A 72,089-nucleotide genomic window follows, 5' to 3' on the forward strand; every position below is an offset into this window, starting at 1 on the left:
GTGATGCACAGGTTCCAGAGTGCTTGGGCTCCAGTAGTTGCAGCACGTGGGCTCAGTAGTTGCGGCCCCCAGGCTTTAGAGCGTGGCCTCAATAATTGTGGCACATGGGCTTAGTTGTCTCATGGCCTGTGGGATAGTCCCGGACCAAGGATCAAACCCACATCTCCTGCACTGGCAGGCGGATTCTTTACCACTGGGTCACCAGGGAAGCCCTATCAATATTATTATTAGGTATTGGGTAATGGTGCTGGTGGTAGTGTGATTAGGAAGTGGTCTTTATACTGGAAGAATTTATAATCTGCCAAGAGAACCAGATAAGTGATACAGAGAATGATGAAGTGCTAAATAGAAGCATGGTCACTGAGATTTTAGGTGGGGTTTGCATTTAGGATGAAGAAATTCATCCCAGCTAGAGAGGTCAGAGAAATCTTTGGTGGAAAAAGCAGGGTAGGGGCTAGGAATGTTTCAGGATATGCTGGGAAATTCCCTCACCTAAAAAATGTATTTTGGATTCTAAGCACCCTCATCTTTACTCTCCTAAGTGGCAATCACATGGGACAAACAAGTTAACTCTGTGGTCCACACTTACCCAGGTGTCTGTGGAACTGATGAATTTCACAAATACTTTACCTTTTCTCCACTCTGCCAAAATGAACTAGAAAGAAAGGAAACACACACACACACACACACACACATCCTGTATCCCAAAAGAGTGTTTGGTGGTAGGATACATGTGCACAAAAGAGAAAAAAAAGATCAGGAAAATTTGTGATGGCTCTTCTAACCTGGGACTCAGATGGGGAGTTTAAAGGCTGAATGTCTCCTACATAACTCTTTGGTTGCAATATGAGGCTCACATCACACAAACTGGGTGTGCCCAGCCACACCAAAGGCTCTCAGGTAGCAAAGCAGCTTCTCATAGAAGAGAAGGGCAGCGAGAAGTTGGGGAGAGGCCAAGGCAATGAGGAAGTCATGCACAGTGGAACAGAGCCCTTGACTTGGTGCCTCAGCCTAGCCTCCTCCTTTGAATGAAAAATCCATTTGGCACATCATGGACTGGATCTTGAGGGTATTATGCTAAGTCAGACAGAGAAGGACAGACACTATCAATTTCACTCATATGTAGAATATATTAAAAAAAAATAAACAAACCAAACCAGACAAGAACAAGCATATAGATACAGAGCACAGAGTACTGGTTACCAGAGAAGAGGGAGGGGCTGGGAAGAGGGCAAAGTGAGTAAATGGTATCAATTGTTTGGTGATGAAAGGATACTAAACTTTTTGTAGTGAGCACGCTGGCATGTATACAGAAATTTAAATATAATATTCTATAAAAATAAAGTTTTAGTTTAAACAATAAAGTTTTATTTAAAAAAAGCCAGCTGGGAGTAGGGCAAAACTTCTGGACTTGGGGTTCAGACCTGGGGTGCAGTCCAACCTTCCCAGTTGTCACAGGTCTCTCTGTCACAGGTTGCAGTGCGGTTAAACAGGAAACCACAGGTAAAAAGACTGATGTAAAATACACCATGTCCCATGTGAAACAAAGACACCATTCCTCAGAGATGGGGAAACTGAGGGACAGAGGGGAAGGTCTTTGCCTGGGACCCAGAGCAGTAAATGAACGGCAGAGCTGAGAGGAAGGTTCCATGTCCTCAGGCCAGAGGGGCAGGTCGCAGGCAGACCAGGGTCACCTGAACAGTCAGGCCCTTTGCTCCAGCCACAGGGGCCAGGCTGGGGCTGATAAACAAAAGACAGACGCATATCCGGTGCACGTTTCAGCAGCCCCAACCTTCGCCACCGCCCAAGCACATAGGTTTGTTGTGAGAAGCCCTGGGGAGGCAAGAGGAAGAGCTTAGGAGAACATGTGGGAAATTGACCCCGCCAAGAGAAATGGAAAACACCTTAGCTGGTGTGAAGGGAGGAGCATGCAGAGACATAATCCATAGCTTCAGTGTTTTTTCATCTGTAGCAGAATGGTGAAGGCGACTTTCTGCAGGGTCAGCCCCAGTCTAAAGCCCAGACGACTTAAGCAAAATGCCTTTGGACTTCTCCGTTAAAATTTTTGCATATAAAGTGACAATGACAAAATCACTGCAATGCAAATATGCTAAATTTCCACAGCTTGGCTTCCAGGTTGGTCTGTGGAAACCAACTTGTGTATACTTTGAGAATAGGAGTGGGGATGGGGAGACTGTAGTCCAATGACAAATTTCCAGACATTTTGAGTCAAGAGGCAAGGATGCAGATGGTTTCCACTTCAATTGGCTGTGGTTTGCCCGGAGAAGCGACTGCCCTAATTGAGTCTTTTGTGGGAAGAGTTATGGGGTGTTTTTAGTCTGAAATGTGGGGCATATGGGAGAGGAAAGGGAGAGCATGAACATTCATTATCACTAGTTGCTGAGGAGTACTAGCTTATATTTTATATGTATATATATAATCTATATCTTATATCCTGTAGCCTTTAAGTTTTCCCTATGAAGACTGTGTTATTGTTCCTAGTTTAGGTACGAGGAATCTGAGATCTGGAGAGGGTTCAGGCTCCTCCAGGGTCACACAGCCAATCACAAAATTGGGATTCAAAGTCATGTCTATTGTCCTTCAAAGACTGTGATAAAATAGTGGGAGCAATATTCTTGCCACTGAAAATGATGCTGTCCTTGAATATACATTCCTTGTTTTCCCCATGGACCTGTCCCATGTCCTAGCTCTAGATATTTTAGGGGAAAGATTCCCCAGCTTTGGAGATGGAACATAGAAATGTGTGCTGCAGCAGTCTCATACTGTCTCAGAACAGTTGGTTGTGTGCATCTCTTTCTCAACTCCACGTTCAGTGATGCCATGGCCATGGTAGGAGTATTTCCCCCATGGAAAGAGGTATACTACAAACCAAGGACTCTCCTCTCACCAAGAGTCAGCTTACTAACACACCACTGGATGTTGTCTCATCTCCATCATCAGCCGAGACACTAAACATTTAAAAACCCATATAGTAATTGTGGCGTTGCTGTGACATTAAAGTACATGAAAAGTGAAATTGTCTCACTGAGCTGGCTTAGACTGGTTTGGTGTTGGTGAGTAAGTGCTCTAAGAGAGAGAACAGAGGCCCAAATTTCTTAAAATAAAATAGGGCTTACTGTGTTTTTACCAAGTTTCCCCATGATTCTGATACCCTTCCCAGTTTGAAAACTTTTGGTCTGAAGACTGGGACTAGGAATCCCTCCCCTGACCTTCCCCACAAGACTGATTATTGGAGCATGAACAAACAAAATCATATTTTTAAAAGGAAGGCATCATATAAGTGCCACTGAGGCACTCCATCTCCTTGGCTATAAAATGTGGGTAAGTCTGCCTTTACCCATTTGTTGTTGAGAAGGTAATTCTGCAGTAATGATCTTATAAGTGGGAAAACTGTGTAACATGTGGCATTATGATGACAAAAATAGAGGATGAACTCTCTTTTGGCTCTACTTTCCTTGAAGTGCTGGGGAACACCCTTCTTTCACCTTCTGCTCCCACATCCTATTTTTGAACCTGGCATATTTTGGCCTAGGGATTAAATGACCACTGGGGCCAGCAAACCTGCACGACTGCCCTGCCTCCAGCATTTCCCGGCACCTCCGCTTCTTGCAGCAGCTGACCTGCCTCCTCCTAGTGGTGACCGCTGGCCTCCAGCCCGGATACCTCCATCTCCTTTCTCAGAGTCAAAGTCTGACACTTAGCTTTTTATGTAGTACCTACTACTTCATCTGAGGAGGTCACTTGGTTTTAACTTTTAAAATATCCCTTTCTCCTTTGTGTTTTGGAGTAAGGCCAACCTGACCCCAGACAGTGACCTCTCTTTATGGGTACAACTGAAAGTCCCAAGCTTGTGGGGCAAGGCCCAATATTCTAGTGTGCACTTGCCATGATTTTGCCAGCTGGTGTTCCTTCTCTGGATCTCTGCTTTGTTACCCAGAAGGCAAACTGTTGGCATTTTGTGTGGGAATGATTTCTGAAAATTGCAGGAAGTTTAGCGTTCCTGGTTCCCAGATACCAAATGCCAGTAGAGTGTCTGCTTCATCACAGTGACAACTTTAAGCACCACACATTTTCAAATGGGCCCATAAGGCTGGTTCTGCTCAGGGACTGTGTCCTGAAGGGCCTTGATTTCTTTATCTGGTAAATGAACAAGAGAGGGTCTTCAGAACCAGAGGGCCTTCACTCTGAAGCTATAAGAACTGCCTGGGGCTGGAAAGAAAGGCTATATCTCTCCCCTGATCTGTCCAAAGCTCTGCTTGGATTTATTTAATCTATAACTTGTTTGGAGAAAACCTATATCTTAAGAACTTCTTTTAAAAAAGCATGAAAACCACTGTACTGGACTCGATGTTCCCAAATGACAGCCAAGGGTCCAATGTACTCTGCATACATGTATTGTTTGGCATGGAATTTTAAGATATTTGGAAGCAACATTGAAAAAAAAAAATCTGGATTTCAGGCTTATTGGGAAAAAAATAAAAATAAAAGCAGAAAAGAAGACAGGGAGATTTGGCAACAATAAGCCCAGATTTCTACAAGGCAACAGTGGGCTGTAGCTGCGCACAGGCTACCCACTGAAGTGGGGCCTGTCCTGTCCCCCATTTCCTTTACTTGCCTGGCCTTGGAGGCGTCGTGGTGTCAACGTTTGTTCTCAACCTGGAATACCTGGAAGAGTTTTCTAAAATTCCAGTACTAAGGCCCTAAGCCAGAGCAATTTAATAACTGTCTCTGAGTGAGGGGTCTAAGTATGAGTCCTTTTAAAACCTCCCCAGGTACTGTCCTGGGGCAGAACCAGCAGACTCTAGAGCATCTCAGGTTTGGAAACCACCTGTGTGTGAGTGCTCAGTCGTTCAGTTGTGTCTGACTCTTTGTGAGCCCATGGACTGTAGCCCACCAGGCTCCTCCATCTGTGGAATTTTCCAGGCAAGAATAATGGAGTAGCTTGCCATTTCCTACTCTTCCTGACCCAGGAATTGAACCTGCATTTCCTGTGTCTCTTGCATTGACAGGCAGATCCTTTACCACTGTACCACCTGGGAAACCCGGAAACCACCTGTAAGAAGTCTAAATTCATGGTGTGTGTGTTGGGGTGGTGGTGTCTGTTCCTGCTCCCTACCTCTCTACTTCTTTTAGGGTCCCCAGCCTCCTTCTCTTCCTCTGGAAACCTTTGATTTCTCCAAGACTCAACTCCATGAATCTTCTTTTTTTTTGGCCCCACCTGACAGTACCTGGTGAAGTTTTAAAATTACTCATATACATAGGCCCCTCGCCCAGAGACAGTTATTAAATTAGTCTGGCTTAGGGCCTTTTTTGGCCCCAGCTTGTGGCATGTGGGACAGAACCTGCACCCCTTGCAGTGGAAGCATGAAGTCTTAACTGCTGCATCAAAAAGGAAGTCTCCCTGTCAATCTTCCTACTTGTTTAGAGATTCTCACTTGGCAGAACATCCACCTGGCCTCTCTGTGGGTGCAGTGCTTTTTGTTGAATTCAGTCAATGCTTTGTTCTTGCCAGGCCCCCAGGGCTCAGAACCTTCTCCTAGGGACCCCACCCCATGCCCAGGGAAACTCTGCAAGCCTCAAACTCACCGGCTCCTGTCAGTCTCTGCCACAGAAGCAAGTCCAGGCTCCTTCCTAACAGTTCTTCTGGACTGACAAATATGGGACCCTCGTCCCTGGACATTCATTTACATAAATTTTTTTAAAAAGCAACTGGTAAAGCAGGGTTCTCAGCCTTAGCATTATTGATATTTTGGTCCAGATAAATCTTTGTTATGGGGGCTGTCTTGTGCTTTGAAACGTGTTTAGCAGCATCCATGACCTCTACCCATTAAATGCCAGAAGGACCTCAATCTGCTGCTCCCCCAATCCAAATTATGAAAACCATAAGTCTTTCCAGGCATTGCAAATGTCCCTTAGAGGCAAAAATCACACCCATTGACTATCACTGCTATAAAGTAATTCAAGGTCTCACTTTCTCTTAAGGCATAGATGACATTTGCTAATATTCCAATTCTTGTGCCATCCATATACCTATACACTCTCCAACCTAGAGCTCCATTTCCTTTTGCAGTAAATAGGTCTCTCTAGTCCCAACCACCTCTAATGTTCCTTTACTACATCAATAAGAGAACATCAATTCACCCAGTTGCTGAAAAGCCTAGACATTTCCTTTGGGTCCTCTGATCTTAGTTTCCATATCCAGGCCATCAGCAAGTCTTAACAGGATCTATGTTTAGACATACTCCAAATCCTTCCACTTCTTTCCATCTCCATTTTTACTAGTTTTGTCTATAAATTTATTTATTTATTTATTTTTGATCTGGGCTGTTTAAATGGCCTCATTTTGCCTTTTACAATACATTCTCCTTCCTGCAGTCAGAGGGGTCTTTAAGAAACAGAAATTGGAGATCAAGTTGCTTACTCGCTTAAGAGCCTTCAGTTCAGTCACTCAGTCGTGTCTGACTCTTTGTGACCCCATGGGACTGTAGCATGCCAGGCTTCTCTGTCCATCACCAGCTCCTGGAGCTTACTCAAACTAATGTCCATCGAGTCGGTGATGCCATTACAAGGGCCTTACAAGGGCCCATGAGACCAACATGGTCCCAGACACTCCTCATATTACTTTTCCCTTATTACCTTCCAGCCATACTGGTCCCCTTTCCGCTCCTTAAAGCCTTCTCCTGAGTCTTTCCTGCCTCAGGGCCTTTGCACACACTATTCCTTCTGCCTACAGCTTTTTTACCTCCTGGTTTCTACAGCTGCTTTCTTCTCAAGTTTCAGATTCTACCTTACTTGCTGCTTCTGCAAAGAGTCACTCCCCCATCCCAAATTATTCAATAGCCATTAAATAAAATGAATGAATCCATGATATATTTTTACTAACTTTCAAACAGTTATTACAAACTGTAATTATCTTGCTTGTGTTTTAGTTTCCTTGTTATCACACCTCCTGCCCCACTAGCATATTTGAGTAAAGATACCTCATCTGTTTTATTGGTTTCTGTACCCTAGGGTCTAGTACAGTGCTTGGCACATAGCACAGGCACAACAAACTTCTGTTAAAGGAACCAGTGAATGGATATCCATAACCTTCAGGTCCCAGACTCCTCAATGCACCCATAGTGAATGATGATGACCGATGCTATTCCAGAACTGACATTTTAAGATGCCCAAACTCTGCACCATTAAAATGTCAATTCACACTGGGCCACTGGGAATTCCATGAGTCACTCAGGGGATTATTACTATCTTAGTGCCTCTGTTACCATAATAGGCCTTCTTTGGTAGAGGGATACTGATTTCTTAAATGTTAGCACCAGAAAGGAACTTACAGAGAATGAAAGCACAATCTCTTCACTTGTCAGTGAGAAATAAACCCTTAAATTTTCATCCACTGACATACATACATCCACAATTGAGATACATTAAATGTTACAGAACATAGGACCATTCTTGCCAAGAGAGTCACACCACCTTTTGCCATTGGTAAAAACTAATGCCTTTCTCTTGAGCCTGATGAGAGTGCTTTGATGCTTAGATAGATGTTCTGGCCATGACCTCTACTTTATGGTTACAAAAAAAGCAGAAAGGAAGGGATCATACTTTATGATTTTCCCCAGAAGCCTTGAGGTTGGCAGAAAGGCTGATCTCAAACAATTTGTGATGGTACTCTCTTATGCCTGATATCAAAGGGAAATTGAGTTATTTAGACAAGTTTACACCCTCTCAACTTAAAATAGATATGGCTTAGTACTCAGCTTTTGTTAACAATCAGCTGAGTACAGAGGAAGAAGCCCATGAAATTGAGTTGTCAAAGATTATTATGAAGGAGATTAAAGACTTAAAAAGAAGAAGGAAAAGTTGAAAGTACAAACTGTTATCTGAGATTAATTTGAAACCCGAAGTTCCAAGGAAGGGAGGATGTGTAAAAAAAGGAGAGCGACTTCTCTTGGGTGCCATGCCTGTCTCTGCCAAGAATTTGTCATGTGACAATGTGCAAGCCCCATCTTTTCTCTGGTCCTGTGTAAAATGAAAATTGTGGAACAAATGATCTTGCAGTAATTTCTAGGGACCTATTTATTTGTCACTTTTTGTTTCAAAACCACAGAGAGATCCCCAAATAGAACTGAGAGCAGGCTCTGATACCCTTTTGGTTATGTGCCAGTTTATTCAAAATCAGTTAGAGATTTCAAAGGCTGATGGACCAGAGTGACAGACTGAAATAGCCAGCAGTAAAAAGCAGAGCTACTTCCTTCTACTTAGGTGGTTAACTAGGCATTATGAAGTTCCCAGTGACACCTGAACACCATCATATTCCCATCGCCCCCATGCAGAGCCTAAAGTCCAAGACACTTGGGATTAAAAAACCAATAATAAAAGTCCTTACGTTTGTACACATGCCTTTTGAAGCTTATAAAGTGCTTTCACAGATTTTATTTCATGTAAGTTTCGTAAACAAATGTGAGAGGAATCATTCTTCTCAAATTGCCCATGAGGAAACAAAGACTGAGAGATGAAGTGACTTGCCCAAGGTCACCTGGGGTGCCTATCAGCCCCTGTTTGCTTTCCACTTCTTTCTGCATATTTCCATGGCTCTGCTCTGCATCACAGGGATCTCCACGCTGAAGGTTCCCCCCGCTGTTGCTTCAAGGAAAATTTGGCTAATGGGAATCTATGACAGAAAACTAGAGGTGAGGAGGGGAGAAGTGGCTGTTTCTCCTCTCTTTCTGCCTCCAGTGTTATCTTTGACAAATGGCTTCATGTACTCTGTGCCTCAAGTTCCTGCCAAATAAGTGCCCTTGCTGCTGGGATCTTATACCACCACATTCTCCTGGGTCTCTCCAAAACCAGGAGCAGCAGCATCTTCCTGCTGTTGTTAATCCCTGATTCCTCAGCATCCCCTGTTTGGCTTTGCAGCTCTTCTATCATCTGTGCATCTGATTCCTTATATTAAATTTCTTATTTGAAAGATCAAGGGTGGTTTCCGTTTCTTGATTGGACCCAGCCTGATTCCTCTGGCTGGGTAATCACTACTATGAGGAGCTGTAGGCATAGCAGAAATAGTTGAGACTGTATATTATACTTGTATGTGTGCACACTTCATCATTAAACGGTGAGAGCCTTTTCATTTGGGAACCGAGTTTATACAGCTTTGGGTCTTAAGGTTCTAGCACAGTGCCTGGCACCCAGCAGGCACCAGTAAATGCTTGTTGACCTAATATATTTGTTTGCTAAAACAAACCCAGCCATTACCTCTATATCTCTATGTATAGGTCCTGTTAGTCTATAAGGTGTACCAGTGAGCCATTCGGCGACACTGTAAAGCCACACAGGAAACTGTGTTATTTGCAATTTCTATGGGATATTTCTGACTTTGAACCACAGTAGTCAATTCAGATGGTAAGATATTAATGAGTTGAAACTTGGAAAAATACATAATTGACCAAAAAAAAAAAAAGTGGATGAAAACTGGATGGAAATCATGGAAAAAACAGGAAAAAAATGTTTTATCTAATTATGTTAGTTTTCATATGCTTATATAGGCAAAGTTTAACAGAGTATAAAAGGGCTGGGATTGGAAGAGTTGCTGTTTGTGTCATCTTTGCCACTAACCTGGGCAAGTCATTTCTCTCTGGCCCTTGGTTTCCTTCTTGGTAAAATGAAAAAATAAGATTAGTTAATCTTATTTAATTAGTTAATCTCTTGCTAAAATATCCAAGAGCTTGTCAGTGGTTGGAGAATCAAGGTCAATTTTATGATCATATGAAACAAGACCTCACCTGGTCTGACCCCAGCTTATCTTCTAGCCTCACTCACCACCAGCCCTCTATGCTGCCTGCTCAGCCAGCTCCTTCCAGCCCTTGACTTTTAATCCTGCATTCTTTATTTGCAATTCTCTTCTCTGTTCTCTTCACCTCACTATGGTGAGAAGACTCAGCTTAGATTTCCCTCCTTTTCTTTGCGGGGATCTGATGTTTCTCCTCTTGATGGGATAAAAAGAATATGATCACTTGTCATGAAGAGGCAACGTGGGCTCCTGGTTAAAAGGTGGACGTAGTGGCCAGATTAAGTGTGTTTGAGCTCTGGGCCTGCAATTTACTAGGTATGTGACATGTGGAAAGCTACATGCTGACTATGCTTTAGTGTTTTCATCTGCAAAGTACTGATCATGACAGTACCCGTATGAAATTTCTCATGTGCAAAGACTAAAGTGATTCCCATTTTCCTGGTTAGGCACAGACTAAATTACCTGGCTGGTGAGTAATAACTAGTGTGGGAGCTGTAAACATGGCAGAAATGGACTAGGACAGTATCTAGACATACGAGTGTGTGCATTTCCTTATTAAGCAGCATGAGTATGTCCACTGTGATCTTAGCTTATGTATAATTTAGACCTCTAGGCTGAAGCATAGTGATTGACATGGCAGGCACTAATGAAAGTTTTCTGAATTTTATCCTGACAAGTATTAAATTAATACATTCTATGCTTGGAAGTGTACATGGTACACAGAGATGCTTGGTGATGCAGCTATTATGAATATTAACCGTCATCTGTGCTCCACAGTGCTCCTACTTTCCTGTATTACAGCAGTTATTACATTGTCTTATCATTCCATTTTTGGGCATGTCCATCCCTTTCATTAAACTGTGAGCTGGTCAAGTGTGAGAGGACTGTTATTGACTGAACTGTGTACTCCTCAAACTCATACACTGAAGTCTAAACACTCTTATCTCAGAATGGGGCTATATTTGGAGGTGAAGCCCTTCATGAGGTAGTTAAGTCAGATTGGACCCTAATCTAATCTGAGTGGTATCCTTCTAAGAAAAAAATTTAGGACACACAGAGAGGCACCAGGGCTGTGGGTACCTAAAGGAAAGGTCATGTGGTAAGGTACAAGGGTTACCTCAGAGGAAGCCAACTCTGCTGGCACTTGATCATGGATGTCCAGTCTCCAAAACTATGAGAAAATGTTTATTTAAAGCACTTAGTCTGTGGTATTTGTTACGGTAGCCTGGGCAAACTAACCCAGAGACTATGTTTTTATTCATTCATTCAATAGATATTTATGGAGCATCTATTACATACCAGGTACTGATCTGTGACATAGGGTATTAGAGTGCTGAGAAAAAAAAGAAAGAAAAAGAGCCTCTGCTCTTAGGAAGCCTAGTAGGGGAGAGGGACAATCAAAAGGTCACATGAGTAGTGTGGTAAGAATGAGGGAGAGCTTGGTGTGCTCTGAGGGTGCATGAGTCTGGATAGAGTGCGGATGGTAAAAGAGGGATGTCTAGTTGCATGCACATTTTATCCTTAGCACGGTTGCTGCAGTGCTACACTTACAGCCAGTCCTCAGTAAATCTTGGTTGGCTTTTATTGAAGGTTCTGATCTCTCAATTCTTCATGCAGAATAATAGGATTTTTTAGCACTCAAGGTAAAAGCCTACAAGCAGATGCTGCCAAGTGTGACTGTTTATAGGGCCCCACAAAGCTGGGGCAGTGGAAGGCCTGAGGGATGAGAAGGAAGAGGAAGTGGTTCTTATCTTAGCCCAGCCACAAGCTGTTGATATGGGACCTGCTACAACGCCCTTCGCTCGTCTAGCTGGAGCAGTTCATCTCTAAGATCCTTCCCAGCTCTCTGTAATCTTTTCTGAAATCTAGTTAATGAAAGACTAATGTCAATACTGAAAAGAGGAAGGAAGGGACAGAGGAAGGCAGGAAAAGGGGAGAGAGAAGTGGAAAGAAGCTCCCCCATTATTTGTTATGGGACCCTGAGTAAGGAGTTGTCCCCAGTTTGAACTTCAGTTTCCTTTCCTTTAAAATGAGGAAGTTTTATCTTCAATATTCCTTTCAATTCATGCAGACTTTATGTCTATAAATTGAATCTTCTGTCCCTGAGTGTCCCTGAGTGTTAATTTCAACAGGAAAAACACCCCTGGGTTGAGTCTGCGTTGAATGTACCCTGATTGTCTCCATTTCTCCATTTACTCCATTCAATTGTGAACACTTACATCGGCTTATCTTTCAAACAGGAAGGGGTAGAAACACAGCTCTTTAGTTTACTAACCACAAATCTTAATAAATAGATTACCAACTAAGTCAATTCCTACAGAAAGAGGTCACAAAAAACAGACAAGACTGAGAGTTGGTCTGTAGATATTTCCTGTTCCTTGCCAACTACTCATGGCAAGGAACAGTTACCACAAGTATCTTAAAGGCCAAGTTCTATCAGAATGGCTTGGGCAGAAAGCAGATCAGTTAGAAAAAATTAAATTATCATTATTCAACAATAGGGAAATGCTTAAATTACTTTTGATACATTCACATGAGATACAAAATAGAGTTAAGTTTAAAAGCAGGATATAAACCACAACTTAGTATAATCTTAAATTTTAAATATATATTATTTATTATATATGTATATATATACACACACATAAAAAACCTATAAAAATAATCTAAAATATTAACAGAAGTAAAATCCAGAAAAGGAAAATATGAGTGATTTTTATTTACTTCTTTATACTGTTCTGCATTTTCAAATTTCCTTCAATATGTTTTCATTTGTTAGTTTATTTATTCAGCAAATATTTCTTATGTATCAACTATGAGCCAATTCTGCTAAAGACAGGAGCAAATATCAGCTCCCCTGCAGCAAACCCTCTAGTGAGTAGACACAGATAATAGAGAAAAATCAGTAAACATGCAAGATGATGCAGATGGTGGTCCATGCTGTGAATGTGTCCAGTCAAGGGGATGGGAAGGAGAATGACTGGAGTCGTACATCAGTCTTGCATGTGTGGTCAGGGAGGGCACCCCTGAGGCAGTGTCTTTAGAGGTGAGACTGACTAGCACAAAGAAGCCTGACAATCTGGGAGAAGAGCATTCTAGTCAGAGGGGACAGCCAGGCAGGTTGCACGGACCAGTCCACACATAGGCCTGGGAAGAAGTTCTGCTTCTATTTTAGCTGCAGTGGGGGCCACAGAGAGCTTTCCCATGGAGGGACAAGGTTGCATGGCCCTCAGAAAGATGACTCTGGCTGCAGAATGATTCCTGGTGACAGAGGCAGAGCAGATGCAGGGAGACCTATTACAAGACACATTTTCTTATAATTTGCCAGTTGTGTGACATTTTACAGTTTCCACTACTGTAAAAATGAGGCAGTAGGGCAAGGTCAGTGATTTCTAAGAGCACTTCCAGTACTTAAAAACTAAAAACATTATTGTTTTCCATACTTTTTCACAAAATGCGTAAGCTTCTTAAACCCAGGGCCCAGGTCTTCCTCCTCTATTTATTCCCAGCACGTTGCCTGTGGAACCTCACAGGACTGAATGAAGGAATACACTGTGGGCTGCATCATTACTTCCCAATGTGAATTTCCACTGTGCTTCCTTGTGGGCTCATCTGCTGAAGCCTTTATCCTGAGAGGAATAGGGAGCCACTGAAGGATTTCTAGCAGAGACTGAGTTCTCTGTGGTAGAAGGTTCATTCAGACAGTGATGAAGTGGGTGTGGAGGGGGCCACAAGCAAGAGAAGCACAGAGACAGAGACACATTGTTTCCTAGAGAATACTTCCTGGCTCTGATGTTCAGACCTGCCAGTGAGAAAGGGAGACCTCATCTCAAAAAACCACCTCCATGGGGGCCCTCACACACAGGGAGATGAGAAAGTGCAGGAGACTCCGCCTATTTATAGTTGGGGGAAATGAGGCACAAAGAGACAAAGTGACTCATGTGCCAAGGATTTCTGACTCCAGGGCCTCCACTCAGCTAATGTGAAAACCAGACTGCGCTTAGCCTGTCATCCAGGGACGGGGAGGACTTTTGCTTGTGCAGAAGAAAAGGGAGCGTCAGGGGGTGGGGCAGGGTGGGGAAGGGGGGAGACAGAGATCCTAGGCAGAAACTGTGACAAATGCTGAAATACCTTCACTTCGACACTCCCATAATCCAAGAAGGGCTAAAATTGGCTGGAGAGCTTGTGTTATGAAACCAGAGCAGGTCAAACAAAAGAAATAAGCAAAACTTGAGTCAGTCAGATGATAATCCTTGTGGACAGCATGCAAATCCAAGCAAAAATAGACCAGAGACATTTTCCCAAGAGACACAAAGCTTGGAGATCCTGGAAACAAACCTCTCACGTGAAAGATGGGGAGGAAGAGGTGGGAAGGAAGGTTAGCATCACACCCTATAGGTGGAGACAAGCTTTGCTGGCAGAGTCAGGCTGGAATTCGAACCCAGCTTTCCCCATTCTGAGGTCAGAGCTCATATCACTGCTTCAAAACTAATTCTAGGTCTAACTTTTTATTTCCCAAATCTACTGACAGGCACAAGAACAGGCAACTCTTAAAGTGATTACAAGGCACCCTGTGTATACTCAGTGTGGCCATGTGCAAACACACATGGGCTTCTGTAACACACACACGCACCCCTTTAGTTTCATTAAGTACTATGGATCAATTAAATATCTGCATTCACTGCCCCAAATCAAAGGCACAGCTAAGGGAACCTAGAAACTATCCTAGTCCAACCCCTTTCTTTATTTTATAGACAAGAACTGGAATCCAGAATGGATGAGTTGCAGTCCTTTAAATCAAGAACCAGGGCAACCTGCCCCTGCATTCAGTGCTCTTTCTTGCCCTGGCCCTAGCACCACAGGCAGGAAAACTGTAATCTTTAATACGAATGCATTACTTTATGTTCTTAAGCATGGATTCTCAAAAGGAAGGTGTCGGAGACAATTTCCAGTGTGTCACTTTGGCTGGGGCCTGAAATCTTGGCACACTGATTAGTGAATTTCTAGAGAAGTCTTTTAACTTACTTGGAAGTTTTTTTACCATAATAGTAACAATCAGTCATCCATTAAATAAACATTTGCTCAACATCCACTGTGTACTGGGCATTCTGCTGGGTCATTTACGCACTTTTAATCTCTTTTAATTTTCATAATGTTATGGTACACGTGTCATCATTTCTGTTGTTTTTTTTCTCCACAGAGGGGAATACCATTTGGAGAGGTTCAGCATTTTGTCCAGGTCATAGACTCAGGAAGGGGCAGAGCTGGGATCTGACTCTCTGTTGTCTTTTATTATGCCGAGTGCCTTAGATATGAAGTGATCTGTACTGGACCATGGACACTATATAGGGCAGTCTCATAGTCCTAGAGTTATGTTGGGCTGGGTGTCTCCAGATCCCATGTTTTTCTGGACTGCCAAGTTTAACTGAGTTCTGTGCTACATCTCAGATTTATAAGGCCCTCCCAGAGGCTCAGAGTAGAGTTCCCAAAAGCCAGGACCCAAGGTAGCTGGGCGAGACTATGAAGATGCCCTGATCTCAGTAAAGGTCACTAACTTGTGAGGACCAGTCTCCTAGAAGGTTTTGGCTCATAGATGTGAAAGGAACAGAGAAAGAGTGACTCCAAGATGGATGGACTCAGAAACAGAAAGGGTATAATATACATCGTGGGACAAAGATTTAAAGACAGATTGCTGTTCTGTGTTTTATGTAAATATGCCTTTCATAGCAGACCCCTGGAGAATTTCCTACATATAATGAGAGTTTCCTCTACTATCCCGGATGGCAGTTTTGTTTCTGCTTTAATGTCTCCAAGAACAGGGAACTCATTACCTTTCAGACGACTCTTATAATTGTTAGAAAGTTCTAGCCCTCAAACTGGGTCAAAAATCTGTTGCCCAAATGTGTTCATGCACTGGGACCAGATTTGCCCTTTGGTTTACAAAGACTGAATCTGCTTCCCTCTTACTCAGCAAGACTTTTGGATATTTGAAGACGATGTTTTTATTTTATACCAGCATTCTCCAAAGTGTGCTGAGCGGAGTAAGTTTGCACAGTGTTAATAGGTGTCCTCTATAAAACAAACATATCAAAACAAACAGACAAAAGCCCATAAATAGCATTCTGTGGGCATGCTAGGTTAAATCAGGTCAACCAGATATGTTTCCTGCAAGGCTGCTCAGAATGTTTACTATGCTGATGCAGAGTATGGATTCCAAAATGGAAATACTGGGCATGCAATATTTCCCAAACTCTTAACCTCCTGATTTTTTTTTTTTAATCTCAAAATCTTTTTTTCCCCTCCTAGTATATACTTTTACTATTTTCCATATATGCTTTTAGAAACACTGGAAAATGCTTCCCTACACAGGTCGAGATTCTTACTATTGTCTCTGAGCTAAAAACCAGTCTCCTTCAACTATTCATTTTGAGACAGGGTGTTGGGTTTCTTTACATTCTTCCCTCTGGTTCTATAACAGGGCCGTCAGTTTAAAATACAGGGTGCCCAGTTAAACTGAATTTCAGATAACTAGTGAATAACTTTTGGTATCAGCATGTTCTGTGCAATATTTGGGACATGCTTATATGAAAAAGAACTCATTGCTTATCTGAAACTGGATGTCCTGTATTTTTATCTGTTGAATCTGGCAAGCCTAGAAAGGCTTCAAATGCTCCCTTGAAAATGTGTGACCGTCAGAACTGGGCACAGTATTTCAGAGGTGGGTCAAGATAGCGACAATTGATAACTTTGTGAGACACCATCAACTCCAATTTTCCCAGAGACATTTTTAAAGAGGTGATAGTAATATTTTTATGCATTATTAGAGGCCAGTCTGAGATTGACAGATAGCAGATAACTTTCTGAATGTACTGGCAAAATTCAGAAGCCAATTTCCCACCCCTTACTCCTGTTCATTAGTATACTTAGGTTTTTCTGGTGTGAGTATACAGAACTTGATCCAAACATCATTTATAATTCCCTTCTCATTGTCTGCCTTCTCCATTAGATTGTAAGAAATGAAAACAACACCGACCATGCCTACCTCAGTCACTGCTGTATCCTTGGTAGTTATCACAGGTTCTGGCATATAGAAGTGTTGAAACGTCTTTTGAATGAATGAATGAACAAATTAGTCACACATTGCTTAGAAAGCTAAGTAAACCAGATAAGCTTATACTCTGTTGTGGAAAAGAGATGGCCAACGGGAGCTTTCCTTGTGGTTAGATTTGTCATTCACTCCAAGCTTGCCCAGATCCATTAAATAGAGTTCACCTGTGCTGAAGGCAATTCTGTTGGAAGATATGTGTGTAAAACAAGAACACTTAATTGCTCTGACTGAAATAATTTCAACCCAACACAAGCCATTTTCAAGAAATTGAAATATTTCCTGGAACCTGCAATTTTTATCAAGGTGTGGAACTTGGCCTTTAAAAGCAGGCGAGGCTGTGGCTCAATGGATGTGGGATTGGGGCAGCAAATCACACTGGGTCTTCCCACAGGAACATCCGGATCCAAGAGAAATTAGGCAGAGTGAACAAGGACAGCCTCAGTGGAGCCCTAAGTTGTCAGGAGGGCATGTATGTAAAGCAGGACATGTGATTCTTTAGCTCTGACATGGTGAAAGTGCTTCTGGTGACTGACACGAGCAACCCAGAAGGCTTGGAGCTTCTGCTCTGAGTCATAGTTGATAGAGCGAGGCCCTGCCTACATCTAGCATGAGCTCACATAAGCTCAGGGCTTGTCAGTGTTGAAAGCATCCTGGGGACTGTCCCTGGAGCTGGTAATCACTTATCTGCAGCTCAGCAGCTGTGGTTTCTGTGCTGGTGAGTGTTAACTCTAAAATTTTAAGTTAAATTCCAGCAAAAAACAGAAAAATACAGCAAGAAGAGCCCTGGGTCCTAGGAGGATACCAGAGTGTGAAAAAACTTGTACTTTTTTCTGCATATGAGAATGAAGACTGAGTATGAAGACCCTGCTATGTCTTAGTGCCATGCCCTTAAGCAAGTTTTGAACCTCAATCTTTTTATCTGTGAAATGGGAACAGCTATGTTGATCTCAGAGTTAAGAGGATTAGATAAAATATCTTATAAAAAAGCCCTTTGTAAACTGCCCAGTGCTAGATAAATATGAGGAATTGCTATCCTGCAGCCCCGTGGGCACAGTGCTGTGGTCTTCAGTCAGTCCTTGATGCATACGGTACTTTACTGCTTGCTGTTGTTCACTTGCTCAGTCATGTCTGACTCTGTGACCCCATGGACTGCAGCATGCCAGGCTTCCTTGTCCTTCACTGTCTCCCAGAATTTGTTCAAACTCATGTCCATTGAGTCAACAATGCCATCCAATCATCTCATCCTCTGTTGCCCTCTTCTCTTCTTGCCCTCAATCTTTGCCAGCATCAGGGTCTTTTCCAGTGAGTCAGTTCTTCACATCAAGTGGCCAAAGTATTGGAGCTTCAGCTTCAGCATCAGTCCTTCCAATGAATATTCAGAGTCGATTTCCTTTAGGATTGACTGGCTTGATCTCCTTGCTGTCCAAGGGACTCTCTGGAGTCTTCTCTAGCACCACAGTTCAAAAGCATCAGTTCTTCAGTGTCAGCCTTCTTTATGGTCCAACTCATACGTTCATACATGACTACTGGAAAAACCATAGCTTGGACTATATGGACCTTTGTTGGCAAAGTAATACTTTGCTTTTGCAGTAGCATAAAAGAACACCTGACTGAAAGAAAAGAAGACTGTTCCTTACATAGACTGAAGCAAATAAAAAGAGCTTCAAATTACATTATATAATTCCTTTTAATTGTGGAGGAAAACATTTTGCAAGCACATATTTGAAAATATAAAATCTCAGTGTGTAAGAGTTTTTAGAATATAAAAAAAAATCACTTGGGAACATCCTTAAGAGTATAGGTGTAAGAGTCTAGTAGTAGTTTAGTTGCCAAATTGTGTCCAACTCTTGGGACCCCATGGACTGTAGTCCTCTAGGTTCCTCTGTCCATGGGATTCTCCAGGCAAGAATACTGGCTCTAGATGAGTCTTTAATTCTGCACGAATGTTTCTATTGATCTCCCTGGAGGCTGTCACTCCCTTTGATCAAGGGCCTTGCTGGCTTGGCTGGTAAACAGGAGCAAAATGTGCATAAATATACTTCTAGTACTTCTAGAAGTTCTTTGGAGTTTTTTGGAGGGGAAAATAATGCAGGGTGTTGTGGCTCATAAATTACTTGCTGTGAGATGGTATACCTGCTTGAGGAAGATTTGTATGTGTAAATATGTATTTACATGCGTTTTCTGTGCCAGGGGCAATGAAGGTCACAGACATCTTGCCTTGAAAAGGCTTTCTTGCGAGGCTTTCTCTTTTTCTTCCTCCATGTCCCATTTCACACAGTGGTTGCTGATGGAACACACTACTTTGAGCCCCATTATGATCGTCTGATTGTGGATCCTTGTGTTTATATCTCAGATTGCTGATTCTATGCAAAGATTACTTCATGCTTAGAGCTGGGCAGAGGCTCCGCTTACAGTTCTGGGAGGGCACAAGGCAATCTTTATGCAACCCGACCTGCCCTTCCTCCCCTCCTGGCCTGGGCCTAGAATAGTGAATTACCCTGTTCTGGAAGAAACCCCACCTTGTCACTGAGTGCCCTGAGCCAAGAAGAGGGGGAGCAGAGCTGGAAGTACAGTCATGAAGCCAGGCCGCAAAGCCCAGAGCTCCAAAGTCAGAGGGCTCAGATCTGATACGCCACTTCCCTTGTCCCTGCACCAGGGGCCGGTTTAGCTAGAACTTGTGGTACCCAGCAAGGAAGGTGTTTCTCTGACTCCTAATGCCCACTGGATTTATATATACCATGCATATAAATACATAGGGGTGTGTTCACAGAGGCAGAGTTTGCAAGTGAATCAGATCAGATCAGATCAGTCGCTCAGTCGTGTCCGACTCTTTGCGACCCCATGAATCGCAGCACGCCAGGCCTCCCTGTCCCTCACCAACTCCCAGAGTTCACTCAGACTCACGACCATCGAGTCAGTGATGCCATCCAGCCATCTCATCCTCTGTCGTCCCCTTCTCCTCTTGTCCCCAATCCCTCCCAGCATCAGAGTCTTTTCCAATGAGTCAACTCTTCGCATGAGGTGGCCAAAGTACTGGAGTTTCAGCTTTAGCATCATTCCTTCCAAAGAAATCCCAGGGCTGATCTTCAGAATGGACTGGTTGGATCTCCTTGCAGTCCAAGGGACTCTCAAGAGTCTTCTCCAACACCACAGTTCAAAAGCATCAATTCTTCAGCGCTCAGCCTTCTTCACAGTCCAACTCTCACATCCATACATGACCACAGGAAAAACCATAGCCTTGACTAGACAAACTTTGTTGGCAAAGTAATGTCTCTGCTTTTGAATATGCTATCTAGGTTGGTCATAACTTTCCTTCCAAGGAGCAAGCGTCTTTTAATTTCATGGCTGCAGTCACCATCTGTAGTGATTTTGGAGCCCAGAAAAATAAAATCTGACACTGTTTCCACTGTTTCCCCATCTATGTCCCATCAAGTGAATACTTACATGTAAATATGCATTTTAGGAAAATGTACAAGTATACATAGGAAACTATGTACATAGGAACCCATATGTGTGCACTTACCTGTATTGAGAATGCTTTTGTGTGGGTAGTCATATCTTCAGAGATACAAATCTGATCTCTCAAAATACAAAATCTGATCTCTGCTGTAAACATATAAGTGGCTTTTAAATGCTTTTAGGATAAATAACTAAATCCTAATGCAGCTTAAAAGGCCCTTTATGTGTAGTCCTGTTACACTCCACCTCTTTGTACATCTTTTCTACATTGACCTTTGCTTAGTCCTTTTTAGGGATGAGGTTTCCTTTCACTACAGGATTTAGTACATGCTTTTCTCCCTGAGTGGAATGTTCTGCCCTCCTCTCCTTTTCTAGAAATTATCTAGACCTCCTTCAGCTCTCAGCTGAAACTGTACTTCTTTGGGGGAATGTTTACTAATCTCTCAGAATTAGACAGATTCCTTCAAAACACTCTGAGTCTCTTCATAGAAACTGTTACAGTTAAAAAATCTGCATGCATTAAAAAAAAATCCCTCAACCACAAACTCCATAAGGGCAAAGATAAACTATTTTTGTTCACTTACTGATCTTCAGCACCTAACAATTCCTGCCACTTGTTAGGACTCAACAGACATGTATTGAATCAGGGGTATATATAAACTTACCCAGGAAGAAGGGCCAGCACAGGAACCTGTGTGTTCTTAGGTAGCAATGGGACCATGATTATGTGACATGACATATTTTCTCATTTGGAGCATGCAAAAGTGTGCTTATGAATCCCTAAGTGTATTTATCTAAGGGAGAATGTTTGGGTTAAGCAGGTCTATGTCCTAGTACCTGTGTGCATATTCCTATGGGAGTATACACAGAATAACAGAGATGTGTCCAGTCATCTAATTGAAAATGCATGTGTATGTATTTGTGCTGATATGGGTGTAGTCCTAGTACCTGTGTGCATATTCCTATGGGAGTATACACAAAAGAACAAAGATGTGTCCATACATCTAAGTGAAGGTGAGTGTGTATGTGTTTGTGCTGATATGGGTGTAGTCCTAATACTTGTGTACACATTCATCTGGGAGTATAAACAGAAGAACAGAGACGTGTCCATACATCTAAGTGAAAATGCATGTGTATGTGTTTGTGCTGATACAGGTGCAGGCATCAGTGTAAAAGTCCATGTGTATTATGTGTATTTATTTGGGTGTGTGCATCCATGGAGGTGTATGTATGTGTATGAATCACCCTCTTCTCTGAAGCTGGGTGGGTTCCTCTTCAGACTGTTAACTAGGATAGGATTTATGTGAATTAGGCAAATTGATTCAGATAGACCTCAGTATGATTTGACTCAATCATAGCAGAGTGTCCAAGAGGAAGGAGCACTGGACAAAGAGTCCATCCCTGCAGCAAGATCCTTTTTTCTTTCTATGCTGCTGTTTCTTGGTCTACATGCCGAGGGTCTGGGACAGTGATGTTATTATGGGGTATAATTATGTTGATGCCATGCTGTCACAAACACATTTTTAATCAAGTGCCTAATTGCTCAATGCACTTTATTATCATTGCTGTCTTTCATAGTAACTTTCTTTTTTCATCATTTATAAATTATTTTCAACTACATTGTTTTATTTGATAACACAGGGAAATTAGGATTCTGTTTATTTGACAGAATGATTACTTTTGTGAATGTATGCAGCTGTATAGAATCAATTTTTACATCTCCACTTTGTGCTCTTGAGCAGGAGGGGTGGGGAGAGGAAGACAGTGTGATCCCTAGGTCCCCAAACTGCAATCTTAGGAGCATCTGCATCACAGTCCTCTGGGGAAATAGTGATAAAATGCAGGTTCCTGGCCCCCAACTACAGTCCTGTCAGAATCTCAGGGATGAGGGTCAGGAATGTGCGTTTTCTCAGCCCAAATCATTCTGGGACTCTGTAAGGTTTGGGACCCACTGCAATAACATAAAATAATGTCAGAAGGCTCACTACCTAAACCGAGACCACCAACTCTTCCACAATTTCATAGAAAGTGGTTTCTAAGGCTGCTCACCACACACTCGAGACTGAACCTCGATTCTCATAGAGAGGAGGCTAGGTGAGCATTTGGATTTATAAAAAGACGCTGTGGGAACTGAAAGAAGAAAGGAAGTCTGAATATTTGTGAGCAGAACACACTTACTGTTGCATACATTCTGTGAGAACTGTGAACCGCTCTTAAACATAACAATAAAAACCTGGCAGCTTGTCAGGGTTGACTGTAGTATCTAGAGACACCCCTATAATTTTTATAAAGAGAAACACCAGGCAGTAGTGGAGAGACAGAATTGTCTAATAATGAAGGAAGCTCCCCAACAGCACTTGTGGCTTCTGGGCACAAGTCCTGAGGCTGCAAAGCCAACACGGTATGATCGAAAGAAAGCAGGGATTACCTAGGAATCCAATTCTGCTTTGCCATGGGTGTTGCTGTTGTGATTTCAAAAACCTGTTTTCTCTTCCTGGAGAAATGAACACATTCAGAAACTCCAGTCTTTTTCTTATGTATGCATGCGTGCTCCGTCACTTCAGTCATGTCTTTGTGACGCCATGGACCATAGCCCACCAAGCTCTGTTCACAGGGGTTTCCCAGCAAGAATACTGGAGTGGGTTGCCATGCCCACTCTAGGTGATCTTCCCAATACAGAGATTGAACCCACTTTGCCTACGTCTCCTGCATTGCAGGTGGATTCTTTACTGCTGAGCTACCAGGGAGCCCCCTTTCCCCCATAGCACCAGAAAAATAATAAGACAAGCCAGGAGAGATGGTCATCTCCTAGCCCCTGTATTACTTTGATACTGAGCCTGCCTCTTGGAATCTAGGGTTTCTTAGCACACTAAGAGGGTATGCATTCTCTCATTACCCATACTTCCCTGATATTCTCTACTGTGGAGACTCTGATGCAGACACACACCTGGGCAGAGAAATGGGAGGGGCACCCCTTTTCCAGATGTCAGGGGCTCCCTGCCTCTAAAGTGATTGGACTCACACAAACCCATGTGCTGTTAGTGAGCGCCACCCTCTGCCTCCTCCCTGGCCCTGGGAGAAGATCACTCAAACCGAGCTTGAATAATGGTGAAAGAGTATGCTGCCAAATTTCAGGCAATCTGGTTTCCTAGTCTACACTTAGCCACTGCTTACCTAGAGGATATAGGCTTGCCCCTTAGTTTCAAGGCTCAGAAATTGATCAAACCTCTCTGAAAAGAATCCCCAGGGAATAAAAACACAAATAAAACACCCATTAAAAATTTCTTCTTAGCATTGTCTCTCTCCTCTCTTACCTGATCCCCTACAGGGGAAAGATCGCCTACCCTAGTGGTAAAACACTGGGCTTTTGTTCAGGATATGTGGGTTTTATTTCAGTGTGGTCTGTAATCTTCAGCAACTTAGTTGACCCCTTCGAGTTTCACTTTCCTAATCCATAAAATGGGGACAAAGATAATAGTACCTGTTTTGTAGGGTTGCTGTGAGTACTAAACAAGATCATGCAGGAGAATCGCCAAGTACAAGGCCTGGCTCCCAGTAAACACACTGTAGTTATTAGCCATCATGATCACAACAGGTGCTCTATGGAATAGAAACCTGCTGTTGCACTTTTCAAATGGTAGGTATTGGTCACTATATAACTTGAATAGACTGATTTTAACACAAGTCAACGGGGTGGGTCAGAGACACTTAACAATGCAGATAAAGCCCTGCCCTGGCAGTTATGGTTAGTTTCCCATGCTCTGAAAGCAGATCAGAGGCCAGGTGCAGAAAGCATGCTTTCAAAGAGACAAGTATAGTACAGAAACATATTTTTCATCCACAAGCAACAAGAGAGGAGGAGTTCTGCTTAATGTACAAAATTATCTGTGTAACCTTATTCCTAAAAATATGGTCCTTGGAAAAATCCATGGGATCATGCTAAAATGAAGATTCTTAGGCTCTAACTCAGATTTCTTGATCCAGATGTTCTGGAAATGATACTTTGTACTCCAAAGTCAAAAAACTGCTAAATACTCTATTGCCAGGCCAGTAGCAATTGTGATATCTAGATCATATTATACATAAAACATATTCAAGGGGGCATCTATTAAAGTATTATCAATGGGCCCACAATTTTATGAATAATCTAATTCTGTTTTTTATTTTAAAATATATTTCAGCCCATTTGTATAGCCATGCTTAGGACAAAGACTGAAAGCATAACATCACATTTAACTGTGTGATGTATCTCTAGGTGATAATGTTATGTGTGATTTATCTCATTTTGTGGGGCTTCGCACGTGGTGCTAGTGGTAAAGAAACCAATGCAGGAGGTATAAGAGACATGGGTGTGATCCCTAGGTTGGGAAGACCCCCTGGAGCAGGAGATGGCAACCCATTCCAGCATTCTTGCCTGGAAAATTCCATGGACAGAGGAGCCTGGTGGGCTATAGTCTATGGGGCTGCAAGGAGTACAACACGACTGAGTGCGTGCACACACACACACGTCTCATTTTGTGTTTTAATAGATTTTTAAAAGTTTCAGAATGAGTTCTATTCCTTTTTTAGCAAGATAAAAATGTACTTTTAAAATAAGAGCCATACAACCAGATGTGTAGCACTGAATACTTCCTGAAATCTTACAGAATTTTGGAGAAAGAAGGAAAGGTGGGACTTAGGTAAACCAAACTCTCTCTGCTAAGAGATGATGAAACAGGTCTAGAGAAAGGAAGTGATCTGCCTGAGGCTGCTCAGTGGTTAGGGGTATACTACATAGTTCCCAGGTCCTCAGAATCTTGGGCCAGAGGGCTTTGAAGTGCTCCCTGTGCTGGCCAGCAACCTGCCTCCCTTCCTTCCTGTCCTGTGAGGGTGACGGAAAGACCACAGGAAGTGCAATGATTCAAAGGGTGGAGAAGGATGTAATAGCCTTTGCAGAGAGGACTTTTCAGCTCTCAGTATTTTCTCTCTGGGAGTTAGTAGGTCATTTGCAAAAGGCATGGGAAGAGCAGCTGATGAAAAGGTCTAATAGTTTGGAAAACTGCTTAACCTTATTGCTCTATTTCTGGATTTCCCCCCATGGCCAAGGACTTTTGAGATCCTGATTTCCCCCGGAGGTTTCCTGGTTAGGAATGCAGTGAAACCTCTGAAGTCCAGAGGAATTGGGGAGAAGGCCGGCTGGAATTAGGGAATGGTCTGAATATTTTTTTAAGAACATTTAGGTCTATTGTTTTCTGGGACAAAGAATCACAGATTTGGAAAGGGTCTTAGTCCAAGCCCTGCTCAGTGTAGGAACTTTTTGTGCTTCATCCCACACAGAGCTTTATTTGCACTTCTCTTGAATGCTTCCAATGAGAGGAGACACTATTCTGATAGAGAAGCTGTTTTACTCTCAGAAAAGTTTTCCTTTCCCTGAACATGAATCTATCTTCCTGAAAGGTTCTACTTGCCTTCTGCTATTCATATAAACCAGATATGCTCCTCTTCCCCAGATGGTCCTTGAATATTTGAAGGCAATGATCATGCACCAAATTGTGCTTCATGGCATTCTCTTCTGCAAGCTGAACACCCCTGGTATATTAAACCATTCTTTTTATGACAAATGCCATCAGCTCTAGTTAGAAACAAACTGCTGTCTTCTAATTAGCCTCTTAATTAATGGCTATATAAATTCAGAGCTGAGCAGAGCTTAGAGACCGCCTGCACAAGCCTCACTATTCTACAGATGAGCAAAGTGAGGTGCACTGAGAAAACAGGAAAACTGCCTTACCCAACTTGAGAGAAACAGACAGGCAAACAGACAGAGGAGAGTCTGAGTTGAGACCTGAAATCTAGTTGCATGAATCCTAGTCCAGGCCTCTTTCACCCCACCCTGCCTCCTATTATTCATAAAACACAAGAATTTCTCAAGTTCTTGAAAGTGGTTGGGAAGTTTGTTCTCTTAGGTATTTCAAAAATTCCTCCTTCAAATTGTATTTGCACTGTGTGAAGTAGGGGTTAGCATAGGGCTGAATTTAATAAAAAGCATCCTTCCAGGTGTGTTAACCCTCATTGCTCTCTGTTGTCAGAAGTTCATCTCCATTGACCTAGAATTCTAGCTCAAAATGGCCAGCACATGCAGAGGGCCACCAAGGCAGGTCATATTTTCCATAACGTCCAGCTACCTGCTCAATGTAGCAGACCTTCCCAACTTTGGAACCAGAAAATGAATTTTCCAGGATGTGAGGCTGTGTTCCTGCTTTACCTTGTGCTTGTTTTAAAGTTTCATATCCTCTTTTCAATCTGGCCTGATTCTCTGACGAGAAGACAAAGCAGAGACTCAGGGAAGCAAACCAGGTACTTCAGTGATTGGTTTCCCATCCCAGTTCCCAACAAACCCTGCAGTCACATGCTTCCAAGGGAACATTCCTCCCTGCCCTAACCCACAGCAATCGCCCTCTTCTCTCAACAAGGTATTGTGTTTCCAGTTCTAACACTTGCTCTGGCGTGGACTATAAACTGGCACATGTTGCTCCCTGGTTTCCGTGTGTTCAGGAATCACACGGACCTGGGTTCCAGTCCTAACCCTGCAACTAGCTGGCTATGTGACTTTGGAAAGTGACTTCACCTTTCTGAAACTCAATTACTTCATTTGTTAGATGAATACAATTTTGCTACCTACCTCATAAGACTGTCAAGGTCACACAATGCCTGCTGCTGCTGCTCCAAGTCACTTCAGTCATGTCCGACCCTGTGCGACCCATAGACGGCAGCCCACCAGGCTCCCCCGTCCCTGGTATTCTCAAGGCAAGAACACTGGACTGGGTTGCCATTTCCTTCTTCAATGCATGAAAGTGAAAAGTGAAAGTCTTAGCGACCCCATGGACTGCAGCCTACCAGGCTCCTCCGACCATGGGATTTTCCAGGCAAGAGTACTGGAGTGGGGTGCCATTGCCTTCTCCGTGCCTAAAAGGTGCCTAAAGTGAAAGAAGTGAAAGTGTTAGTCACTCAGTCCTGTCTGACTCTTTGCAACCCCATGGACTGTAGCCCACCAGGCTCCTTTGTTCATGAAGTTTGCCAGGCAAGAATACTGGAGTTGAGTTGCCATTCCCTTCTCCAGGGGATCTTCCCGACCCAGGGATTGAACCTGGGTCTCCTACATTGCAGGTGGATTCTTTAGCATCTGAGCCACCAGGGAAGCCCCCAAAAGTATCTAATACAGTCCCTAATATTTAGTAAGATTTCATAGAAGATATCTACATAGTATTATTAATAGTATGCTCCAGAATTCAGAGACTAAAACCTATATTTTTCCCCTGCTACATACAGTAGTTGTAAATACCACCTGACTGATACCGGCCTAGGCTTCTTTAGGCAGTAGAAGTGAAACATCAGAAACATTCTCAGCAGCGTGTAAGGACAGTTCCTATTTCCCAGCTCCCTATTCCCCAGATTCCCTCTTCCAATAATGATCTCACCAAGGAGGCCCACCCTGGCCTGCCACTTTGCACACCTGTCAGCTCGCATCTCAGGATAAGGTTCTCATTTGACAGACTTCGAGAACTTGCTGTCCAGGCAAAGACAACTTTATGACGATGAATCCAGCACAAACCTTATGTAACCAACCTGTCAGCAAACAGAGGGACAGAGAGACACTGACAAATGCCTGCCTCCACAAAGAAACAAAGCAGAACAAAAGGATATAGAAAGCAAGGAACTGAGATAGGCTTAAAATGCTCTTGCTTGTCCAAACTCTTAACAGATCAATGTTCTTATATTTGAAGTATTTCTAAATGAACATGAATTAGGCTAAACTCCATTTTAGCTGGGACTTTATGAACTAACATTCATAGCAGAGTGTTTAACTGAAATTACATTGTTTGCTCCTCTAGTCAAACAAGGATGTATATAACATTGTTTATTAATAATATTTATTGTCCATGGGACTTACAAATGATGATAGAAAAGTTTCCACCTTTTTTTTTTTCTTCTAAATAAGACAGGAAATTTCTACCTGGAGTGGCTTGAAATCCCTTCAGGTCATAAAGAGTCAAGGAATCTTCCAGTTTCTCTAAATGCTGAGGATATCCTAGTGAACACTTGCTGAGAAAAAGGAATAATTCTTTCACTTGTCCCTATTGCAGATTATTTGTGTACTGCCTGTGTTCTTTATCAAGGACTCAAAAGAAATAAAAACATCTGCTTAAATGAATTTGTTAATGTGACAGCCCCAGGGAAAAGATTCCACGATTGAGGGTGAGGGCAAAATTCAATGACAATGTGGTGGAGAGAATACGCCAGTTCCTGGTATGACAGCCGGGTTCCCTGGCTTTAGCTCCGACTCTCACATCCTTGGCTTCTTACCTTGGGCAGGTCATCCCCCTTGCAGGCTTTTAGTCTCTTTGGATGTCAAATGCTTTTTATGCTTTCTCCTTCCAAGTCCAAGATCCCATGAGGCTATGAGGAGTGTGAAGATTAACTGCAGAAGCTGCCTGCATCTCTGAGTGTAGGGGCCAGACCAGGAGAAGAATGTGATAATAGGTATGAAAGCCCTTGGAGAAAGAGCAGAAGTGCTGAATGGCACACACTCTCTGAAGCCTGATGGCATGTTCTAGAAACACGGGCAGCTAACTTTCTCTTGAGATGTCAGGGCTCGCCTGGAAACACACTATCACTGAGCTGATGGGAAGCAGAGGAGACTAATGCTTTTCTGGTTGGGCACCCTGGCTGGGATAGAAGAGAAGAAAGAAGTAGAGTCAGCTTTGTAAGCGAGTGAAATGGCAATGAACCCTGCAGGCTGAACCTCTCCTGGCTGGCGCTGCCAAGGAGGACGATCCACTCCGTCAAACCTGGGCCAAGCTCTGGCTCAAACACACAGGCAAAAATAGAAAGGGGGTGGGAAAAGAAATGTGTTTACTTTCATGATTTTCCCTTACGTCCCTCTTAACAGTATTATAATCTCTCCACAAACAGGCAGTAATGGCTCAGAGGCCTCGCCTTCATTGATAAACCCTCTCAAACGATTCATGTCTCACAGTCAGTCTGTGGGCAGCTGGTGAATAAGCTTGGAAGGCAGTGTGATGGAGTAGAACACTGGCCCAGGGTCGGTCGCTAACTGGGTAAAGTGTGAAAAATGCCTCTCTGGTGCTCTGCAAAATGAAGTGGTTATATTAGGCAGAATCGAAACATCTGCTTAGATTTTTGAAGTTCATAACTGGTTCTCAACCAGGGGCAATTTCATCCCTCAAGGTAGGGGTATCTGGCAGTGAGTGGAGACATTTCTGGTTGTCACAGCTCAGGGAATGCTCCTGGCATCTCGTGGGTAGAGACCAGGGCTGCTGCTAAACATCCGACAATGTGGAGGACAGTCTTCCACAGTGGAGAATTCTCTGGCTGAAAATGTTAAAAGTATGAGGTTGAGAAATCTTGATTTGTCCTGAAGTGACTAGAGTCACAGGGAGAGGGGGCAAAAAAGGACAGCGGTTCAAAAGGAGGAGGGTTCAAACCCTGTTTCTAGATCATGAGGTTTTCACCAGTGACATGTTTTCCAGCTTTTCTCCCTATAACCCATGACTTTTTCATTTCCCTTGGAATTTCAGGGCTATGTTTGAGCAACTTTTTCACAAGAACTTCCTTATCCTCAAAATGCCAAGCCCTGATGCACTATGATCTCTACTATGAGAAAAGACAAAGATAAAAATATAAGCAGCTGCAAAACAAGTAGAACTGGAAGGTGGGCAGCAGAGGCACATGGAAGCACACAACAGATGCCCATAACTCCAGTTCTATGAGTCAGTGTTTCTGATGTTACAACATAGGAATAATACTCGTAAGAAGAGCAAGATGAGCTATGCTGGGTGAGCACACAGTGAAAGAACTGATGTGAGAGCAGCAGCGTTAGAAGAGACGCAGGTTTGCAGTGGCAGATTCAAAGGCAAACGAAAGGGTTAAGCAATCAGTGCATGTCATTCCACATTAAGTCACCGGGCAGTTATTACAAATAGTTACCTGCAGTTTCCAGTGGGGGAGGCAAGCACACTCCAGTCAAGGGGTTTTGGAGAAACAGGTGCAATGAAGTCATGGTCAAACAATTTATTTACTGTAAACTTTAGACTTTGCTCAGGAAAACAACCAAAGCTGCCCCTCAAGTCCCTGCCTACAACACCCCGTTTGAGCAAATAAGAGGGGCGAGGAGAGTCCATGTTCACAGCGAAAGGTCCGAGAGACTCAGTATCTTCCAGTCCAAGGGTGCAGGAAGGAAGGTCTCCTTCAGATACAAATTACCAGCAGCAATGTATTACCCCTAATACTTGATCAATGAGGTAGATATGCAGGAAAAGTCATCAAAACATAGCAGCCCCAGGTCCTTTGAGACTGAAGCCCTTCAGACATAAACTTAACAAGTTCCAGGCAAAGAGGAACTGAACTGTACAAGAAACAGTTACTCAAATATATTTTGTTACAACTTAAAAAAATAAAAAATAAAAAGGCAGAAGGATATCTTTCCTCCTGCACATCTCTGTACAACTTTATTCTAAATTTATTAGACTCAAGTTAAATAGTCTGTTTAGTGTTTTGTTGCAGGGTACTGGGGAGAAGGGGTGTCTTAAAAAGTAGAAAACCGGCATTACAGCAGTGAGTCATTTGTACTACAATTCCTCCCTTGTGAATCAGTGCTATCACTGGGCACAATACCTTGCTGGTTCACAAAGTTTTCGGTGCCTGGGGGGTCTTCACACAGCAGTTCACTGTCTTTCTCCTCCCCCAGGTGATATCCACTCTGTTCCCCTGTGTAGTCAGTCCTGTCATTGCTGTTGCTGGAGCAGCCATTCCCATAGGCCTTCAATGAAGACCTGCGCAGGCAGAGAAGCTCCTGGAAGGCAATCCTGAAATCTGGGCTCCGGCAGTAGATAAGGGGATTGAAAGCGGAGTTGATGTAGCCCAACCAGTTTAGAAGGATGTATATTTCCTTACGGATGAGGTTATCCTTGATCACGTGCACAATGTTGACAATGAAGAAGGGCAGCCAGCACAGGGTGAAAGTGCCCATGATAATGCCTAAAGTCTTGAGGGCTTTGTGTTCCTTCAAGTAGAACTTGGAGGTCCTGCGTTGTCCTAGACCGCTCCGCCCATCCTGCTCCACTTGACTGACGTTTTGGGCATGGAAGCGGCCCTCAGATTTGTCGATCTTCTGGAGCTGCCTTTTGGCCACCTGGAACACCCTGGAGTAGACGAAGACCATGACCACCAGGGGAAGGTAGAAGGACACAATGGAGGAGGCAATGGCATAGGGTTGGTTCGTGAAGAAGTCACAGCAGGTTTCCTTAGCATAGCAGTTGATGGCTTCCTTGTGGCTGGCCCGGTACCAGTGCATCTGAATGGGTAAGAAGGAGGTAAGGCCAGACACGATCCACACCATCAAAATGACCACCCGGGCCTTATTCTTGGTCAGCAGGCACTGATACTTGAAGGGTGACGTGATGGCTAAGTAGCGATCCACAGCGATCACGCACAAGGTCTCAATGCTGGCCGTGACGCATAACACGTCAATGGAAGTCCAAAACTCACACCAGAAGTTGCCAAAAGTCCACATTTTCATGAGGATGTGGCAGGCCCCAAAGGGCACCACTGCCAGGCCCATGACCAGGTCAGCACAGGCCAGGGAGGTGATGAAGTAGTTGGTGACCGTCTGGAGACGCTCAAACTTGGCAATGGCTGTGATGACTAGCACGTTTCCAAACACGATGGCCAGGACGATAAGCGACATGAGGATGCCCATGCCCACAACCCAGGCCTCGTCCCGTTCCAGCGTGACGTTTTGGTCCGGCGCGTGGCTTGCGTTGGGCGCCAGCAAAAAGACGCTGCGGTTCCCGGGCTGCCCCATGGCGCGCAGGCTGGCAGGTGAGCGCACAGGCTGCCGGCGCACCAGCCGCCCTCAGCGAGCGGACCTCCGGCGGGGCGCTGCGGGCAGCAAGCGAGCACCTGGAAGACTCATTCAGCGGCCGTGGGTGGGTGTGGGTGTGGTAGGGGTGCGTGGTGCACTCAGCTCCGGGGCTACTCTGGGCTCGCAGTGCCTGTCAGTTCAGCCAGTTCCAGCTTGCGCTCTGGAGAAGCCGTCTCTGAGTGCGCGCTGTCCGTTATGTGCCCAGGACTTTAGGGGAACTGCCCTCCCCGTGACGTGCTACAACTTTCAACCAATAGAACGCGGGAAGCCCCAAAGGGGCGAGGCCCACGCCCTCTCCCGCCCCTTCCCTCCCTTCTCCTGCCTGCTCCAGGGGCTGGCCCGGGCGGGACCCAACTGCTCTAGGAGGGCGGGTCGGCCACCATTCCCTCGGGGCTCTCTCGGCTGGCCCCGGAGGCTGAAGCCGGCTCTGGCGAGCTTACCAGCCAACTAGAAGGTGCCAGTTCTTTCGTGACTGCTACCTGTCTGCCTGGGGCGCCTGTGCGGCTTGGTCTCAGGGTAGATGGCAATACTCCGGCACTCCCTCGCATTCGGAAATAGATGATCGTGCCCACCGAGACACGCACAGGCAGGCGCACTGTACCCCGACATACATGCTTAGACTTATACGGAACCACAGCCACAGACACTCAGACACACCCATCCAGCGCACTAACGAGCGCGCAGGCACAGAAGCCGACTGGCACAAAGTCACCCCTGTCCAACACAAGAGACATGGCCAGGAGCAAACCAGGAGCACCCGGAAGCATAAAGACACGGACATACAGACAAAAAAAGTAAACAAATAGCATACAAACGCCCACTTGGAGGCAAGCAGTGTGCCACAGAGAAGGACTTCCCCATCTGGATATTCCAAACTCTTTACCCTTGCCCCCTGGACATCCACTCCATCTTCCCCAGTACACAGGACTCATGGTATATTCCCTTTCAGACATTTGGCAAGACCACAGGTGGTGACTTTAGCAGCAGCCAATCTCCTCAGCATGCTTGCTGTCCAGTACTTTTGGTGCCCTCCTTGGGAATTTGCAGGGGTTGAGACCTAATTTTACTCTTGGGATTTCATTTGGAGCTGGGGTATACATGTATGTGCTTGAGGATAGGAAGAGAACGTTGTATGCTTTAATTCTTAATTCTAGGGAGTGTGGCATCGTTCCTTCCTTCTCCGTTAAAATGAGAATATGTTGAAAATGAAATAATTTTCAAGTTCAACTTCTTCAATAATCCCTTTGCAACTAGAAAAAATCTTCTGTTCGGTAGTTTGTTGATCTGTTGGGCTGAGCCATATGAAATTGCCACTTTTCTGTGGTATCTGACTTTAAATAGATGACAATTTCATATGGCTCAGATTATTAAGAAGGTGTTAACATTAAGAAATGTTTTGAAACCACAGAAAGCAAAAGATAACTTCTCTTAAAAAACTAGAGTCTTTGTCCATGAAATACTATCCTTTGCATGTGGCATATGAATTTACTGTTTAAAAAATTAATTTTCAGGGTTTGATTTCCCATGTATCATTTGTGTCTTTGAAACATGGAAAGTATTTCATGCAGTGTAACTGAACATATTTTCTAGATTACATAATAACATAACAATGGCTAACATTTATGGAACGTTCTGCTATGTGCTTTTAATGCATTATTCCATTTAATCCTTCCCACAGTCCCATGGTGTGTGTTGTTAGGGTGGGGTGGGGTATAACTATTTTTAGCTTAATTCACAAATGGGTCTCAAAGAAGAAAATAGCTTGCCCATGGGCACAAGACCAGGCAGTGCCAGAAGCAGAAGCTGAACTCAGTTCTGTTTGACTCTAAAATCCATCTTTTAATCCTTTCAATGTACCGTGTCACCACAGTGCAGAAAGGAATAGAGGATGGGGAAGAAGGACCACAACTGGAATTGGAATACCAGGTTTCAAATTCTCATCTTAGAACTTTCTAGCTCATATTCCTTAGGCAAATAAAAAATGTGGAGCCTAATTTCCCCTATGTCTAAATGAGGAATTAAGTCACTTCCATTGTGCTGAATGAGAATCAGATGATATAATGACAAATGTAATTATGATTTGCACTTATAAATGCCACACAAATAAAGGTTATACATAAATTTATATAAATTACTTAGTAGTTTAGAAGATATTGTTCATATTCTCTAATAGAACACTAAAATGCTTTAGGACAAAAGTAACATGGGCATTTACACAAGAAGTATAACTCAGAAACAAAATTTAAACTACATGCTCTTTTTAACTTTCTTCACTAGCAGAAATTGTTTTTGCATGACAGATGCCTTAAAATAACAAATATTTCCCATAAAAGCCACACATATTAATTAAGAATCTATTATGTTCACATAGTTTTCAAAATATACCCACCCCATATTTGTGTTTTCCAAAATTGGCTCTGGTATGATGCATTTTAGGAAGAGGCAGTGTGCATTATGCAATTATGCAATATTTCTTTAAATATATATCTACCCCAAATTGTGAAACTGGGCCATTTAAAGCCTCCTTCCTGTTTGTGAAGCTATGAAATAAATAAGCATATTGTTTAACCTTCTTATAACAATAAAGGAACAAAGAAAGCCCTTATAGGACAAACATTAATTGATCATTTAGATATACATGTAAGTCACTTAAAATTTTAACATTGATTATTTTGGGAAGCACCTTTTAAAAAACCCACAAACACTAAATCCAGAAGGGAGGCTGCTATGTCAACAAAGTTCCAGGCCTTTGCCTCATCAGCTTTGCCAAATGGGCACCCCTCTCAATCTCTTCCCCTTTCTTTTCTTATATCACTGTGGCTGATAGAAATTTCAAAATGTCTTCATGCCAGGAGTCTTTTACCTGACCTCCTTTTTTAGAATTGTAAGATTAAAGACAGAATGGAAAAGAGTTTAATAGATCATTTATTCTCTCCACGCTTCCAGTTTGAAAATTAGGAAAGTGTCTGGTCGAAGGTGACAGGGAAGACTGGGAGTCCAGGTCTGTTCCTGGTCTCACGTGTTTTCACCGCCCAACATTGTAGCTTCATTTCCCAGTGGAGGAGTGTGACTAGCACTGCTTACTGGGCTTGTGGTCTTAGAGAGTTAATGTTTTAGTTGAACTGGAAAGTTCTAAATGTACCTTTGTTAGATGTAAGGAAAAGCAGGCTCTTTTATGGTGATTGATAGTGTCTAACTACATATTTTATCAATCCCTTACGACTCTGATTTGTCATTTCCTGCCTGCCAAACAGGAAAAAAAGTCACATTTTGATTTACCAAACAAATGTTTAAAGAGGAGTAAGGCTCTGTGAGCCAAGGAATGCTCTCACATGAATATCTGGATGCCTTAGAAAACTCTTAGACTGGTCTTGGCTTAGGCAAGATTATTTCCATCTTTTAAAACATTTATTTTTATTGTTGAGGTGTAATTGACATATAACACATCAGTTTCAAGTGTACAATGTAATGATTCAGTAGTTGTATTCATTGTGAAGTGATCACCTCAATAAGTCTTGTTACCATCCATCACCATGCATTAAAAGTTAACTTTTAAGATTTGCTCTCTTGGCAACTTTCAAGTATGCTCTACAATATTACTGACTGCAGTCCCCATGCTATACGTTACATCCCCATGACTTATTTATTTTATAATTAAATGTTTGTACCTCTTGACCCCCTTCCCCTGTTTTACCCTTTCCCTATGACCCTTCCACTCTGGCAAACACCATTTTGTTCTCTGTATCTATGACTTCTGTTTTGTTTTCTTTTGTTGTTCACTTGTATTATTTTTTAGATTTCACTTGCAAATGAAATCATATGCATTTGTCTTTGTCTGACATTTCATTTAGCATCATTCCCTTAAGGTTCATCCACATTGTTGTAAATGGCAAGATTTCATTCTTTTTTATGATGTAGTGGTATTCCATTTATGTGTGTGTATCAGATCTCCTTTATCTACTCATCTATCAGTGTATATTTATGTTGCTTTCTTATCTTGGCTGTTGTAAATAATGCTGTAAAGAACATGGGGGTACACACATCTTTTTGATTTAGTGTTTTTGTTTTCTTCAGACAGACACCCAGAAGTGGAATAATTGCATCATATGTTAGATCTACTTTTAATTTTTTGAGGAACTCAACCCCATACTTTTTTTCATAGTGGTTGCACCAATTTACATTTCCTCCAACAGTGCGTGAGAGTTCCCTTTGGTCCACATCCTTACCAACGCTTTTTTTGTTTTTGGTAATGGCTATTCTAACTGATGTTAGGTGATAGCTCATTGTGGTTTTGATTTGCCTTTCCCTGGTGATTAGTGATGTTGAGCTTCTTTTCATGTGTCTGTTGACTATCTGTATGCTTTCTTTAGAAAAATGTATACTCAGATCCTCTGCTCATTTTTTGAAATCAAATTGTTTGCTTGTTTACTATTGAATTTTATGAGTTTTTAATATATTTTGGATATTAATCTCTTATCAGATATATGATTTGAAAATATTTTCTCCCATTCAGTAGGTTGCCTTTCCATTCTGTTGATTGTTTCATTTGCTGTGCAGAAGCTTTTTAGTTTGATGTAGTCCCACTTGCTTGGTTTTCATTTTATTGCCTCTCTTTTGGATTCAGATTCACAGATTTTTTGCTAAGATCACTGTCAAGTAGCTTACCACTTATGTTTTCTTCTAGGAGGTTTATACAAAGTAGATACAGAAGGAATGTACTTCAGCCTAACCAAGGGCACATATAACAAGCTCACAACAAACATACTACATGGTGAAAGGTTGAAAGTTCTTCCTCTAAAATCAGGGACAAGATGGCAAAGATGTCCATTCTTTGGGTAATATGGTCATTTTAATGATATGAATTCTTCCACTCCATAAGCACAGAATATTTTTCCATTTCTTTGTGTCTTCTTGAATTTCTGTTATCATTGACATCATTTTTGGTGTACAGGTCTTTCTTTCACCCCCTTGGTCAAATTTATTCCCAGGCATGTTATTCTTTTTGATGCAGTTGTGAATGGGGTTTTCTTAATTCCTCTTTCTGATAGTTTGTTGTTAAAGATATAGAAATGCAATTAATTGTTCTAACAATGACATGACTTTATGTGGAAAACCTTAAAGATGCTACCCAAAACCTGTTAGAACAATTGAATTCAGTAAGGTGGCAGGGTACAAAATAACATACAAAAATTAATTGCGTTTCTATATCCTTAACAACAAACTATCAGAAAATGATGTCCATGATGACAGAAATTCAAGAAGACACAAGGAAATGGAAATGCAATTCCTGTCAAGATCCCAACGGGATTTTTCATAGAAATAGAACAAACAATCCTAAAATGTCTTTGGAACCACAAAGACCCCAAATAGACAAAGCAATCTTGAGGAAGAAGAATAGATTGGAAGTCATCAAGCTCTCTGGTTTCAAGCTATATTACAAAGCTGTAGTAATCAAAACAAACACATAATTAATGGGACAGGGTAGAAGACCCAGAAATAAACCCTTGCATATACGGTCAATTAATTTACAACAAAAGAGGCAATAATATTCAGTGGAGGAGAGAACAGCTTATTCAATAAACAGCATTGGGAAAACTGGACAGACACATGCAAAAGAATGAAACTAGACCACAATGATACACCATATGCAAGAATTAACTTAAAATGGAGGAAAGACTTGAATGTTTCCTAGAAGAAAACAGATGGTAAGCTACTTGACATCAGTCTTTTTTTCTTTTTTAAAAAATTTATTTATAGTTGGGGGATGTGCTCAGTTGCTTCAGTCGTGTCTGACTCTTTGTGATGTATTGACTCTTTGTGATCTATCTATCAAACCCACCAGGTTCCTCTGTCCATGGGGATTCTCCAGGCAAGAATAGTGGAGTAGGTTGCCATGCCCTCCTCCAGGAGATCTTCCCAACTGGAGGATAATTGCTTACAATATTTTTGACCTCCATCTTGAAGACTTTTTCCATCTTTATGATCCTCTAAACTGAGAAAATCTATAGTTTTCTTTTTTTTAAATGATGATCTCAAATGTTTGTCTTTAGTATGATCTCTGTATGGTATTGCCTCATTAAGTTTACAGTAAATGAGACTAAATGCATGCAAGCTTAGCATATTGCCTTGGAAAAGAGATAGCTATTATTGAAATCTTATTTTTGAATCAAAATGTATTTAAAGAATGTATGTCTTATCAGATCACATTGTGAAAGGCCACTTTGAATATAAATAATGAGTAATTTATTTTTAATTTGAATTTTTGTGAAAAAGACTTTTGAAAGGAATAAAACTTGATTCCTTAGTAAGAAAAATGATGATGAAAATGACTTTCATCATTGAGTTATATAGCTGGATGGGATGTTAGTGACTTTTGAATGAAGCATCTCTTAGCCTAGGTAGCTCCTTACATAGTGCATCTGCCAAAATTCTTTGACAGCTATCTCTAATGAAAGCAAGCACACCAGTTCTTTTCATTGGTGTACGTTTCTCCAACTATCCAGATATTGAACTGAAATCCATCTTCTGATAATTTCTACCCATGGATCTTAAGTCTGCCCCCTTGAGGGCACTTGAACAAGTCTACTCTCTCTTTCAAGATTGTCCTTGAGATTTTGGTAGAATCCCTTCGAGTTCACCTGAGTCTTCTACTCTTTAGGTTAAATATTTCTGTTCCTTTGGGTCTAGAGTCTTCTTCACCATCAGATATCTTACTAGTCATACTTGGGCTTGTCAGTGTCTCAATATCAATACCTAGAGTGATCCTAGAGCAAGTCATCAAACAATCAATTTACAATTACCTTGGCAACCATAAAGCAAGCAGAGCAAACAGCAAAGCTTTCAGAGCAGCTAACTGTATCAGATTAATGTAATTTCCTGCTATACTGGTGTTTTATGAGATACATGCTAATAAATTCTCTGCATCTCAGGGGGACTGAACAAAAAGAGACGGCATTAAATTAAAACAGGAGGAACTTCAGATGGTCATATGAAGGACTTCTTGGCCGGAGGACAGTCAGTCATCCAAAGGGGCTAGCCTCTAGCAGCTTTCCTCCATTGGGGTTTTATAAGAGAATTAAATCCCACAGAAAAGTGTTTGAGTGCCTGTTCCTCCCAGTTTTCCCAAGGGTGCTACATAAGTATTACCCTCCTAAGAGCTTGCAGTGTAACAGCTGCTTTAGGGAATGGGGCTTAATTTCCCTTACTGAATCCAACCAGAATTTCTGGGAGTCTCCTTTAGATCTGGGAATGAACAAGGGTGTGATGGTAAGTGAAAGTCATCATCAGTTTGATGCAGAGGAGAGGGCATGAATTGGGCATAAGGAGACCTAGGTTCTGGTCCCAGGACAACTATAATACTATCAGTCAGTCAGTCAGTTCAGTTGCTCAGTCGTGTCTGACTCTTTGCAACCCCATGAACTGCTGCACACCAGGCCCCTATCCATCACCAACTCCCAGAGTTTACTCAAACTCATGTCCATTGAGTCGGTGATGCCATCCAACCATCTCATCCTCTGTTGTCCCCTTCTCCTCCCAAGTTCAATCTTTCCCAGCATCAGGGTCTTTTCCAGTGAGTCAGTTCTTCTCATCAGGTGGCCAAAGTATTGGAGTGTCAGCTTCAGGATCAGTTCTTCCAATGAATATTCAGGACTGATTTCCTTTAGGATGGACTGGTTGGATCTCCTTGCAGTCCAAGGGACTCTCAAGAGTCCAACACCACAGTTCAAAAGCATCAATTCTTTGGCACTTAGATTTCTTTATAGTCCAACTCTCACATCCATACATGACTACTGGAAAAACCATAGCTTTGGCTAGATGGACCTTTGTCAGCAAAGTAATGTCTCTGCTTTTTAATATGCTGTCTAGTTTGGTCATAACTTTTCTTCCAAGGAGCAAGTGTCTTTTAATTTCATGGCTGCAGTCACCATTTGCAGTGATTTTTGGAGCCTTCCAAAATAAAGTCTGTCATTTTTTCCACTGTTTCCCCATCTATTTGCCATGAAGTGATGGGACCGGATGCCATGATCTTAGTTTTCTGAATGTTGAGCTTTAAGCCAACCTTTTCACTCTCCTCTTTCACTTTCATCAAGAGGCTCTTTAGTTCTTTTTCGGTTTTTGCCATAAGGATGGTATCATCTGCATATCTGAGGTTATTGTTATTTCTCCCAGCAGTCTTGATTCCAGCTTGTGGTTCATCCAGTTCAGCATTTCTCATGATGTACACTGCATGTAAGTTAAATAAGCAGAGTGACAATATACAGCCTTGACGTATTCTTTTCCTGATTTGGAACCAATCTGTTGTTCCATGTCCAGTTCTAACTGCTGCTTCTTGACCTGCATACAGATTTCTCAGGAGGCAGGTCAGGTGGTCTGGTATTCCCATCTCTTGAAGAATTTTCCACAGTTATGATCCATACAGTCAAAGGTTTTGGCGTAGTCAATACCACAGATATAGATGTTTTTCAGAACTCTCTTGCTTTTTCGATGATCCAACAGATGATGGCAATTTGAATCTAGTTCCTCTGCCTTTTCTAAATCCAGCTTGAAAACATCTGGAATTTCTCAGTTCATGTACTATTGAAGCCTGGCTTGGATAATTTTGAACATTACTTTGCTAGCATGTGAGATGAGTGCAATTGTGTCGTAGTTTGGGCATTCTTTAGCATTGCCTTTCTTTGGGGTTGGATAGCTTTAAAAAAGTCACCTTTCTTAGAGCTGTAGTCTTTGGCCATTAAATGGGAGGTAGGGATAGATGACATCTAAGGGCCTTCCTATTCTGAACTGAACAAGCCTGTAGTGGGAAGGAAGCACATTGAGGGCCATTGAGGAGATGAGTTCCTGCTCTGAAGAGCTACCAAAGAGTTGGCAAGCAAAAACTGTCACTACCCCACAAAGCAACTTGGCTATGTTTGTTTGGTTTCTTTTTGGCATATTTCACCATTGAGATTCCTGCTATTCTGAGTAGGAGGTGTACTATTACTTACTGAATACTTTTTTTTGATGCTGACTTATTTCTAAAACTCAAATACATTTATTTTTAAAGAAAATTTTGTACTATTGTCACTACTGCACATGGAAAACCAGTGTCACCAGCCGTAAATAGAAGGTAACCATGAACACAGAGCAATGTTAATAAATTCTAGCTAGACTTTGTTGCCTTCCAAGTTCTAAGCCTGAAGTCTGCTTTCATTTTACTGAAAAGTAAGATTAGCAAGTTCCAGGGAGAACTTAATGGTGTTCTAACATTCAGTAGGACCTTCTCCATATTTTAAAAGATCAAAAGAAAATTGAAAAGGGTAAAAATAATTCCTACACTGTTATTAAGTGTAGTGTTACTGAAGTGTTTAAAATAATTCCTTATTATACCTTTGGTGTCTCAGCCCTAGGCCACACTAATGGAACACACAGCTGTCGTGCAAAGAACCTGGCCTTTGGAGCCAAGTGGACCTGGATTCCAGTCCTGATTCTGCCCTTAACAGAGTGCTGCAGGTAATATACTTGAGGTCTCTGGACCTCAGAATGTTTGTGTATAAAATAAGTATAAAATCTCTTGGCTGACTGTTAAGGGAATAGAAAGAATGTATGAAAAACTGGGTTTGGAAAGGGAGGGAGAGAACCAAGAGACCAGACAACAGAAGAAATCAGCCCAAGTTGGATTGCTGGAGATTGAGGAGATGAATCAAAGGAATGGGGGCCATTGCTAAGCAGAGGTGAGGAGAGCAGCTTAGCCTAAGTGTTTGTAGGATAGGAAGAAGTGATGAATTTCAATATAGCCATATTGAGTTGGAGGTTTTGGTTGGACATCAAAATGAAAGTTAAAATGTTTAGGGACTTCCCTGATGGTCCGGTGGTTAAGACTTTGCACTTCCAATGCAGGTGGTGTAGGTTTGATTCCTGGTCGGAACAAAGATCCCACATGCCACATGGTCAAAAGAAAAATAATAATGTTTGAAAGATGAATAGATTTGGGGTAATGTGTCTGTTGGTGGTTGTCATTACAGTGTAAGCATTCCCTGAATAGTGGTGCTCTCAGAGGATGCTTTTTGATGGTTAAAGGAAATAATACATTTAAGGAACTTAGCGCAGTGCTTCAGAAAAAGTGTTTATCATTGTCATCATCATCATTGTTGTCCTTATTGTCATCTTACATTTTCTAGTGCAGTTTCAATTTCACGACATATTTCTCTAAGGGCAGTCGTTTAAATGAATAAATAAATTTATCCAACATGGAAAAAATCCTTTGTACATATCAAACTACTAATAGTGGTAACTTTTGGAGTGAATAGTTGGAAGAAGTCTCAGGTTGGATTTCCTAGCAGCAGCTGCTGAGATGAGGGTTTGTGTGCAAGTAATTGATGAAGGATGGGCTCCCAAGAGAAACCAGTCAGGGAGTGGCAGAAGCAAAGCCAGTCAGTGATGGTTTCAGACAGAAGCCCAAGCATGACTTGATCCTGTGAGACACTCTAGAGCATCTCTGGAGCCAACTGTTTGGTTTGAAGCCCTGCTTCTTCCAATTCTTAGCTGTCAAACTCCAAGCAAGTTACTTAATCTCCCTGTGTCTCGACTTCCTCATCTGTAGATTGGGCCTACTGATAACAATATCTTACAACCCCTTGCAGGTGTTTAGAGGAACAAATACGTTAATATCTGAAAAATGGTTAGAACTGCCCTGCTATATAGTAAGTGCTGAATTAATTATTAACATTAAACCTAGAAAAGCCATGGAAAGATCTGTTAGCCACAGCACTCAGGAAACCTCTCACAGGAAAGAGATTGTGCATGAAGTCTCTTGGGCTGAAGACCCCCTAACTGCAAATGGCCCAGCACTGGAGCCCAAGGAAAGAAAGTGAAATTGTGTGCCCTGCAGGAAAGTGGAGATGAAATGATTGGAGGGATCAAGAAGTATCTACTAGAAGAGAGGAAGGCAAGACGTAGGGGTGACAGTGAAACCGTGGGCGAAGGTAAAGCCAACTGCAGCTGGGGAGGATGGGCAAAGAAGGAGAAATGCCTTCAGGAGCTTAAAAGGGAGCAGGGCTGGCCTCCCGCCAAAGGTGCCTTTTGCTGGTGCCACAGGGGAAAAGACTTCACTGGTTCAAGAGGAGGAGGTGCAGGTGCTCAGTGGAGTCTGATCACTGTGGGGTGGTGAAACACATGCTGGCCCAGAGGAAGAGAGTCTAGCCTCACATTGTACAGTTGCCCCTCACTGGGCCTCAGTTTCCTCATCTGTAAAATGGGAAGGTTGAGTCAAGCGATCTCTTCCTAGTCATTTATTTGGTGATTGTGAAGGGATCTGAAAGGCAGCAGGCATAGGTTTCATTTATTATGTGTGTACTCTACATACCAGGAGCTGGCCATAGGCACCTTACATACATACTCTCAACTTTTATCTCATCTCATAGAGCATTATGAGGTGGCACACTTATTCCCATTTCACAGATGAGAAAACTAAGATTTAAAGAAATTAAGCAGCCTGCCACAGATTACACCATAGGTAGATGGAGGACTAGAAGTTCTTCTGACCCAGCTCTGTCTGATCAAAAGCCTGATTCTGAACGACTTAACTCATATTTCAGACTCAGTGAAAGGACTGCATATTCAGGCTGCTGAGGTAGAACCACCCTGGTTGTCAGGGTCTCTGAGCTAGATTCTACCATGCCGCTGCAGGCTGCAATGAAGAGGCAGCACTGTCCTATCGCAGTAGGGAGACTGGTTGGACGTTATCTGCGCTGAGCCTCTGGGCTTCATCCAGCCTCTTTCCTCCACTCATGGCAGCCTCTTTTGACTACTATACTTCCTTCCCTTCTCCCCTCATCTCCTGCATGGTCCCCACTGCCAGCACCACTCACACATTTATTCATACTTTGTCAGCTTCCTCCAGGAAGACTTGCTAACTCTGAGAGCAGGATAGATGTCTCTAGTATTTGCTTTTGCATCTCCCCAAACAGTAGCACCTATCCTATATTAGCATCATTCCTCATTGCTTTCTAATACTAATTTATCCATCTTTGTATCCCCAATATCCCAATACAGGGTCCAGAATACAGAGGGCAGATACCTTACATATATGCGTGTGTGTGCATGCACACACACACACACACAGGCCCATTTACTTAGACATCCTTAAAGTATCAGATCAGATCAGATCAGATCAGTCACTCAGTCGTGTCCGACTCTTTGCGACCCCATGAATCGCAGCACGCCAGGCCTCCCTGTCCCTCACCAACTCCCGGAGTTCACTCAGACTCACAACCATTGAGTCAGTGATGCCATCCAGCCATCTCATCCTCTGTCGTCCCTTTCTCCTCCTGCCCCCAATCCCTCCCAGCATCAGAGTCTTTTCCAATGAGTCAACTCTTCGCACGAGGTGGCCAAAGAGCTGGAGTTTCAGCTTTAGCATCATTCCTTCCAAAGAAATCCCAGGGCTGATCTCCTTTAGAATGGACTGGTTGGATCTCTTTGCAGTACAAGGGACTCTCAAGAGTCTTCTCCAACACCACAGTTCAAAAGCATCAATTCTTCGGCGCTCAGCCTTCTTCACAGTCCAACTCTCACATCCATACATGACCAGAGGAAAAACCATAGCCTTGACTAGACGAACCTTTGTGGTAAAGTAATGTCTCTGCTTTTGAATATGCTATCTAGGTTGGTGATAACTTTCCTTCCAAGGAGTAAGCGTCTTTTAATTTCATGGCTGCAGTCACCATCTGTAGTGATTTTGGAGCCCCCCAAAATAAAGTTTGACCCTGTTTCCACTGTTTCCCCATCTATTTCCCATGAAGTGGTGGGACCGGATGCCATGATCTTCGTTTTCTGAATGTTGAGCTTTAAGCCAACTTTTTCACTCTCCACTTTCACTTTCATCAAGAGGCTTTTGAGTTCCTCTTCACTTTCTGCCATAAGGGTGGTGTCATCTGCATATCTGAGGTTATTGATATTTCTCCCGGCAATCTTGATTCCAGCTTGTGTTTCTTCCAGTCCAGCATTTCTCATGATGTACTCTGCATATAAGTTAAATAAACAGGGTGACAATATACAGCCTTGACGAACTCCTTTTCCTATTTGGAACCAGTCTGTATAGGTTTGGAGAATATAAAGAAATGAAAGAGGCAAGGTTCTTGCAATTAAGAAACTTACAGGGTAGTAGTGGATGTTAGTATGTAAGCTTCATTTCCATGTAGTTGAAGTAAATGCTATGAGCTAGGAACTTGCTATTATGAATAGAAGAGGACTAATTCAGCTCTCCATCACCCCAGATAACACTGGGGAGAAGGCATGGGGAAGTCTTCCAAAAGAGCAGAGAGCATTGGGTAATAGAGTCTTTAGCCAAGGGACTAATAAGATTTTTTAAAAAAGAAAATATATTGATACAGCTGTTTGGAGAGTAATTTGGTAGAATTTATTAAAATGTATATATCCCTTCACCTAGCAGTTCTGTTGCTGGAAATTTGTTTCTTAAATGTCAGGTGTTTATGTAAAGATACTGTTTCACTTGTGATGAAAATGAAACTAATTGTTCAGAAAGGGAAAATCGTTCACTGAATTAAAAGAAACATATTATGAATTGTAGTTATTAAAAAGAATGAAGTAACCAAAACTTGCAGACTCAGAAAGTTGTTCATGCTTTATCACTGAGGTATAAAAGCAAATTATATGAAATGATTGCATTTTTCTCATGTTAAAGACATGCATATGGGAGTTTTGGTGGCTGCCTTATTATAACTGCAGGTACTGCTGAAAGCTCTGGGGGACACAGTTAGCTGCCTCCCAAAGATTTACTGTAACACAGTGAAGTTAAGTAGGAAAATTATGATATGATGGACTGTGTGACAAAGGCTACCAAAAAGGTATAAAGGAGATCTGAAATCAACAGAGGGCTGGTCTTGTTCGTTATGTGGGTGAAGATAAAGAGAAATTATAATGTATCATTCAGTTGGTGACCATGGAGCTTGGCTTGAGGATGGATGTGATTTGGGTCACCAGGGAGCAGAAAGAGAGAATACCATAGAGGAGAGATGATGTGAATGAATGTGGAAGTGGGAAACCTTGAACTATGTTTGAGGAACATATTGCAGGAGAATAGCTTTTGCAGGACAGCTGATAACACCTGATATATCAGGAGAGGAACAGTAAGATGTGAGTCAGGCTATGTATTTTGAAAACCCCTGAATGCTGGGATAAGCAGTTGAGGTTTAAGAGAAATTAAAGAAGGAGGCAGGCAGGCCATGAAAAGGTAAAATCTAGAAAAAGAAGTTGATAGTGGGATAAATGAGGCTATTTCACAGAAATTTGCCTAGCAGTGCTGTGCCCAAGGAGCAGATAAGGAAAGAAACCCCGGCACTGCTCCTGTGGGTCTTAGGGTAACAGATCTTTGTTTCCATATTTGTAAAGCAATTTTACTCCTCTCCCACCTGCCCTCAGACCCTGGTGGTGAGATCAAATGCACTATGTGTATGCAGTTGTGGGGCTGGGTGCCTGCAAAGGGCTGATTTTCTATAGAGGATTGTGATTAACACTGCGAGAAAATACAGGACAGACCTCACAAGCAGAGAATTCAGGTTGACACAGGGAGAGGGACGTGTGACAAGCTGTGGGAGCATATGGTGTGGTCATCTGGGCAATGAGGGAGGAAAGGAAGTGAGTAGATTGACATGCAAAATCCAGAAACAAGAGCAAAAACCGTTTTTTATCTAACATGCTGCAAAATTGAGTGCTTTGCAAAAACTCGGGGTTGGAACCAGACTCAGGTAGACACTGTTATTGTCTCATTGAAATTTAAAATGCACATATCTTTTGACTCAGCAATTGCACTGCTAGGAATCTAGAAATTTCTCTTGGAGATATACGCACATGGATATGCAAAGGATATATATAAAGAATATTTTTTGCAGTGTTGTTTAGCATAATTAAAAAAGCTGCCAAACTGGAAATAAACTAAATGTTTGTAAAAAGAAAATGGCTTAATAAATTTGTATGCTGACATTCAATGGATTATTATGCAAACATGGATGTTTGTAGCAGCCGTATTCATATATGCCAAACTTGGGAGCAACCAAGATGTCCTTCAGTAGGTAAGTGGGATAAATATACTGTGGTACATTTAGACAAAGGAATATTATTCAGCACTAAAAAGAAATTAGCTATTAAGCCATGAAAAGACATGGAAGAAACATAATGCATACTACTAAGTGAAAGAAGCCAATTTGAAAAGGCTACCTATAACTCCAATTCTATGACATTCTGGAAAAGGCAAAATTGTGGAGACAGTAAAAAGATCAGTGGTTCCTGGGGTGAAGGGTGAGAGAAAGATGAATAGGCAGAACTCAGGATTTTTAGGACAGTGGAATTAGTCCATATGTTACTACAAGTTGGATACATGTCATTCTACATTTTTCAGAGTCCTTAGAATGAACTGTGTAAGAGTGAAACCTAAACTGTGGATTTTGGGTGATGATGCTTTATCAGTGTAGCTTTATCAGCTATTAACAAATGTAGCACTTGGTTGGGGGAGGCTGTGCGTGTGTGGGGCTGGGGGCACATAAGAAATCTTTGTGCTTTCCTCTCAATTTTGCTATGAACCTAAAATTGCTCTAGAAAAAAACTCTTATCACATAGAGGTAGCTCTGTACCAGCTGATATGAAGCAATGTCCAAAATATATCATAAAGCAAAAAAGCCAATAGAACAACAGTGTAACATGTCCCCATTTATATAAGCAAACTATCATATGTGGCATCTTCCCCAAACACAAATATATATCAGTAAGGAGATGTGTAAATTGACTAAACAAATTAGGGTAACTTTACAGTGGACTTTTATGCTGCAGTTCGAAAGGATGGGATAGATAAATGTGATAAAGATTTCTAAGATATTAAATGAAAAGAGTTGAAACAAAACAGTATGTGTATCACCTTTTTGTATATATAACGTGTATTTCTATTTTCACAAACATTTTTGGAAAAACACTTAGAAACAATTACGCTTACTCCTTGGAAGGAAAGTTATGACCAACCTAGATAGCATATTCAAAAGCAGAGACATCACTTTGCCAACAAAGGTCCATCTAGTCAAGGCTATGGTTTTTCCAGTGGTCATGTATTGATGTGAGAGTTGGACTGTGAAGAAAGCTGAGCACCGAAGAATTGATGCTTTTGAACTATGGTGTTGGAAAAGACTCTTGAGAGTCCCTTGGACTGCAAGGAGATCCAACCAGTCCATTCTGAAGGAGATCAGCCCTGGGTGTTCTTTGGAAGGAATGATACTAAAGCTGAAACTCCAGTACTTTGGCCACCTCATGCGAAGAGTTGACTCATTGGAAAAGACTCTGATGCTGGGAGGGATTGGGGGCAGGAGGAGAAGGGGACAACAGAGGATGAGATGGCTGGATGGCATCACCGACTTGATGGACATGAGTTTGAGTGAACTCTGGGAGATGGTGATGCACAGGGAGGCCTGGTGTGCTGCAATTCATGGGTCGCAGAGTCGGACATGACTGAGTGGCTGAACTGAACTCAACTGAAGTATATAGAGGGCCAGGGACTGGGAGATGGGGCTGGTGGGGAAGGTGGGATGTATAATTTTGCTTTCATTTTTTTACTCATTTGCTCTATTTGAATTTCATTCTGAGTACTATTAAAAAGTGAGTGTGTGTGTATGTTAGTCGCTCAGTTGCCTCTGACTCTTTGCTGTCCTATGGGCTATAGCTGGCCAGGCTCCTGTGTCCATGGGATTCTCCAAGCAAGAAAACTGGAATGGGTAGCCATTCCCTTCTCCAGGGGATCTTCCCAACCCAGGGATCGAACTCGGGTCTTCCTCATTGTGGGCAGATTCTTTGCTGTCTGAGCCACCAGGGAAGTCCCATTTTAAATGTGTAGTTTTTTTAAAAAAATGTAATACCCACAGAATTCTGGTATATACTGTCATGGCCATAAGAGTCTGTCCCTTTGACTAACTTTTGTTGGTGAAGAAACTGAGATGCAATTTAAGCAAAAGTTAGTGTATTCTCTGTAATTTTGGACACTGAGGGTGGGTGTGGGGAGGGGAGGTACAATAGATAACATCAAAGGAGTAAAAGTAGAAATGATTAGAATTTTTTAGTAACTTCTTTAGAGGGGAAGAGGAAGGATGTGAGAAGAAACCAGGAAATGAAAATAAAGATGGCAAAAAATTTTGAACTAATGAGGAAGCAAAAAGAGAGAAGACAAGGCTTGTTAAAGCAGTTTCTGGGGCTGGCCTGTCTTCTATTTGGAGTGTACATGAGTGTGTATCTGGGGCTTCCCTGGTAGCTTAGCTGATAAAGAATCCAACTGCAATGCAGGAGACCCCAGTTAGATTCCTGGGTCAGGAAGATCCACTGCAGAGGGAATAGGCTACCCAGTTTAGTATTCTTGGGTTTTCCTGGTGGCTCAGCTGGTAAAGAATCTGCCTGCAATGTGGGAGACCTGGGTTCGATCCCAGGGTTGGGAAGATTCCTGTGGAGAAGGGAACGGCTATCCACTCCAGTATTGTGGCCTGGAGAATTCCATGGACTGTATGGTCCATGGGGTTGCAAAGAGTCTGACACTACTAAGCGACCTTCACTCACACTCACTGAATATGTATCTCTACTGATGTGGCCATTTTTGACAGTATGATGAGTTAACAGGACTATGAACCATTCCACCTTGCAACGGGAGTGCCCTCAGGATGGCCTAGCTCCGTGGAGCCCCCGCTTCAGTAGAGGACCTTCAGAGGCAGCCACAGACACAGGGAGGTGGTGGGAGGTCCTGGGTCCCCACCCCAACCAGTGCTGCTCCCCTTGTAGTTGCTTTTCTATATCCTGCCTCTGCAGAGCTTCCCTACTAGCTCAGATGGCAAAAAAAGCTGCCTGCAGTACAGGAGACCCAGATTCAATCTCTGGCTTGGGAAGATCCGCTGGAGAAGGGAATGGCTACCCACTCCAGTATTCTTGCCTGAAGAATTCCATGAACAGAGAAGCCTTGTGGGCCACAGTCCATGGGGTCACAAAGAGTTGGACACGGCTGAGCGACTAACATTTTCAGTTTTTTCCTTCATCCTGCCTCTGCATACAATTAGATTTGTACAAACCTTCCATTGCTAAAAAGATATCCATTAAAAAGCTATTCCAATCCTCTTATAGTATGAGTGGGGAGACTGAGACTTATGATAAGAAAGAAAGTTGAGAAACATTGCAAAGATGGAGGAATGGGTTGGAAGCCAGGGCTTCTGATTCTCAATCTTCCTTCTCACTTTTTATTCTTATGTTTTAGTTGAGACTGAACAGGAGAGGAACAGGCGTGTAGGCTAGCTTAAATTTCAGTGGCTTAAGTTGAAAATGAATATTCCTAGGGGAAGGGAAAAAAAAAACAAACAGAACTAGACTCACAAAGACAGAGGAAAAAAATCAGAATGACAGAGGAGAGTAGACAAAGAAGGGTAACTTAAGCCTAAATATGTTTGAGGATGAATTGGACCATAAAGTGGAAACTTACAGAATTGAACAGCAGGGATTAAAAAATATGTTAGCTGGTGCAACCAACAAGTATGTTTTGATTACCCACTCTGGCCCAGTTTCTTTTTATAGCTGATATAATGATGAATAAATCAGCTGCAGTTCCTGTACTCAATGAATTTGCTGTCTAGTGTACAGCTTGGCAGTTTGCACAAAACAAGACCATGGGTTCATTTATGTAAGCTTTCATTTGACATATCCTTGTGACCTACTGATTATTTGCAAAGAGCTGCAAAGTCTGCTGTGTGTCTGGCATAAAAAAGATATTGGCTTCAGCCTCTATGAAGTCCCTTGTCAAGAGAAACTAGCCCTTAAGGGTGGCTGGAGAGACCTAAGGCATTACTTACTGGTTATGGTTACCACGGGAAAGTGGAGGAGGGCCTGGGTAAACAGAGCAGCTAGGAGAGCAAACCAGAGTGTTGCTAAGAGGAAAGGCAAGGAGGAACAACAGAGGCTCCTGCCTGGCTGTGGAGATGACAGGCTGATGGGCTAAGTGGGAGAAGGAGCCAGTTGGTGCCCACCCAGCTCAGAGGAAGCAGTACAGATTCTCAGACACTCAGAATCCTAGAGCCACCTGGCTCTCACTGCATAGAGGAGGAGCCTGAGGCCTTTGGCGGGAAGGAGCTTGTCTATGTTGCATAGCAAGTCAGAGGCCATACTGGGAGCAGAACGCAGGGTTTTCCTTATTGCTCCATCCTGCCCCTGAAAGAATGTCTCGGGGCTTAAAATGCAGGATGTTTTGGGGTCATGTAGACCTGGGTCTGCATCCTACTTCTCCCACTTGCTGCTGGCTTTGTGATCTTGGCAGCTTTCTTTCTTGGCTTCAGTCCCTTCATCTGTACAGTAGTATTGTGGTGTTTTATCTCCAACACAGTCATCATTGATTCCTTCCCTCCTTTATCCACATGCATTGCCCCATCAGAAGATGGGCTTTATTCTTTCATCCCTTTGAATCTGGTCTGACTTGTGACTGCTGTGACCAATGGATACATTAGCAGTGACACTGCAGCATATTGGGGGCTAGTCATCATAAAGACTGGCAACTTCTGTCTATCTCTCCTGAATGACTTACTCTGGAGGAAAACCTCTGCTCTATAACTGCCTGGAGATCTCATGTGAAGAGGCAGTCCAAGCTAACTACGAGGTAGAGAAGCCCCTTGGAGAGATATGCCCCTTGCTCTTCCAGCCATTCTAGCTCAGCCCCAGCCACCAGCTGGCTTAAAATGCATGACAAGCCCCTAGGAAGATCCACCCAGCTGAACCCCGTTCATAGTCAAGAGAGGGGATGATAAAATGATTGCTGTTTAAGCCAGAGTTTGGCAGAGTTTGTTACACAGCAGTGGTTAAGGGCACATGTACTTTCTGAGGCTATTGTGTAGAATCATGAGACAGTTATTTAGAACAGGGTCTAGGACGTGTGAAACGAACTGAATTTTTATTTTAACTAAAAGCAAACAACAGATCCTAAGCACCCCCATCAGTTTCTTATGGAAGTCCACCCCTAATGGATGCATTTATAGACTGCATAGAACAAACCTTGTCTTTCTTCCACTCAACAGCCCTGTGGGCCTTTGAAGACAGCCGCCATGTCCCTCGTCGGTGCTCCCACCACACTGGCCTCCTCAGTCCTTCCTGTGAGTTAGGTGTTTGCACGTGCTGTTCTAGAAGCCTATGAGCCTTTCCTCCCCTATGTTTTTATCACTAGCGCTTACTCAACTCTTAGTTCTCAGATGAATCATCATTTCCTATGGAAGTACAGGTCCCCACCCTCTGGGACACACCCTCAGAACACTATACCCTCCTCCTTCCCATCACCTATTGTTTGTGAGATTATTCAATCAATATCTTTCCAGAAGACTCCCTTAAGCACAACATCAATTTTATTTGTTTTTGCTTATCACTGTTGCCCCAAAACACCAGCACCAGCTAAAACCCTGACACAGGTAGATGCTCAGTAAATACTTTTTTGTCGACAAACCAGCCAATTACCATTTCCTTTGTGCCTTTTCTTCAGACTAAGCATCCCCAGTCCCTTCAAGGTACAGGACTTGGTCTGACTTTGTTCCTCCTTTCTTCTCTTGACCTCTGATCCAGACCACTCAGCCCACGTGCCCTTCCCTTTCTGCTACCTTCTCAGCTCTTCCCTCAACCCCACTAATGGGTGGCTTATATAGTCGTTTTGCTATTTTGGGAGGAAGCGTCTCTAATACTAAGCAGTTCCTCCTCTACAGTCGTCTGTTATCAAACAAGGCGTTTCCTTCCTCAAACTTGAACAGTGGGTCCCCGGGGCTCTAGGCAAAACTGCAACACTGGTGCCCCTCTTAGCATCCCAACCCCTCCCTGCCTCAGTTCTCTCGAAACTACCGACCATCCCCCCAGTTTCCACTGCTCCAGTAAAGGCACCAGTCATTACTCACCTGGAATATTGTCTTTCTAATACCTCTAGTTTCTTCCCATTCCAATCTCTCCTTCATACCAGCTGCCTCAGAAATTTTCTGTTCCAGTTACTTCCCTGGCTAAGAACTTCAATGTACCCACCTCTACTCTCTTTGTCTTTAGCAGAGGTTTCAAACTGAAAACCATAGACCACATTTGACCTGCATATGTCTTTGGTTTGGCTTATAGAGTTAACACATTATTTAGGCACTAACATTTGAAAATTGGGGTCTTCCACATATTTATACACTCAACTTCTCTGGCAATATAGAAGAATGAGCTGGAGCTAAGTAGCCCTTGGGGCACATGGTCTGGAGTTGCCACAGCCGACACCACTCCCCAACAGTCCCTTCCTTTCAGGCCAGTGTTCTGCTGCCATTTATCATCACACTTGTAATGGTGTTTCACTTGATATCCCAGCTTTGAGGTTTCTATAGGCCTTTGCATTGCCACCTGGCTTACAAGAATTTTTGATTCTTGAATCTGTTAAGAAGTATCAATAGAAAAGAGGAAAAAGAATAAAGAACACTGTCACCGGTCAGACCCTCCTGGTCCAGTAGCATTTGTAATTTACAGAGAAATATTAATTTTGTGTATACAGGGGTGACATTATAATTAATTTTTATTTTCTTCTCTGTGCATTCCTATGGTTCCCAAGTTTTCTGCACTAAACACTCATCCTTTTTGTAAAGCTAGAATAAAGTAAATGATCTACCTACAGAATTTTACCTATGTCTATAAAATCTAGAGTATTTAGCTCTGTGTTATAGAGTTACACTATAGGCTTTATTGGGGCTTCCCTGGTAGCTCAGTTGATAAAAAATCTGCCTGCAATGCAGGAGACCCCGGGTTGATTCCTGGGTCAGGAAGATCCCCTGGAGAAGGGATAGGCTACCCACTCCAGTATTCTTGGACTTGCCTGGTGGCTCAGATGGTAAAGAATCCACCTGCTATACAGGAGACCTGGGTTCAATCCCTGGGTTGGGAAGATCCCCTGGAGGAGGGCATGGCAACTCACTCCAGTATTCTTGCCTGGAGAATCCCCATGGATAGAGCCTGGCAGGCTGCCGTCCATGGGGTTGCAAAGAGTCGGACACAATTAAGCACGGTACAGTATAGGCTTTGTTATCTAAGTAGATCATTTCTTATCACACAATACTATTTAATTCATAAACTAAATTTAAACCACCTTTTTACTTCTTACAGTTTCACTTTTTTGGGTCATTGTTTTATTGAAGTAAAAAGCATACATGTAAGTGCAAAAATCGTAAGTATACTTAGTACAGTTTTACAAATGCACTTTAATGCTTTATGTGTTTTTTTTTAAACAACTATACTTTTATAGACAGTACCCACAGTGAGCAGACTCTTCCACACAGTTTAGCTCATTTGATCCTTACGATCATGAGAGGCAGGCAGAATTGCAGGCAAGGAAAATAAGGCTCACAGGAGGCAAAAATAAATGCCTTGCTTTAGGTCTCCTGACTAGTGTGTGGCTGTGCTGAGACTTGAACTGAATCTTCTACATCATGGTTGAACTCCCAGCAAGACCATGCATGGGAGGCAAAGAGCAAGGCCAGGCCAAGAGGACTGGAGAAATATTGTTACTGTGGATCAGACACATAGTAGACTTAGGCTTTGTGTGCACAGATACGCTTGCCATTTTTACTTGCCTCCTCCCACTTGCTCCTCCCTACCCTGACCTCCCCACCCTGCATTTCAGTTACTTGATCACTTAACTAAATGGGAAACATTCCCTTTAATGGCTATTTTGGAATCAGTTTGTCTAAGAGAGTCACCATATTGGAGAAATGCAGCCCTAGCTTCCTTCCTCTGCCTTCTTTGGATCATGTAAACAGTAGCTGCAGAATGGGAAAAAGGAAATGTCATATTTATGTGATGGCTAAAGCCTGAGATTGGATCCTCTAGAGTAACAACATCATTCAGAAACCCCCAAGAACTCCCTGGTGCTTCTGCTGTCAAATCCCTGCTCATACTTAGAAAGTCCCTAGGGGATCATCAAGTTCCTTCCCCCTGCCATGGGTGGGGAGCCTGAAGCTCAGCAGAGGGAAGCTGCTTGCCAAATGACACAGTCAACTTGTGACAGAGCTGGGATTTGAAACCTGTTGGCAGGAAATCTTTCGTAATTATGTGAAATCAGTTTATCTTTATATCAGGTTCTTGGTTTGTGCTTTTTATGTATCCATTGGCTCTCAGTTCCTATCCCACCTTCTTATCCCTGCTCTGTGATGCTGGGGCTAGGAGTCTGCAAACTACATTGCCTGGATACCTTGTTGGGTATCTTGATGTTTTCCTCTGACAGCAGTGGACAGTCATGGCTATATCTCCAGCAACCTTTGCTGCCGCTACTGCTGCTAAGTCGCTTCACTTGTATCCGACTCTGTGTGACCCCAAGGAGGGCAGCCCCCAGGCTCCGCTGCCCCTGGGATTCTCCAGGCAAGAACACTGGAGTGGGTTGCCATTTCCTTCTCCAGTGCATGAAAGTGAAAAGTGAAAGTGAAGTCACTCAGTCGTGTCTGATTCTTAGCGACCCCACGGACTGCAGCCCACCAGGCTCCTCCATCCATGGGATTTTCCAGGCAGGAGTACCGGAGTGGGGTGCCACTGCCTTCTCCAGCAACCTTCAGCACATCCTGTAGCTATCACCCATGGTGTTGTCCAAATCAGAGGTCCAAGCTACAGCCACAGAGATTAAGCCATGCCTGACACCCTCCTCTAACTCTGAGTTTTTGGTAACATTTCCATTTCCCTTCTATTCCCTCAGCCCTATTGGTAGTAGCTGCTTCTTGCAGTCATTAATATCTGAATTTTCTCTGCATTCTCTTTTGGCCTTATGTTTCTTCCAAAAACTGTGCAACTAAGTCCCTGTATTAAATACCTTTTATTGGAAATAACTATCACGGATACCTATCTTCAAACTAAATTTGAACTGACATGCTGCTTTAAAAATTTTGCTTTCTATTTTTTTTTTTTTTTGCAAATTTCTTCCTCTAAACATCCACAGAAACAAAATAGGTGATGCCCAGAATCTGGAAAGAGATCTTAACATTCATTAATTCAACAAAAAATTGTGGTCTAAGAAATAATTTTAGGGAATTTTTGTTGAGAAGATTCTTGAAGTCTGTGGTGAGACAAGCAGTAAACAGGCAAGAACAGTGCAAAGAGATAAAGTTTGTGGGAAGCAAAAGCACAGGGACTCTAGAAGAATGTGAAAAACACTCTACTATGATTGATGGATTTGCAAAACGTTAGGAGGAATCCTCCAAGAAAGCACTATCTAACTGAAACTTGAGGGATGAGTAAGAGCTTGCCAAACAAATTGGTGACTACTGTAGTTTGTTGGAAAAGATATTATGGGCAAAAATAGTAAAAGAACATGGCAGAGCCTGTTATAGATTGAATTTTTTCTCCCTAAAATTTATATGTTGAAGTTCCAATCTCCCAATGTGACCGTATTTGGAAATAGGATTGCTGTAGATGCAAGTAGTTAAATTAAAATGAGGTCATACTGGAATAAGGTAGATCCCTACAATATGAATGCTTAGTCACTCAGTCATGTCCAATTCTTTGCGACCCCATGAACAGTAGCCCACCAGGCTCCTCTGTCCATGGGATTCTCCAGGCAAGAATACTGGAGTGGGTTACCATTTCCTTCTCCAAAAAATATATAGCATATCAAATACAAAAATAACAGGGTGATTTAAGAGTAGGTTACATATTACAGAAATAAAAGATAAGTAACCACGAAGACATAGTAAAAGAAACCACATGACCATATGGAAGCACAGAAAGAAAAAGACTGAGAGGGGAAAAAAAAAGCAGTCTTATTCGCTTGTGGGAAAATATTAAGCCTCTGGACACACATGTAATAGGAGTAAGAAAAGGAAAAAATGCAGACAGAAATTAAAAAAAAAATTTCTCACAAATTTTCCATACTTGAGGAAATTTTAGACCTATACATCCAAGAATGTAAAAGAAAAAAAAAAGGCAAGAAGGACAAACAAAAAGAAAACTGCACTAAAACATATCAAAATCCAATTGCTGAGCACCAATGATAAAGAAAAATCTGGAAAGAAGCCAGAATAAAGATATATATATATATATATATATATATATACACAAAACAATTAGATAAACCCCAGAGCCTGTATCAGAAATTAGACATGAAAATGGGACAGCACCATGAAAATACCAAAGGGCAAATATTAAGGTGAAACTAAAATGCTGTCTCCATCAAGGGAGAGAAGGGGCCAAGATGGCAGAGTGGAAAGACCCTGAGCGATGTGGTGTCCTTATAAAAAGGGAGAAATTTGCAGACAGCAAAAATGCCATGAAAAGATGAAGGCAGATATCGAGGTGATGTATTGGTAAGCCAAGGAATGACAGAATGCCAGAAAACCACCAGAATTTAGGACAGAGGCCTGGGACAGATTCTCCCTCCCAGCTCTAGGGAGGGACCAATATCTTGATCTTGCCAACATCTTGGCGACACCTTGCCAACATCTTGATCTTGGACTTCTAGCCTCCAGAACTGTGAGGCAAAAATTTCTGTTGCTTAAGCCACTGAGTCCATGGTGCTTTGTTATGGCAACCCTTTCGAACTAATATAGATTCTAATCTTGAAGAGTATTATAAGGTTTGTTAGAAATACTATATATTTAACAGAGCCTGTTCTAAGTGCTTTATAGGAGTTAGCTCATTTAAACTTCATGACAACTCAAAGATGTAGGTAGTATTATTACCTCATTTTGACAAATAGAGGGTTTAAGATTACACAGTTAGTAAGTGATATTATGAGGCTGGACTTTGAATTCAGGCTGAGAAGGAATATCTAACCTGCTATGTAATACCATCACCCTGTGAAAAGTTTAATTTTTACCTGGAGAACAACACCTATGATAGAGATTTTTAAAGTCAGATTTATTGAGATGTAGTTTACACACAGTAAAATTTACTCTCTTTAGGTGTGCAGCTCTATGAATTTTGGCAAATGCATGTGAATTTGCAACCACCACCATTGTGAGTGATGTAGCCACCATTCGGGGGACTTCAGGAGGACAGTAGCATGATAACATTTCCATTTTAGAAACACAGCCCTGGCCACCGTGTGGAGAATAAATTGGAGGAGGGTGAGCATGGAGGCAGAGACGGAGGATGCTGATGGCCTGGACATGAGCAATGGTGGTGAACATGGACAGAAATGAATGAATGTTAGAGACCTGTAAGAGGGAGAATCTGTGGACCTCGAAGACCATTTCTTGGATCAAATGCAATCTGAATGACCCCAGATCATCTGCAATCTTTCAGTAAAGATATTTTTAACCCAATTGACTAACATACCATCCATTGTTTCTCCTTTTCTGTAACCTACTCTGGCCAGGAGTCTCTCAAATAGGCTTAAAACAATGAATATTTATGATTAAACCTGAGCAAATTATATAATTTGAGACCACATAATACTAAAATTATGGTGGCTCAGACGGTAAAGCGTCTGTCTACAATGTGGGAGACCTGGGTTCGATCCCTGGGTTGGGAAGTTCCCTGGAGAAGGAAATGGCAACCCACTCCAGTACTATTGCCTGGAAAATCCCGTGGACAGAGGAGCCTGGTGTCCATGGGGTTGTAAAGAGACGGACACGACTGAATGACTTCACTTTCAATACTAAAATTAAATTATGAAGCTGGATTCAGGATGAAAGATTTATTGACAGAGAGCACAGGTGTAAACCAAGCTTCCATATGCATCTAATTTAAATTTGAGGCATTTTCAATAGTTTGTCACTTTCAATCTATCCTTACTTTATTTTCTTCATGGGCTTATCTTTTTCTGAAACTTTCAACTTTTTAATTCTGTCTTCCTCACCTTCTCAACATGCCTAAAATACAAGCTCCATGAATATAGGAATTTTGTTTATATTGGTTATTGTTACATTCTCAGTGTCTGGAATGGTGCCTGGCACATAACGGACATGCAATAAATATTTGTGGAATTAATGAATAAAGCTGTGGCTCACTAAGAAATATCTCAACATCCAGTCATTTGGATTTGCAGATGAGGTAATTAGGGCCTGCTGCTGCTGCCGCTAAGTCGCTTCAGTTGTGTCTGACTCTGTGCGACCCCATAGATGGAAGCCCACCAGGCTCCTCCATCCATGGGATTCTCCAGGCAAGAACACTGGAGTGGGTTGCCATTGCCTTCTCCAATGCATGAAAGTGAAAAGTGAAAGTAAAGTTGCTTAGTCGTGTCCGACTCTTAGCGACCCCATGGACTGCAGCCCACCAGGCTCCTCCATCCATGGGATTTTCCAGGCAAGAGTACTGGAGTGGGGTGCCATTGCCTTCTCTGGAATTAGGGCCTTGGGAGATGCAAAGATATGTTTGAGGTTCCAAGCAGGTTCATGGCTGGCCCAGATGTCCCCTAAGTTCCCTGATTCCTGGCCAAGACCTCTTTCCACTGCTTTATATGACCTCACAGGCCTGTTCAGTCACACAAACCTGTTCAGCTCACAGCAGAGCGGGTTAAGAACATGGACCTCAAAACCCAAACTTTGGTTTAAATCTAAACTCTACCACTTGGGGAGTTGTTTTACATCTCTGGATTTGTCTTCCTCGCCTGTAAGTCAGGGAAAAAATAAAACCTACCTAGTAGCATTGCTGTGAGCCTTAAATGTGATAACTCAATTGAAGTGCTTTCAGCAGGTAGCCTGGCATAAATAAATTCCCCCTAAATATTAGATATTTCTATTCTTATAGGAGAACCACCCATGGGCATCATATCTTTCCTAACTTCTGGTGAACTGGAATAATTTCTCACTTAACTTTTAAGCTGTCAATGACAGCAGAGTACTAGAAGATATGTTAATGTAATGATGAAAGAAAAAGGATTCCACCAAATGGAAGGGAGACATGCATATGGAGAGAACTAGTCCCTTCTTCAATGAAATCTGATTTTCCTCATCTGTAGAGTGGAGAGCTGAACTCCATAATATCTATGACATGTGTCTGGCATCCTATGATTCATATCCTGAAAATGGAATGAGATTAAAATGGTTCATGCTTAATATGAGTGTGAAGTTGAAGGAAGGTAACCTGGTATTTCAACCTTTTCTTTTTTTCCCCCCTAACAATAGTGGATTGTTTTGAAATTCATTTCTTTCTTAATTAATAGTCACCACATGTCAAGGACGTGCTGAGCCCTGTGATGAACCTGAGAATGACTTTGTCTATGAGAATCTGAAAGGAGGGTTTGTCCCATTCCCTGCAGGGACAAGGGTGCTTCTGGGCCAAATGCTGTCCAAACCACTGTATTAGTTTCCTTGAACTGTCATAAACTGGGTGTCTTAAAATAACAAAAATTCATTGTCTCACAGTTTGGGAGGCTGGAAGCCCAAGATCAAAGGGGTTAATTCCTTCTGAGTACTTTGAGGACGAATTTGCTCCTCTTTCCTCTCAGCTTGGTGGCAATCTCTGGCATCCCTTGGCTTGTAGATACTTCATCCTGATCTCTGCCTTCATCATCATATGATGTTTCCCCAGTGTGTGTGTTTGTTTCTGTGTCCAAATTTCCTTTTTTCATAAGGATGCCAGTCATACCCAGTTAGGATCTGTCCTAATGACCTTAACCATAACTTTCTCATTGGCAAAGACCTGGTTTCTAAATAAGGTCCCATTCACAGGTACTGGGGATTAGGACTTCAACTTCTTATGTGGTGGACACAATTCAAGCCATAACAAGCACCCTTCCAGCCTTAAATAGCAACCCTGAGCCTTTCCTGCAGAGTCCAAAATATGTTCTCTTGGCTTTGACTTCCCATGGAATTAGGCTCTCAGCTCCTGAAAACTGTGAGCCCATGTGTACAACCCAAGATTCTATTTGTGTTTCTGGCAGTCACCTCTCATCATGGGCTCATGTTGAGCTTGTGGTCAATTAAAATGTAGGCCTATATTTCTTTCATACTAGTTGACAAACCAGTTCATCACACCCAGGGCTTTAACAGCTGATTTATGAAATTAAGTACCAAACTTTACAAATTGCTAAACAGTTAATCTTTGAAGGGCTTAGGCTAGTATCATGAGAAATTAAGTTATTAACAACTTTAGGTCCAGAAACAATTTCTTTAGTTGCTGGTTTCCTGTGGCCCCAGGACCCAGTTAGAGGTCTATTCTGTCCAAGCAATTGGTCCCATTAATCATAAGCCTGTAGCTCCTTATGAGCAATATGTCCCAACACTGAAGACTTGTAAGGTCTCTTCAGACCCAGGTGGAGGTCCCCAGACAGGGCTGGAATGAGGGTGGGGTGAATGAGGCATTTGCCTCGGGCACAAGTTAATGCAAACATATCCACGATGAGCAAAATCCAAATTTTAAATAAAGACCAGAATTAGAGTGAGGTGAGTGAAGTGAATCATGCAAAAGCAAGGTCGGATACTATCTTGATTTAAAATATAAACATTTTGTTCCTTTTAAATGTTCTGTATTAATTTTGATTTTTAAAAAAATTGCATGAAAATATTATCTTAGTGTTCCATTAAAAGGTGCCCTTTAGGTGAGTGCCTCATCCAACCCACCCTGGTCCTGGCTTTTGGTCCTGGTGTGGATTCTGCTGGGGGAGAGTAGAGTCTGGGATCAGCCTTATAACTGGAAATCAGGATTCCTGGGTCATATCAAGTTCTACTATCAATTTATTGTGTATCATTGAGTAAGTTACTTCCTCTTGCTGTGTCTCAGTTTCTTCAACTGCTAAATTATGTGTATAGACTATGATTTTTAGGTACAAACTAATCACAAGAATCTGTGATGTTAACTAGAGTTGTGACTAGGGATTGGGAGACTCTTCTCTGAGCCTGTGCTATTAACTGACTGTGTAACCTTGGGCAAGTCACTTCCCAATCAGACACAGACTTTCTTCTCTAAACTAGCTAGGGTGTAGTTGAAATGATGGGCAAAGCTCTTTTGAGCTCTGTATCTCTCTGATCCTTTTTCTGCTTAAATGTAAACAAGAATATCCAAACACCACAAGATACCAGCAACTAAGCACCAGTTATAAACAACTGTATTTTATCAAATGGACTGACTCAAGAACAAAGTTTATATATATAAACTTTGGCAAGATATCAAGAAACTTCTCTACAAGGAAAGAGAATTCAGTGTCAAACAGACAATATCTAAGTATTGTTTAATTTTGAAACACCCTCATTAGAAACTTGAGCTAGTGTGTTTTTCTGTTGAAGAGGAAAGTACAGATCAGGGTACTGTATTTTTGTTGACATGTTGTCATTTCATGCAGGGATGTAGAGAGGGCCCTCATGGAAGCTCAGTGTGAGTGCTGAGTAACCTTGAGAAAGGCTCCTGACTTCTGAGAAATTCTTTTAATTTGTTGAATACGGACAGCAAGACCTGCTCATGGGGGTGGCCACAGAAATCAAGTAGGGTCTAGGTATAGGAGAAAGTGCAGTGTAAGCTAAAGAGTTCACAAAAGTTATGAAATCTCATTCAAAATTGCCATAGAACAATTTGAAAATGTAAATCAAAGATGTTTAAAATGACTCAGTAACTCAACCTCCAGGTATTATGTCTGTGAAACTAATTAAGAATAAAGATAAGATGTCGTTGCTGTGTCTTTATTGCAGCACCTTTATAATGAAACAAACTAGCAAAAATGAGCTTTCTAAATTAATAGTAGAGGGTTGATTGAGCATTGGTTGTAATAGCTCCATTTGATGGAATGTGTTGAAAATGACTTCATGGAAGCCCATTCATTGCCCTGCATAGATACTCAGAACATACTGTTGAGTAAAAATTACAAAGTAGTGTATATAGTCTAAGCACATTTTTGTAAAAATAGGTATGGGTTATTTCTGGATGGTGATATGATAAGCTTTATTTTTTTCCCCTTTTTTGGATTTTAGCTACATTTTCTGATTTTTCTACAATGAATATATATGACATAACTTTTTAAAGGCTATCCTCAAAAAGATATGTTCAAGAGATTGTTCTTTTGAAAGTAGTATTGATCACATGTTAAAACAATTTAATAAATATCAGAGATATTTTATAATTTTTTAAGGAAATGATAATAGTGTGAGATCTTGATCTAGATTATTTTCATAGACCAGATTTTCCTGCTCTATATTTTTTTTGCCGAGTCCTCTGCATATACTCATTCACTCATTCATTCATCTTGCCAACATGTATTGAACACTTATAATGGTCTGGAGAGTGGGCTAAATAACAGTTACTGCTGCATACAGTTAAGGTTTCATAATGATTGACTTGCCTTTTTGTTCTATTCTTTCTCAATTTCCCCAATAGAAACTTCGGTAATCTCCAGAGCTCCTAGGCTTGGAGCCCTCATTCATTCCATTCTACGTCCACTGTGTCATAGCTGCCACAGCTGACCACCTCTAGCTCCCTAATAGCCTCTCCTGCCAAATGCCACTCCCATCAAGTCCCTGATTTTAGTCCTTCTTCACTTTCACAACCATATCTTGATGCAAGCACCGTGCATCTCCTTTTCCAGTCATCTAATCTAGCAACCTCCAAGATTTTTGTGATCAGACATACATCCTTATCCGTAACATTCAAACCCAATGTGTGTATTTATAAATCATATGTGCTACTTACAACCCATGTATTAAGCATTAGAATATTATCTTCTTTTATGGGTTTTTGAAACAGTATAAAACTGACATGATATTTTTTCTTCCCACATTCCAGTGGATCATCTTGCAAACTCTGTGGAATGTTTGGAGACCTTGCTCTACCTATAGTTCTAAACAGGACACCGAAAGTGACCTTCTCATGTTTTTATTTGTTATGAGTTCTGGTAAGTTTCCATTAGCCTTATATTAACCCAAAATGCCCAGCCCCTGGATTCAAGGTCTGTTACTCATTATATCCCTTCAAATAGGTCTTAGCTGGTTTTAAGCTGAAGTTGTTACCCTTTGGTTTTCCAGTGCATGTTTTATGTGAAGAGTCCTGCGGTCGAATTACGTCAGAGAACCCTGCCAACTTCGGTCTTGTTGCAGTCCTTATGTAAATGAGCACCCTGAAGATTCTAAGAAAGCTCTAGTGAAAAGGAAAATGGAGCATTTCTCAGGCTGACCCTACCATTTACTGTGTAACATTTATTCACACACCTTGAAACTACTGTTAGCATAAGATTCTTTGGGAAATACTAAGTTACACTGCTTACTGGCTTCTGCCTGCATCACTACATGTATTTGCCATCACAAAATATGGCTTCCTCCTTCTTGTGTCTTTTCTGCACTGGGATCCATGATCTGAGATCATCTCAGATGGATCATGACAAGCACAAAACTTTATTATTATTTTAGAAATCACCTGGTCTTTCATGGACAGCTCTGTCCATGAAACAATCAGTAACAATCAGTTATACAGTAGCCTTTAAAAAAATAAATTTGTTTATTTATGGCTGCACTGGGTCTTTGTTATCGCACATGGGCTTTCTCTAATTGTGGTGAGCAGGGGCTACTCTCTAGTTGCAGTGAGTTGCAGGGTTTCTCATTGCCGAGGCTTCTCTAGTTGAAAAGCATAGGCTCCTGGGCAAGTGGGCTCAGTAGTTGTGGCTTGTGGGGTCTAAGCATGGGCTCAGTAGTTGTGGTATATGAGTTAAGTTGTCCCGTGGCATGTGGTATCTTCCTGGACCAGGGATCAAACTCATGTCCCCTGAATTGGCAGGTGGACCACAAGGAAAGTCCGAGTAGTCTTTTAAAAGTGTAGATTGCATGGTCTTCCTCTGCTCAGAACCCTTCAATGGCTTTCCAAACCATACAGAAGAGAATAGAGCCTCCCTGGAGCCCAGTGATCTGCCCCATCTGCTTCTCCAACCTGATTTTCATCCCCTTCTTACATCTTTCCAGTCACACTGGCTTTCCCTCAAGGATGCCAGTTTACTCTTGTTTGGGGGGTCTTTGCACTTGCTCTCCCCTACACCTGGGATGCTTACATTCCCCACATGGCTCACTCCCTCTTTTTGCCCAGGATTCTCTCGCAGAACATCTTTGCAGTGACGTCATCCTAGACCTATGGACCTCAAGCCCTAGTCCCTCCATTGGCTACTTTCTGGCTCCATGTACTGCTGCTTTTTCTCCATAGTTTTGCCACTACCTCTGTTGTGCCATACTATCATTATTTATTTCTTGTCTTCCTCTCCCACAAGAATGTAAGACCCAAAATGGAAGAGACTTTGCTTCCCTTCTTCATCACTCTATCCCCAGAGCCTGGAAGAAAGGCTGGCACATGGTAGGAATTCAAGAAATATTTATGGGATAAGTGAATAAATAAAAACGCTTAGTCAAGGTTCAAATGGTCATTTGCATGGTTTAGTGAAATGACTGGTCCTCTTATTTATGTTTCTCTCCCACACAGCTAATTGTTTTAATAGATAGGACTGCCTGAGCATTTTTATTTTTTCACTTAGCTCAGTAACCCAACTGCTAGACTATACATTTGGGAAGAAAGGGATGGTATTTTATTTATCATTCCATAGCCCACTGACACAAAGTAAAGGCACATAAACTTGATTCCTCCTAGTTCTGATTAGCACAACTCACTAAAACTTTGAGGCACTTAACTTTCTTTGGAGTATTTCAGTTTGATAGTAATGAAAGCTTTATTATGTTTACTATTATTATTTTTAAAGGTGAAATGCTATTTTAACCTTCAGCATGCCAACTTTGTTCCTTATGAAGAATCTATAGTCTCCATGGCTCCTAAATATAGGTGTAGGTGTTCTTTACTGTTGTTTGTATTGAATTTTAGGCATTTTCTGGTTTGCAGGCAGTGGGACAAAGGTACTGAGGCTAGAAAACCATAGACTACATAGTCACTTGACTTACTGAAGCATCTGCAGTCATTTTTAGGATTCTGTTGATCTTGAGTGAGTCTTGGGGGAAAAAAGGAGATGAGAGGCCTTAATAAACACTGAGTTGAATTAATTGGTAGATTGAAATGTGCCCAGCCCTAATATTCATTTCTGCTGTGATAGTGAACCACGTTTACAAAATGGATATAATGGGTGTATACTTGCTGCATATGGCTATTATGAAGATTAAATGAACAATGCACATAAGATGTTGGGCACATAGATACTAGTCTTTCATTTTATTTTATTTTTCCTGCACTTATTCCATTGCCTAGCACATAATAAGGATGGAGAAAACGTTAGCTATTATTCAGATGCTTCCTTTTTCCTAAAGCTTGCAGATAGATCCTTTACCAATCAATCAGTGCATATTTTAAGAAACTTTTCCTGTGTTTGGCACTCTATAAGGCATTGTAAGAGGGTATGTAGACATATGAGATATGTACTTGAGATGATTTTAAGTCAGTGAATAAGCATAAATGTATAATCGTATCATTTGAAAACTGGGAAGACTTGAACATGGACTCTAAATGATGAGACACCTGGACAAGTCTTGCTCTGAAGGGTAAATACTACCTGACATACAGGGAGAGGAGAGGGCTCTCCAAGGATGGAGAATATGGAGAGAAAAGGGGCAAGATCAAAAAGGGAGCGATGTGGTGATGAAAGAAGGGAGATTGATAGCCAGGAGGATTGTGAGATGTTCAAGGAGAGAAAAGCCAGGGAGGCAACATGGGAAGAATCATGGGGACTTGGTGAGCATGAATGTGTAAAGTAGAGGCAAAGGACAAAGATGGATTGTCAGGGTTCAGCCTGGGCTACCAGCAGGGGGTCGTGGTGTCTATAACAGAGATGGGGGTCCAAAAGGAGGAGTGAGTGTGAGTAGGAGAGGAAGTAAATGATGCTGAGAAGAAGGAGAGTAGAACTGGGACTAGGTTCCTGCAGGAAGGTGGAAAGGATTGAAGAAATGGATGGTTTGGCTTGAGAAAAGAAAAAGAGAGAGAATGCTTCTCCAGAGACTGAAAGAAGGATGGGGGAAGAGTAATACCAATGATTGAGTTAGATATGCATAAAAGTACATTGCTACTAGTTATCAGATTATGTGCCCTTGTCAAGTATTATCTCCTTTAATGTTCATAATGGTTCTGTAAGACAGATGCTTTGAGGTTTACATAAAAACCAAGTAATAAAGTTTGCTTGTCCAGGGTCACACAACACCTAAGAACAAAGTCTAAATTTTGGTTCAGGATCAGACTCTAGAACCCACTCGCCAAACCTTTTGCTGAAGGCTGTCCAAGGACAGGGAGGGCTGTGATACATGCAGGGGTGAGGCTGGAGTTAACTGAGGAATAAGTCATAAGCTGAGAGAAGAACTGGAAAGTGGGTTTTGGGGTAAAGGAGAGAGCAGAGTACTGCAGGGGGAGTTGTGGTTTGAAGGATAGAGGTCCAATAAAAAGCACTGTGGGAAAATATATGGAGTAGAAAAATGAGAAAGAAAAAGGAGACCTAACTCAGAGCAGCACATTTGAGATGAAGCCTGGAGACACACAGGAAGGCTTTTATCCTCATCTCTAGGGCAGTCTTTTAGAGTTTGGGAAAGGGGTTTTCAGACTCTCTTCTGTAGACTGAGCATTGCTCTTTCCTGAGTGGGGAACTCTGAGATCTGGACCTGCTTAGGGTTCAGTAAGGTTGTGACTCCATGAAAGCAGGGTCCTCAGTGGACCTGAGAGGCAGAACAGATACAGGTTCAAACTCAGCTCCTCCCCTTACTGGCTGTGGAGCCAGGGGCCGGGAATCCTCATGCCTCAGTTTCTATAACAACCAGCACCCACTTCAGAAGAGCGTTGTTAGAATTAAGTAAAGTTTCTAATGTAGGGCTGCTGCAATTTCCCTAACATATACATTAGCATCCTGAAAACTATAAATAGCTATACAAAATAAAGAGAAAATGTCAAACCATGGCTACTGGTTATTGGTTTAAACAGAATTATGTTCCAAAAACTTGATATAAGCCATAGAACTTTAGCATTATGTAGATATTGTCTATTAGTATTATTACTTGCTATGAGCCAATGAATGATTTTAAATTAATACTAGACCCAGCTCATTAGGTTAGCTTTTGGCTTGTTCTTTTCCCATCTCTGTCATTCTCTTATTCACTTTTCACTGAATGACACTTAGCAATTTATACAAAGTGCTTTTTGCTTACATTATTTCATTTTTAAAGCAAACCCATCAAGTAGATGAGTTTATTACTCCTATATTATAGATGAGGAAAACTTCAACCACATAAAAGAGGTAATATGTTCAAGGCCACATGGATTTTCTATCTCCAAAATCTTTTTTATGTGAAATATAGTCTGCTAACACCCATCAAAGAACTGCTGTGTTGATAAAATAAGAGAGGTGATTATGCCTTGATCATGTGAAAGTGCTATAGTAGGGTGTGGGGTTTGGGAAGCAAGGGTGGAGGACAGAGGAAACCAGGATGACAAGTCTTGGAATCCTGACTCTACTCACTTGGGCAACTCACCTAACCTCTTCAAAACTCCATTTCCGGTTACTTATAATCTCTGCCCCTTAGCTTCTGAAAACATAGAAGAATCATTTTAACTCATGGAGTTGTTATGAGAATTAAAAGATGTTGTGCATCTGAGCACTGATCCTAGCTTCAGTTCAGTTCAGTCACTCAGTTGTGTCTGACTCTTTGCAACCCCGTGAATTGCAGCACGCCAGGCCTCCCTGTCCATCACCAACTCCCAGAGTTCATCCAAACTCATGTCTATCGAGTCAGTGATGCCATCCAGCCGTCTCATCCTCTGTCGTCCCCTTCTCCTCCTGCCCCCAATCCCTCCCAGCATCAGAGTCTTTTCCAATGAGTCAACTCTTCGCATGAAGTGGCCAAAGTATTGGAGTTTCAGCTTTAGCATCAGTCCTTCCGAAGAACACCCAGGACTGATCTTCTTTAGAATGGACTGGTGGGATCTCCTTGCAGTCCAAGGGACTCTCAAGAGTCTTCTACAACATCACAGTTCAAAAGCATCAATTCTTCGGTGCTCAGCTTTCTTCACAGTCCAACTCTCACATCCATACATGACCACAGGAAAAACCATAGCCTTGACTAGACAGACCTTTGTTGGCAAAGTAATGTCTCTGCTTTTGAATATGCTATCTAGGTTGGTCATAACTTTCCTTCCAAGGAGTAAGCTTCTTTTAATTTCATGGCTGCAATCACCATCTGCAGTGATTTTGGAGCCCCCCAAAATAACGTCTGACACTGTTTCCACTGTTTCCCCATCTATTTCCCATGAAATGATGGGACCAGATGCCATGATCTTAGTTTTCTGAATGTTGAGCTTTAAGCCAACCTTTTCATTCTCCTCTTTCACTTTCATCAAGAGGCTTTTTAATTCCTCTTCACTTTCTGCCATAAGGGTGGTGTCATCTGCATATCTGAGGTTATTGATATTTCTCCCGGCAATCTTGATTCCAGCTTGTGCTTCTTCCAGCCCAGCATTTCTCATGATGTACTCTGCATATAAGTTAAATAAGCAGGGTGACAATAAACAGCCTTGATGTACTCCTTTTCCTATTTGGAACCAGTCTGTTGTTCCATGTCCAGTTCTAGCTGTTGCTTCCTGACCTGCATACAGGTTTCTCAAGAGTCAGGTCAGGTGGTCTGGTATTCCCATTTCTTTCAGAATTTTCCACAATTTATTGTGATCCACACAGTCAAAGGCTTTGGCATAGTCAATAAAGCAGAAATAGATGTTTTTCTGGAACTCTCTTGCTTTTTCTATGATCCAGTGGATGTTGGCAATTTGATCTCTGGTTCCTCTGCCTTTTCTAAAACCAGCTTGAACATCAGGAAGTTCATGGTTCACGTATTGCTGAAGCCTGGCTTGGAGAATTTTGAGCATTACTTTACTAGCGTGTGAGATGAGTGCAATTGTGCAGTAGTTTGAGCATTCTTTGGCATTGCCTTTCTTTGGGATTGGAATGAAAACTGATCTTTTCCAGTCCTGTGGCCACTGCTGAGTTTTCCAAATTTGCTGGCATATGAGTGCAGCACTTTCACAGCTTCATCTTTCAGGATTTGAGATAGCTCAACTGGAATGCCATCACCTCCACTAGCTTTGTTTGTAGTGATGCTTTCTAAGGCCCACTTGACTTCATATTCCAGGATGTCTGGCTCTAGGTGAGTGATCACACCATCATGATTACTTGGTCGTGAAGCTCTTTTTTGTACAGTTCTTCTGTGTATTTTTGCCACCTCTTAATATCTTCTGCTTCTGTTAGGTCCATACCATTTCTGTCCTTTATCGAGCCCATCTTTGCATGAAATGTTCCCTTGGTATCTCTAATTTTCTGGAAGAGATCTCTAGTCTTTCCCATTCTGTTGTTTTCCTCTATTTCTTTTCATTGATCTCTGAGGAAGGCTTTCTTATCTCTCCTTGCTATTCTTTGGAACTATGCATTCAGATGCTTATATCTTTCCTTTTCTCCTTTGCTTTTCACTTTTCTTCTTTTCACAGCTATTTGTAAGGCCTCCCCAGACAGCCATTTTTGCTTTTTTGCATTTCTTTTCCCTGGGGATGGTCTTGATCCCTGTCTCCTGTACAATGTCACGAACCTCCGTCCATAGTTCATCAGACACTCTATCTATCAGATCTAGTCCCTTAAGTCTATTTCTCACTTCCACTGTATAATCATAAGGAATTTTATTTAGGTTGATCCTAGCTTAAGATCAGTGAATTAATTATGAATTCCTTCTTTTGTATCATATAGTCTTTCTGGTTCACAAACCAACTGTTTATCTTTAATGCAAGGACAATGTCCTTGCATTGGCAAGGACGACCTCTTGCCAGCTTGTTGTAGATCTAGTAAAATCCCTAAAATCTTTAGGAGCTGGATCTAGTGTTTAGAAAGCAGAGTCTGAGTCACAAAGTCCATTTCCAAAGTGAGTCACTTTGTAGCTAGCGTTTTGCCTCAGTAAGAGTCAGCTGGGGAGGAAAGGAGACCCATCAGTGGGGTAGGGGTTAGGGATGGGACTTCTGCTCTCCATAGAGAGCAGCTCTGTAAAGACCAAGTGGTGTTTCACTGGACAAATTATTTCAGTTTATCATTGCTTCCATTGTTTCCATGTTCCTAGCTCCTTTCTTGTTACTTCGCAAAAACTTGCCCTTGGAAAAACATCAGTTGTACTTGCTATGTGCCCCTTGGCCAGTCTCTTTTCCTCTCTGTGCCTCACTCTCATCTGTTAAGTGATGGGATTGTGTTTGATACCCCTAAGATTCATTCCTCTGTTGCATTCAGACCCTCTGGGGTAGGGGGTTGGAGACTCAGGTGTGTTCTTCCTGTGCCAAGGAGAAAGCATGACACCATCAGCACACCCATATTTTCCTGGACCCTGACACATCCTGTAATTTCTGACTGGCTCCCAGGGCGCCTCATGCCAGACAGTTATTTTCCATCCTCCCTACAACTCTGCCATTCTCTGACATGAGGAAAATGGTGCTGGTGCTAGAGACATGTAGAATTTTAAGGGGACCAAATACCTCAAGGCCCACTTGCTTCTTTAAGCCCCCAGGTAATAGCTCAGGAGCCACAGGGATGGCTTCAACAGCAAACAAAACCGTTCATCAGGAGCCACTTTCCATTTATGGCTGGTTGTTGTGGTTACCAAACAGATGGACATACATGGAATTGTATTTTTCCCCTCTCTCTCTCAAGTTTTTAATAGTGAGGTGGGGCTATCGTGGGATTAGCTTAGAGCTGTGAGTCACTGGGTACAGGGCATGTTCTTATTTGCCTTAGTGTTTTATTATTATTATTGAATTGTGTGAGGCCCCGTGGGTACTGAGCCCTAGCTCCACCACTTCTCCAGATGGTCTTCATGTTCCCATATGCATCACGAGTGTGATGAGGAATAGCTATGTAGACA

The 72,089-nt window shown here is 42.2% G+C and overlaps 1 protein-coding gene and 1 long non-coding RNA gene across 2 annotated transcripts; both read right to left on the minus strand.

Moving 5' to 3' along the window:
* Positions 1-1,345: 1,345 nt before the first annotated feature.
* Positions 1,346-27,133, minus strand: LOC113895188. The gene is made up of 2 exons (XR_003511788.1): positions 27,034-27,133; positions 1,346-1,833 (listed from the first exon to the last, which is right to left on the minus strand). It is a non-coding gene; the product is annotated as an uncharacterized LOC113895188 (long non-coding RNA).
* Positions 27,134-30,428: 3,295 nt separating this feature from the next.
* Positions 30,429-32,478, minus strand: ADRB2 (adrenoceptor beta 2). The gene has a single exon (XM_027546019.1). The coding sequence runs from the start codon at positions 32,233-32,235 to the stop codon at positions 30,979-30,981; it is 1,257 nt and encodes a 418-aa protein (XP_027401820.1). The 5' UTR covers positions 32,236-32,478; the 3' UTR covers positions 30,429-30,978.
* Positions 32,479-72,089: the final 39,611 nt, after the last annotated feature.

Source organism: Bos indicus x Bos taurus, chromosome 7, assembly GCF_003369695.1.
Source record: "Bos indicus x Bos taurus breed Angus x Brahman F1 hybrid chromosome 7, Bos_hybrid_MaternalHap_v2.0, whole genome shotgun sequence".
NCBI lineage: Eukaryota > Metazoa > Chordata > Mammalia > Artiodactyla > Bovidae > Bos > Bos indicus x Bos taurus.

Excerpts from the sequence above, each read along its gene's own strand:
- ADRB2 (XM_027546019.1), bottom strand. The coding sequence starts at position 32,235 with ATGGGGCAGCCCGGGAACCGCAGCGTCTTTTTGCTGGCGCCCAACGCA.